The sequence below is a fragment of the Rhodamnia argentea genome, chromosome 5 (assembly GCF_020921035.1).
Source record: "Rhodamnia argentea isolate NSW1041297 chromosome 5, ASM2092103v1, whole genome shotgun sequence".
NCBI lineage: Eukaryota > Viridiplantae > Streptophyta > Magnoliopsida > Myrtales > Myrtaceae > Rhodamnia > Rhodamnia argentea.
In genome coordinates this window covers 10668183-10737954 of record NC_063154.1, presented here as the reverse complement: position 1 = coordinate 10737954, position 69772 = coordinate 10668183, and the positions used below count along the sequence as shown (strand labels likewise).

The 69772-nt window shown below is 39.4% G+C and overlaps 9 protein-coding genes and 1 pseudogene across 11 annotated transcripts in view; 6 read left to right on the top strand and 4 right to left on the bottom strand.

Moving 5' to 3' along the window:
• LOC115747440 overlaps positions 1 to 4332 on the bottom strand; it is a 5314-nt gene extending 982 nt beyond the window's left edge. The window contains exons 1-3 of the mRNA XM_030683613.2: positions 3970 to 4332; positions 2957 to 3597; positions 367 to 564 (exon numbers count right to left, since the gene is read on the bottom strand). Coding sequence (XP_030539473.2) covers positions 367 to 564; positions 2957 to 3597; positions 3970 to 4231 — 1101 coding nt within the window. The 5' untranslated portion in view covers positions 4232 to 4332. The remainder of the gene's footprint in view (positions 1 to 366; positions 565 to 2956; positions 3598 to 3969) is intronic.
• A 7625-nt stretch (positions 4333 to 11957) lies between these two features.
• Positions 11958 to 13572, top strand: LOC115747479 (annotated as a pseudogene).
• Positions 13573 to 19057: 5485 nt separating this feature from the next.
• Positions 19058 to 20547, bottom strand: LOC115747442. Its single transcript, XM_030683618.2, has 2 exons — positions 20097 to 20547; positions 19058 to 19567 (listed from the first exon to the last, which is right to left on the bottom strand). Exons 1-2 carry the CDS (start codon positions 20356 to 20358, stop codon positions 19350 to 19352), a joined length of 480 nt encoding a protein of 159 aa, XP_030539478.1. The 5' UTR covers positions 20359 to 20547; the 3' UTR covers positions 19058 to 19349.
• An 11873-nt stretch (positions 20548 to 32420) lies between these two features.
• On the top strand, positions 32421 to 32976 carry LOC125315342. The gene is made up of 2 exons (XM_048279820.1): positions 32421 to 32566; positions 32640 to 32976. The coding sequence occupies exons 1-2, from the start codon at positions 32460 to 32462 to the stop codon at positions 32935 to 32937; spliced, it is 405 nt and encodes a 134-aa protein (XP_048135777.1). The 5' UTR covers positions 32421 to 32459; the 3' UTR covers positions 32938 to 32976.
• A 9576-nt stretch (positions 32977 to 42552) lies between these two features.
• LOC125315088 lies at positions 42553 to 43226 on the top strand. The gene is made up of 3 exons (XM_048279078.1): positions 42553 to 42689; positions 42766 to 43059; positions 43145 to 43226. The coding sequence occupies exons 1-3, from the start codon at positions 42583 to 42585 to the stop codon at positions 43224 to 43226; spliced, it is 483 nt and encodes a 160-aa protein (XP_048135035.1). The 5' UTR covers positions 42553 to 42582.
• A 3879-nt stretch (positions 43227 to 47105) lies between these two features.
• Positions 47106 to 47666, top strand: LOC125315087. Its single transcript, XM_048279077.1, has 3 exons — positions 47106 to 47135; positions 47215 to 47508; positions 47594 to 47666. The coding sequence occupies exons 2-3, from the start codon at positions 47228 to 47230 to the stop codon at positions 47664 to 47666; spliced, it is 354 nt and encodes a 117-aa protein (XP_048135034.1). The 5' UTR covers positions 47106 to 47135; positions 47215 to 47227.
• A 4001-nt stretch (positions 47667 to 51667) lies between these two features.
• LOC115747441 (damage-control phosphatase At2g17340-like) lies at positions 51668 to 58333 on the bottom strand. Of its 3 annotated transcripts, XM_048279814.1 has the most exons (13): positions 58266 to 58311; positions 58020 to 58230; positions 57602 to 57667; positions 56391 to 56457; positions 56208 to 56276; positions 55769 to 55909; positions 54590 to 54727; positions 54391 to 54477; positions 53449 to 53523; positions 53297 to 53374; positions 53102 to 53179; positions 52125 to 52187; positions 51668 to 52004 (listed from the first exon to the last, which is right to left on the bottom strand). In XM_048279814.1, exons 2-13 carry the CDS (start codon positions 58187 to 58189, stop codon positions 51924 to 51926), a joined length of 1113 nt encoding a protein of 370 aa, XP_048135771.1. In that variant the 5' UTR covers positions 58190 to 58230; positions 58266 to 58311; the 3' UTR covers positions 51668 to 51923. The 3 variants fall into 3 exon arrangements, with proteins under 3 accessions (XP_048135771.1, XP_048135770.1, XP_030539474.1); XM_048279813.1 differs by having other exon boundaries at positions 58020 to 58333; XM_030683614.2 differs by having other exon boundaries at positions 54590 to 54718; positions 58020 to 58331.
• A 1681-nt stretch (positions 58334 to 60014) lies between these two features.
• Positions 60015 to 62210, bottom strand: LOC115747476 (exopolygalacturonase-like). The gene is made up of 6 exons (XM_048279076.1): positions 61965 to 62210; positions 61429 to 61569; positions 61138 to 61314; positions 60720 to 61009; positions 60371 to 60599; positions 60015 to 60248 (listed from the first exon to the last, which is right to left on the bottom strand). The coding sequence occupies exons 1-6, from the start codon at positions 62208 to 62210 to the stop codon at positions 60015 to 60017; spliced, it is 1317 nt and encodes a 438-aa protein (XP_048135033.1).
• Positions 62211 to 63872: 1662 nt separating this feature from the next.
• LOC115747475 lies at positions 63873 to 66040 on the top strand. The gene is made up of 2 exons (XM_030683658.2): positions 63873 to 64204; positions 65650 to 66040. Exons 1-2 carry the CDS (start codon positions 63873 to 63875, stop codon positions 65918 to 65920), a joined length of 603 nt encoding a protein of 200 aa, XP_030539518.1. The 3' UTR covers positions 65921 to 66040.
• Positions 66041 to 69680: 3640 nt separating this feature from the next.
• Positions 69681 to 69772, top strand: part of LOC115729873 (expansin-A20) — a 1664-nt gene continuing 1572 nt past the window's right edge. Inside the window, exon 1 of the mRNA XM_030660498.2 lies at positions 69681 to 69772. This exon is cut by the window's right edge and continues 564 nt beyond it. The gene's annotated coding sequence lies outside the window, so the exon portion shown is untranslated.

Sequence of the window (69772 nt, the reverse complement as noted above, 5' to 3'; positions counted from 1 at the left end):
AATAGCCATGATTTGAAGGTACAAATCCAATAACTCAAAAATAATAATGGTATACCTACCTGTAGAAACGTGAACAGCAGGATTTCTTTTTCTATTCATAATTTCAGAGCTAATCTCCTCATAATATAGGATGAGAGAAAAAGAAAACATGTGACATTATCTAAATCTTTGCTTCCTCCAGAGAGCAAAAGACATATCTATGCTTACCCTAAACTGGATTGGTGAAGTACTTTTTTGGATGAACAACTTCAATGAGAATCTTATAGGGAGAAGATATTCCAGCAGTTTATAAAACTGGGCCATACACATAAAAACAATCTCTGCATCCATAAGATGTACACATGCATGCACACTGAATGCACTTACCTTTGCTTCTGCTTCACTTGATAATATGCATCTTGATGTGATAGCACGCCCATTATCAAACAGCCATCCAGCCTCACTACACGTTTCACCATTTTCTCTTTCTCTAAGTGAACACCACAATTGTTTTGGAAGCAACACCAGCTTGCTATCGTCTCTCACCAATCTTTGTACACCAACTTCCATAAGTTCCATGAGTTTCTGACATTATTTGATAGATTCCGAACATATTGATCAGCTGATTCAAGACATTGGGATATACAATAAAATTTTGACTACTAAAAGCTGCAAAGTTATTTGAACAAAGAATACAGCCATATCTCCAAACAAAAACTATATTTGACCAGCTTCTTAGCCTATTTTCCAAGACAAAAGGAAAACAAAATTGATATCCCATCCACATCCTATGTATCTTCAACAAAGCCTTATCAGCTTATAAGTCATATTTACACAATTTTCAAGTTGATGGAAACATCGCCAAGCAGTTCCAAAAAGTACATTGCTGATTAACCCCCATGGCAAACCCTCAGACGACCTATCCAAGAGTAGGGGGTAGATCCTCAGTTTGGAATGAAATTCCTTTCTTAGCTACTATGCTTCTTTTGGGCTGGTCCGATGCTCTCTGTCATCTTCTCATGAACCAATTTTTGCCCTTTTCTACTATCTACATACACTTTATTCCTCCATATGTAGCCAGTGTATACTCGGAGCGAGTAAGCGTGCAAAGGGATATTGCTCTTACGATAACATGTAATGATGTTTTTTAAAGGAAAAGAAATGATTCCCTCTTTTTTTGGTTACTGTACATACAAAAAAAAAGCTTAAAGCATGAACCTTGAAGATAATTGACTTTTGGACCCTATCCAGGTTGTAGAACAATTAGAAGTGTTTGAAAGATCTTTGAGTAATGATTTTCGGATTAATTGAAGTCCTTACTGGCAGTTCTCAAAGCAAAATCTGAATGAACAGACAAATGAGTCAATTGTAAAACCAATATGAGGTGCAAACCACTATACGCCGTAAAAAATGCAAGAGATGATATAAAAGGTACCAATGATAGTCAACCAAAATGTATTGATTATGAGCCATGGCTCTCCTTCTGATTGAATTTGAAGATAATAATAATAATAGGAAAAAAAAAACCAATTTCATCCTCACTTTTACTCAATTACCACTTTTTCTCCTTTACTCCTCCAAATACCAATTTGCATCCTTAGATAAAACCTTATGGGCAAAAGGACTTAATTGCCCTCTGTCTAGAAAACAAGCATAACTCTCAACTCACCAACCACAAAACTCCAAACTCTAATTCTTAAGCCCGAACAGTAAAACCCATGAAGCCTCACTTCATCAACCCACCACTGCCTCTGTCGTAGTATGCTGTCCTGCCACCCTCCAGCCATGTCTCCCACTGTCCATCTCCACCGCCACCCTCGACTCCAAAGCCCCATTTGATTCTCTAGTTCTTTTTTCTTTTTTTTTTGGGGGGGGGGGGGAAGGTTTGTGTGGTTGGTTTTGTGTTTGTGCTTTCTTCTCCGGTTTGTGGTCTCTCTAGCATCGAGCTTGGGCTTGATGGTGGATCCATGGTCTCCGGGCACTGACCTCCGAGCATGGCGGTTAGCTGGTGGCACAAATAATAGAGAGAGAGAGAGAGAGAGAGAGAGAGAGAGAGACGAAGGGAGTGCTTGGGGTCGACACAGGTGAGGAGACCAAGACAGTGGCAGTGTGGCAGTGGCTATGGACATAGCGACCGAAACGGGGTAAGGGTGGCTTGTGCTCCAAGTTGGGAAATTTAGAACTGAGATGGGGACAATTAAGAAAGAAAGTGTCATTTTGTGGCTAATTATAGAATGGTAACCCATCTAAGCTGCAAATTGGCATCTAAGATGCCCAGGGTTGAACGTGTTAATTGTAAAATTAAAAAAGTGAAACTGGTAATGGAGTAAAATATGAGGATGGTATTCGGTAACTTCCCACAATAAAAATTTGTTCCATCAACTAAAATCTTTTTCCAATATGAATCTAAGAAGATTGTTGGTTCCATAACCTTGAATTTTGTGTGACTTTATTGCCATAATCATGTTGATGAAACATCAACACCAACAGTTATGCCTCAAGTTTGTGACATCGTACTTGATTTGGTGTAAAAAATTTACCAAACAAGTCTAGATCATCAGAAGATAACTACAGCACTTTCAAAAGAACAGATTTTCTCGTCTCCTTAGCCTCGTCTATCTACATGGCATTGTTCCTGAAGACCCTACTCAACTTGGGTTTTTTATCGCACAAAAGTTGAACTCAAAATCAATGGGAATGCCCTGCCCAATAAGACTACTAAACTATGTCTCATCTATGTATCACGCAAGACAGCGCACCACTAAAGCACATCACAGATTAACTTCGTTCATTGCAACATCATCACAGAGCATCAACAAAAGAAGAAGCAGCAACCGTGTGTAAACAGAAATAAGCCCAGACCACTTTAGCGCAGAAGAAAGGCAAAAGGGTCATCAGCAACTAAGGATCCATGTAAGAAACACCATACATTGAGACTTCAGTGAACAAAAAAGTGAATGAGAGGAAGGAGACTCACATCTTGAGAACTGTGGAAATTTGCCGTAGAAGTGGGGCCCTGCCAAACACCGACAACATTAGAAGCCGGCATGGCAGGAGTAGATGCAAAAGCAGAATCGCGGATAGAACATCCCCCCAGTTGGTCACCGTTTTTAAATGGCCCATACCATTGCTCGCAAAAAACCCTAACACCTTTAAGCAGAACCTTGTTGTTGGACACATGTATGACCTGAGTTATCCTCACACGGGACTCCCGGTCTTGGGGATTAATCAAACAAAACTCCACCTCCAACATCTTATCCGTGACCTTGTCTTCCATTGGCCAAACAGAAACATAACAGCCGCTAGATTGATAGGCAAATGCAGAAGCTATGCCTTCTGCTTCTCCAACACATCTCTCATCGATGCTATAGCGTGTGGCTGCATCGGCTTCACATCCCACGGTGGGAAGCAACTTAATCACCTTGTAATTAAGAACACGTTCTTCAGCATTTGCAAGAGTAGGGCACTGAGTCTGCCAATCAAACACTTTCACCTCCCACTCCCTGTAAGCTTCGGGCACAACCGACTCAGGAAGCTCAATTGGCTTCCCTTCGCTGGAGAAGTCCGCCCCGAACCCATCCCACTCACCAGATATGTTTCTGGCGAATTCTACCCAGGCTTTTCACATACGCAATATCGAACGGAATAGAATTTCAGGCAATCGAATAAAGCTCTCAATTTTAACATTACAGTAACATCATCGCATTTTTCGCTAAAGGAATCTAACCAGAACAACGACAAATGAAATCGCTCCTCACAGTATCTTGACCAAATTAAACTGAGTAAAGGTTTCAGTTCTAAGATATATGGGTTCAGAACAATGAACATTCACTTCAATTATGCGATTGTTTCCTTTGAAATCACGCCACAGTAGAACACCGCTTCCAATCTTCTACAGGAATAAACTCAGTGAAAGATGAAATTTTTCCCACATACCCACTTCGCAGACTGAAAAATCATCAAAATAGAATAAAAGAATTTGTCACTTACTATCAGCGGTACTCTCAGGAACTTTGACACCTGGGATTGGAGAGTTGGCTATGGACGGTGAAGCACAAGGGCTCGAAGAAAGCCGAGCTTGCTGTGACAGAGAGAAGGAATTGCAGTGAAGGCCAGAAGTGGGGAAAGGGTGAAAAGCCCGAAGCTTTTGAAGCTTCGGCGATGGCGGAGGAGCAACAATATTGAGGGGCGTCCTCGCGTGGGAAGATAGTATGGAAGTCCTGCTCGTTGCAGAGGCTGATGCCAATGCCATTATTCAGACGATCTTCGCTCTTCTTCTTCTTCTTCTTCAAGACGACGAAGGTGGTGGGAAGTAAGAGCGAGAATGGTCGATTGATTCCAGTTTGGACTGAGAGACACATGGACCAGAGAAAAACACCGGTCAAATTTAGTAAAGGTAAGTACGGACTTCAATAAAAATTGAATGTTCCCGAGGGGCAGAGCATATTCTCGTTTGAGTGACTCACAAAGCATTTGCTTAAAACTAAAGAATCCTAAGACATGTAATAGAAGGGACGAAGATAAAAACAGACACATACATGTAGGCATGATCACAGGCCGTAAACTGCCGGTTCCAGTTCATGAATCGGTGGTTCCGGTTCGTGACCACCATGAAATCGAAACCGGCCTATGAAGGGGGGATTCGGATTCCGATTTGGAACCGTCGGTTACGGGGTGGGACCTGGGGGGAGGGAAAGGCTCTTTCCCTATTTTTTTTTGGCCGATTTGGAACCGGCCCGGGACCGGCCGGTTCGGGGCCGGCTCCTAATTTTTTAAAATCGGAACCGACCCGAGGGGCCCGGCTAGTTCCGGTTCGAAACCGTCGATCTTGGTCAACGAGCCGATTCCGGGCCTAAATCGGCTCGTGGTCATTTCTACATATATGCCGTCATTTTTCTCTGGAGTACGTGATAAAACGATCTTGACCTTCCTATGATAAAAGTTATCGTTTCTTCTAACGATACATGAAAAATTATTCATAACGTATCACGAGGGTGCCGCATTGGGGGTGGCCGACGAGCCATGATTGCCCTGTTCAAACAGGGCCATGCTTGAAAAAGGATCGGCGACCCATTCCCAAAAGCTGAAAAGAATCAGTGACTGTTGGGTATATTAAGAATTTAAGAGTGCGTATGATAAGGAATTGGATTTCTTCTCCGGAAGTGCTTCTGGAGTAGAAATTTATTTGGTAATTTAACTTCTGAAGTAGAAATTCGTTTGGTAAAAAAATTTACTCCTAAAAGAAATTTTCACTTTTAAAGTTGTTTTTTTCTCCAATTTGAGAAGTTAAAAAAAGTGGCTTCTCCAACTCAAGAAGTACTTCTCGCCTTACCCTTTTTTTTTATTTATCCCCTCACCCTCTTTTCGATCATACCCACATTCGCGAACCTCCGCCGCCGTAGACTATTGCCCATCGCCGATCTCCACCGGCCGCCGCCTATGACCACCGCTCACCATCGCTTGCCCTTGCCCACTGCAGACCTCTACCGGCCACCACACGTCGACCGTCCTCGGTAGCTAACCACCGCCGTCCTCCAACAACTGTCACTTATCGCCACCTGCGACCGCCGCCACCACCAACCGCCAACAACCGACCACCACGCACCGCCAACCTTCATCGCCCACGACCGCCGCTAACCATCGACCACCGCTCACGTTGCCATTGCCCAATCGCCGTCTCGGCCACTTGAAATAAAAATTAAATAATATTTTAATAATAAAAGTTAATTTTAAAGAAATTTAAAAAGTTCGAAAATGAAACAGAAATTTTTCGGCCGCCTATAATAATTTTTCATAGAATATTTTGTGTTAATGATGTTTTAGAAGTAGAAATTTTAAATCATTACCAAACGAATTTCTTTGATCATGAATAATTTACGGAGTAGAAGTAGAAAAATCAACTTCTGATCGGTAGTTGATTTTTGAAACATAAGTGTTACTATGCGAGCCCTAAACGTCCGATGCTCAATCATCACCATCTCCTTTATAAATTGACTCCCCCTTCTTTCTCATTTTTTGTCAATGTTCAATTCTATTTTTATATAGGGTTAATACCATGAAAAACCCTAAACCGGTACACCCGTGACAAATTTACCCTAAATTATTTTTTTGACCACGAAAAACCCTAAACCGGTACACCCGTGACAAATTTACCCCAAACTATTTTTTTGACCACCAAAAATCCTAAACCGGTATATCTGTGACAAATTTACCATAAACTAATTCTTTTGACCACGAAATACCCCAAACTGGTACACCCGTGACAAATTTACCCCGATTAAATTGATTTAATATCACGAAAAATCTCAAATTGATAAATGCGTGACAAGCGGATGGTCAAAACTCCATCTTGGTATACTGTCAACCGTCACGTGTCACCAAATCAACAGTTTGACGATTAAATTTAACGAAAATTAACGAAGGGTAAATTTGTCACATGTGTACTAGTTTAGGGTAAATTTGTCACAGGTATACCAGTTTGGAGTTTTATGTGGTCAAAAAAATAATTTGGGGTAAATTTGTCACAAGTGTACCAGTTTGGGATTTTCCGTGGTATTAACCCTTTTATATATTACTCCCTAATGCTCTTGCTATAGTTAATATAGCACGAGCCGTCCCGGGCAACATGTGAAAAAGAAAGAAATCGTCCAGAGCCATCTAGAGAAATATGACCTCGTAATTGCGCTTCCGAACAAGGCACATGAGCGGCAAATTGAAAGCCTAAAAAAATGTTACACAACAGAAATGAAATTTATCACAGGGTTCTATAAATAAGCAATCTGACAAAATATTCTAGATGCGCGCAAAAGCACTAAACATCTTAATCTTACGAGGAAAAATTATAATAAAAAAATTGTAAATAAAGATACTAATTCAATCTTAAACTTCTTCATTCGATCAATTTAATTGTAAATCTATTAAAGAATTGCCAATGTAATCTTTCTGATTAATTTTGGCCGGAAAGCGCCGATATGGACCCCAACTATTCTATGTGGTACGATCGACGCCGATGTGGATACTCTTTTTTATTTTGTTTTTGTTTTCTTCTAGGACCAGCAAGGGTCGCCGGCTAGTCCTTGTTGAATTAGTAGAGAGAGAGAGAGACACAAAAAAAGAAGAAGCAAAAACTCATTAAAATTTTAAAAATTGTTAGTATTTATCAACGTTAGTGTTGGTCGGGTCACGTAGGACAACGAGCAATCTACATTAGCAATTTTGGGTTAAAATTGACTTGAAGGATTTTATTGGCAAATCATCAAAAATCTAATTATAAAGTGGCAAAATTGAAAAATGTATAACTAAATTAGCATTCATATAAGGAAGCTTTTATTCTGCTGTTATGTGACACCTATAGCGTTAAAATATTACCCACCGCATTTGTATGAGCAAAATCAATCTACGTGCATGCAACATGAAAATGCATTGACTATGAAATAGTGTATACAATGTGTTAAAGAACATTTATCATGTCAAAGACAAGGAAAAAAAAACGCACTTGACCAATCCGAGTGTCACGAAAATAAGCACCACATCAATTACAACTCTATTAGCGATCAATGCAAATGCGCACACGCACATTCAGCACTTCTTATGGTGGCTAAGCCTCGAGGGCAAAAGAATATTTCTGAGAATCAGATCGCTAGTTAAATTAAACAATAAAGAAATATATTTTATATGGACAAAACCTGCACAACCGACGTCGTTTGATGGCCGCTCTAGGTTAGCTTTGTTCGCTTGTTTGTCCGCATGCACCGCCACGTAATTTTTTTGGCGGATGTCTTAGATAGGACCATGGTCGCAGTATATATTTATTACATCATTGTAAGTTCAGAGTTTTTGGCGATAAAAAATTTTTTTGGAGCCATGGCAGACGTGCAAAATCTCCTCCACGAATTGCGATATACTACTTGTGCTGGACCGACCATTTTGACCCAATTACTAACTGAGTGGAAATAATTGTTGCCTCTATATCATGGGTTTGAGCCACAATGATCATCATCTCTTGATCCAATCTTTGCTGCTAAATTTTCCAAGCCCTTACTTAGTCGGCGGTTCATTACAAAACGAGTGTTGGCCATAAGATGTACTGTAAAGAATATAAGGTTAAAAAAAAAAAGAACTATGACGAGCATATTTTGAATTAATTTAACGAGAAAAGTTTTAAAAATTTAAAGTGTCAATGACATACATTATACTTTATGAGAAAACGATATGTCACAATTACCTTGAAGACCTTGACATTTTGACATTCGACTACTTAACAAATGCCTTAAATACATCGGATAGCATTGTTATTAATATTGCAACCCGAAATTATGACTCGATTCAAAGTACATGATGACGAGTTGGTCAAATAATTTGAAAGCTTGATGAGAAATTGAAAGCTGGAAATATCAAACGTCAATTGAGATGTGCCCTCTATCTTCTCTAGCTAAACTCAAGTTTTTAGCCCACTGGATGTGAGATGCTATGTTTACTGCAAGATAAAGGGATGATATATATATAAAAATTAGCCCCGGCGGGCTTCTTATTTCTTAGCCCCATTTGAGATCAATGGTTGAAATTTTACTCTGTCAGAGTATATAAAACCGTTAGAAAAGTGAACGATTAGCAGTTTTGTATAGTTCATCTAGATAACGCCAAGTGATCAAATTTGTGGAGGTCACATCCTCTCAAGGGATCTAGGCAAAAGCGAGTGTCTTTTTGAGGCCAGAGGCTACCATAGTATTTTGTAACGACCCACCTTGCTTTACTTAAATTTATTGTAATTGTGCCAATTCAATTCATTGGGTCAATTTTGGCTGCAAACCACCGACATGAACATCGGTCATCCTACGTGGCACGAATGGCGCTAACATGAATAATTTTTTAAATATTTTTCAAACTTTTTATTAATTTTTTTAATCTTTCTTTGGTTTTCCTCTTCCTTTTCTTTTTCCCTTTTTTTCTTTTCCTTCCTTCACCCACTATGGTTGGCAAGGGTCGCCAGAGGTTGCCTTCCATCGGGTGAGGGTTGTGCATCCCTCGTCGACAGCTGGCAAGGGTCACGGTCCTCGCTTGGCATTGCCGTGGCCTCATCGGCTTCGGGCGAAGGAGGTCTCGCCAGCCTTGCCGACCGCGGGGGAAAGGTAGCCATGGCCTCACCGGTCGTGGGCAAGGCAAGGTGAGGCTAGGCGAGGCTGTCGCCCAATGGCCAGCTTGCTTCGGCAAACCTCGTCGACCATAATGGTGGAAGGAAGGAAAATAAAAATAAAAATAAAATAAAAATAAAAATAAGAAATTAGCTGGCCATGTCATATGGACACTCGGTGTCTATATCAGCAATTTTTGGCCAAAATCGATAGGATGGATTGAATTAGCTAAAATATAAAAGATTTAGGACTTAATTAGCAAAAAGAAAAGCTTATGATTGAATTGGTATAATTGCAATGGGTTTAAGATTTTTTCGGTAATTTTTCCGTAATTTGCCGAGTGACCATGAGATCGTGACTAATAAAGGACAAATGTTAGTTATCAATGGGGTCTTTTCCGTAATTAAGGACAAATTTTTCCGCAATAGGTTTATGAAGCACTTAATGGGGTCTTTTCCATCTAATGTGAGACTTTGGGATATCATGACTTTTGCTATTACCTAATTGAGCAAACAAATATTATGAAGGAAAAATCATTGCTTATGGGCATCAGTGAATTCTTTTTACAATCGTCGATGTCTATATTATGTATTTGTCGATGACCATTTCATATAAGCCTATCAATAACCATACCGGTTTCATCACCAAACTTTAGTTGACTAAATCGACTTTGTGTCGTGTTGATTATGAATACTCCTCCAAATAGTGAAGGGGGAAAATGGGGTAGCAAAAGAGAGGTTTCTATGTAAATGACCTGTACCCTTACATATCAATCATCATGTTTAAAGACAAGAATTTTGTCAAATTAAGTACGTACCAAAAAGCGCGATAGGTCAAATGAATCTTCACACGTGAAATGGATACGTGATTATTTCTCGCAATCGATAGATATGAACTCAGTACATTTTAAGAATTAGTTTATAAAGAGAGTGATCACTATAAATGCATATTTCAAATGGTTAGAAAAAAAAATTCAAACACCAACCATGGTTCTAATTATAGGCATCGATATGGGTCTTCGGCTCACTCTTTAACCTAGTTTTATTCATTTGGTGGATCTTGTCCATGGCGTCTCTCCATGGGTAGGGTAATACACAGCTTCGTGGATTTATTAATGATGCCATAAATTATGCGGGGAAAATCCCCACATTCAGTCCGCTTATAAGTAACGGTGAACTTAGCCGGCCTAAGTGCGTATATTGTTCTTCAGAGTGAGGTAAAATGGCTTCTTCTCCGTGGTTCCTGTGCCTCGGCTTCTCGCCTCGGGAGCGACTTGGGCGTTCGACCATATCAAGTACTTCAATGGCGATTCCGAGATTCAACTCTCTTGACAAATACACTGGTAAGGGACATTGTGACACTTTTAAGTACCGGTGCAAGATCTCCTCGGACTCAATTTCGTCTCGCGAATGTAGCTACTTTCGTTAGCACTCCGATAATATTGAAGTACGGATCCGAAACCATATAAAAAGAGAATCGAATAGACGAGATCTCTCGGCTTGTGGATTTATTAATGATGTAGAATGATAACTAATGGTTCCAAATTAACGCGGGTCAAATTTGGGATTTGAGTTAAAGATAGTGATTTTTTATAAGATTAAAAAAAAAATATTCGGGTTAAATTTGGCACTCGAGTTAAAAATGGATGATTTTTTATGAAACAAAAATAAAATAAAATAAAAGGTTTGTTTCGTGAAAAAAAAGTCTCCAACAGACTATGGAGGGGCGGTTTTATAAAGCTGCGCGTCTCAAGCGGGAGGGTTTGAAGTTTGAACCGTCCGATACCATTAAGGTCGTCTTCTTCAATGCGTTAGGGTTTTGGCTCATCGTATATATACGCTCAATCACCCAAAAATCACACGGCAGTTTTCTTCTCGTCTTCAAAACAAGAAGCCATGGCCAATGTGCCCTCTCCTCTCGCTCTGCTTTTACAAGCCTCCGAATTGGTGCGCCAACGCTATAAAGATTACAGTATGGCGCATCTCGTAGCGACTGCGAACAGGTAGCAATTCCAGTTGACATTGCGATTTTTATTTATATTCTAACTTCCGAATTTTTTTTTTTTTTTTTTTTTATGTTTCGTTTGCGTTGGTGGTAGTAATATTCTTGAAGCGCGAAGATGCCCGAAGGTTTATGATGCCCAAAGAGCCATGGATGATGCCAACGATGCTTATGTAAGACAAGCTTGTAGAGTCCTCGGAGAGGGCACATTAGTCGCAAGTAGCATGGAGGAGATTGAAGCTCTGTTGGTGGTACTCAGACGTGTGCCGCCTCATCGGTTTCTAAGCGTGGTGATTCAGGGCCCCGCATCGCCGGGAAATTTGGTAGATCCCCTCGTAGCACAAATGAGGGTCACTTTGGAGGACGAAGGCTTCGTGTTGCGGCATGGGTAGGAGTGTTTCTCTACCGCTCTTTTTCCCTTTTTTGGCTATTTTTTTTCTTCTCTCTTCAACTTTTTTTAGTCTAATCTATTTGCAGGAATGTCTACGATTTCCTAAAGCCTTTAGTGCAGGCTGCGCAGCAGCCGGCCCCGGCGGAGCAGCAGGCTCCGGTTCAGCAGCCGGCTGGGGGGCAAACTTCGTGGCGGTAGACTAAGCGGCGTCGGCTTTAGGAGGCAAGAGAGAAGCAGTTGCTTTTGGTCTTTAGTAGGTGGGAGGGAATTAAGTGGGGGGGCTGTGGTTAATCTGTCTGTAAATAGCTAAAGATTGTTCTTTCAAATGAAAAGCTTTTGGATTGGATTTGGTTTCCTGACTTTCCAGATATTTGTCATTTTGTGTGCGAAAATGTTTAAAATAGAGCAACTTTGGTGGTCGGCACGATTCTATCTGTTTTGGGTGAGCCGCTAGCATGGAGGATGAGAGCATGAATGAAGATTTTGCATCCCGGAGCTGTCCTTTTAGATTTTGATGGCACCAAATGATATGGAAAAGCTTACCGGGATGAAAATCAATATATCCCTACTGATCGCTCACTGATTTGCGAGCTGTGTTTCTCCTGCTTTCTGGTTGTTAGTTTTATATGCTTCTCATTCTAGATATGATGGCGTCAAATATAAGCAGGCTCTCTTTCTCGTGCGCGCGCCAATGTTTCCTATGTCATATGACACAAACTGGATATGTAACTTGTTTTCTCATCCCGTGCCCACGTTTTAAGTTCACTTTGTTCTTCTAATCAGTCGTCAAGGGAGGGTCAGGTTGACAAAATGGTATTCTCCATACACGCAGAAGGAAAGGAGTACGGTATTGTCCTTATTCCGACGTACTGTTTCTTTAAACCTCACCGATGATTCTTGATAAACTGGTAAGATTTGAGCACCTGAGATTAGTGGCTGCCTGCTGTAGTTCTTGTCACCTACCTTTGTGTATTGTTTCTTCATGCCCTGTTTTACTGATATGCTCGTATGGTAACACTGTCATCTGAGAAAGTTGAACAAGAACTCAGTGGATTAGTTCTTAGTAGAAGACCTAAACCCTGCAATTTTGTGGAGTAGAGAGGACATAAGGTTGTTTACAAAAGGTTATTTTATGAAGATCATTTAGATTTTCATCCACAGGAGACTACATCGGTTCAGCTTGTAGCAGGTTGCGCTATTTTTTTTGTTTTGCTTTTTTTGTTTTTTTGGGTCCAAGTTGGATTCAATGATGTTGTGCTGTTATGCCAGTCTCTATTTTTGTATTTGCGCTGATCAGGATGACAACGAATTGGAGGTACTGGAGATAATTCATCATTTTGTAGAGATTTTGGACCTGTACTTTTTCAGTGTGTGTATGAACTTTTCTATTCATGAAAAACTAAGATGTTTCTGTTGAGTTCCTGATCTCACCACAATTTCTTTAACTCTTCGCAGGTATGTGGGTTGGACTCTGATATTTAACTTCCATAAGGTCGGTTATGCTCATTCTGTTAAAGAGTAGAAGTATTTATCTTCTCTTCGTATTGCTTCATTCATGATAATTAATGATTTTGCGAAATGTTTGTTGCTGTCAACATGTAAAGCTTACTATATTTTTGGATGAGCTCTTGAATGTTGATTGCTGGTGAACTTAGAGTCAAGCAAGAAAATAGTTGCACGATTGATAGCAGCTCAGGTTTCTCTCTCTCACCCTCCCTCTTTACTATATTTTGGATGAGCTCTTGAATCTTGATTGCTGGTGAACTTAGAGTCGAGCAAGAAAACAGTTGCACGATTGATAGCAGCTCAGGTCTCTCTCTCTTTCCCTCCCTCCCTCCCCTGCTGGTTTGCCCACTTGTTTTTATTTAATATGTGCTTTCTTATGAACTTTTATTTCAGTTTCTCTAATCTAAAGACCACTTTGCCATCTTGTGATAGGATTCACTTGTGGGAGCTGCAAAGGTACAACAGAGTTAAATAGGTACCGTTATTGCCCAAGCAGCCAATTGGGATATACAATTGGCTCTCGATTCCCCGCTGCACCCGCTGTGCTTGAAGCATGCTTTCTAACTCTATGCTTTCCTTGTGACGGTTGAGTTGTCGGTTTTGGTCGTTGATGGACCTACTATGATGGTTAACGCAACATATAATGTGTGATACACTTCCTATAATATGCTAGTTTGGAGTGTTTGTGTTCGATTGAATATAGATATACACAAGATCCTCGGTGAAACAACTATGAGTTCTGATCACCCGAAAAGGTCATTTGTCACCCGAAAATTTTCTGCACTAGATTCTCCTATTTAAGATATTATGTCCTTGGAATCTTCTAAACCATTGCTTGTAACTTTGGCGGGAGCACTGACATACTCCATCCTGAAAATATTCTTCTGAAGTCATAATTCCGCAGTGTAAGCAGTTGCTGCAGAGGAACATGACCCACCTAAGTTTTTAGTCCTTTGGCTCATCGTCTTCATGGATGGCCCTAGAGAGAAGCAGTTATGTTTGGTGTTTCTTTTTTCTAGTGATTGAAGAAGATGATGATAGCTCTTTTCGATTTAAGGAGGGGATTAAGTGGGGAGCTGTGGTTTATATTGATCAAATCTGTCTTTTAAATCTAAAGGTTCTTTCAAATGAAAAGCTTTTGGATTTGGTTTCCTGACTTTCCTGAAATTTGTTGTGTAAGTAGCTTTGGTGGTCGGCATGATCCTTCTTTCTTTGGGTGAGGACTCGCATGGAGGATGAGAGCATGGATGAACATTTTGCCTCCCAGAGCTGTGCTTTTAGATTTTGATGGCACCAAATGTTATAGAAAAGGTTACGGGGATGAAAATAGATATATCCCTACTGTCCACACACTGATTTGGGAGCTGGGTTTCTCCTACTTTCCGGTTGTTAATTTTGTATGCTTCTCATTCTAGATATGATCGTCAAATATAAGCTGTCTCTCTCTCTATCTCTCTCGCCAAAATTTACCATATTGGCCTTCATAAGACTCAAGCTGGATATTTAACTTATTTTCTGATCTGTGCCGTATTTCAGATTCACTTTGTACTTCTAATCAGTTGTCGAGGGAACGTTAGGTTGACAAAATGGTATTCTCCATACACACAGAAGGAAAGAAGTAAGGTATTGTCCTTATTCCGAGATACTGTTTCTTTAAACCTCATCAATGATTCTTGATAAACTGATAAGATTTGGGCAGCTGAGTTTAGTGGCTGCTTGATAAACTGATCGATGGTTGAAATTTTACTGTTAGAGTATATAAAACCGTTAGGAAAGTGAATGATTAGCAGTTTTGTATAGTTCATCTAGATAACGGCAAGTGATCAAATTTGTGGAGGTGACATCCCCTAAAGGGAGCTAAGCAAAAGTGAGTGTCTTCTGGAGGCCCGAGGGTACCATAACATTTTGTAACAACCCACTTCGTTTCACCTAAATTTATTATAATTATGCCAATTCAACTCATTAGGTCAATTTTAGCTGCAAGCCGCAGACATGAATATTGGATGTCTTACATGGCACAATCGGCGCTAACATGAACAAATTTTTAAATATTTTTTTCTAATTTTTCTAATTTTTAATTTTTATTTGAGGTTGCCAACCATTGGGTGTGGGCCGCGACAACTTCGTCGATCGTTGGCAAGGATCATGGCCCTCCCTTGGCCTTGCCATGGCCTCCTTAGTTGCTGGCAAAGGAGGTCTTGCCAGCCTTGCCGATTGTAGGGGAAGGCAACCATGGCCTCACCAGTTGTGGGTGAGGCAGGGCGTAGGTAGCCTAGGCGGCTAACAGGGCCTTCGAGGCCCTCACCCAATGGCCGTCCAACTTCGGCAACCTTTGTTGGCCACAATGGATGAAGGTAAGAAAAAGAAAAAAAGAAAAGGAAAAGGTGCCGTGTAGAAAGTTGGTGTATATATCAGCGATTTTTGGCCAAAATTGACTGGATGGGCTGAATTGGTTAAAATGCAAACTTAATAAGCAAAAACAAAGGCTTATGAATGAATTAGCATCATTGCAACAGATCTTAGATTTTTTTGGTAATTTTTCCGTAATTTTCTGAGTGACCATAAGATGGTGACTAATTAAGGACAAATCTTACTTATGAAGCACTTAATGGGGTCTTTTCCATCTAATGTGAGACTTTGAGATATTATCGCTCATAGGCATCAGCGAGTTCATTTTACAATCGTCTATATATATATATATATCATGGAGTTGTCGTTGACCATTTCATATAGCTTGTCCATAACCATACAGGTTTCATCACAAAACTTCAGCTGACTAAATCGACTTTGTGTCTGGTTGATTATGAATAGTCGTCTAAACACTGAAGGGGGAAAATGGGGCAGCAAAAGAGAGGTTTCCTATGTAAATGACATGTACCCTTACATATCAATCATTATGTTTAAAGACAATAATTTTGTCAAATTAAGTACATACCAAAAAGCATGATAGGTCAAATGAATCTTCACATGTGAAATGGATTCACGATTATTTCTTGCAATCCCTAGATATGAACTCAGTACATTTTAACCACCCACACGGGTGGCGCCGCTGGTTCGCGTACTCTTCCTCTCGCAAAAGATCGAGTGTTCGAATCCCGGGGGCGTTGCAGGGTGACTTAACCGGTGGCACGTGTGTGGTGGCTAGCACGTGTTGCTCCCAGGATTTACCCCTAGCTGTCGGCTGTGCGGGGGTTCCTTGGGTAAAAAAAAAAAAAAACTCAATACATTTTAAGAATTAGTTTATAAAGAGAGTCATCACTATAAATGCACATTTCAAGTAGCTAGAAAAAAGTCAAACACCAACCATAGTTTCTATTAGAAGTGTCAATATGGGTTTTTGACCCACTTTTATTTATTTGGGTCAAATATGAATTCAACAAATTTAAATAAAAAATGGATCAAATACGGGTTTTGGCCTATAAAGCCTATTTAAATATGGATTTTAATCCAATTTATTTTTGATTTGTGACTTATAACTTCGCAAGATCACTTTTATTCACTTGTAACCCGCTGCTCACCGCCCGCGTGCCATTGTCGCCCGTTGCCGCCGCCCTCCACCTCCCGCCACCGCCCGCCCCCTGATTGTACGCATGGATTCAAGTGCCACCGCGTCTTCATTCTCTCTGTTTTTTCTCTTTTTCCAAAGGATGCAAGACAACAAAGAAGTTCATCTGGTCAATCATGACAATGCAGAGGAAGCTAGTGGTTGTCGATGGTTCGAAAAGTAAGAGCCATGAACGTCCTCTTGCCGCTTCCCCTGTTGCTACATTTGATGGAATCTGGGTTGCTGGGCTGAACTTGACAGGCAAATCTACTCTTTCGAGAGGACTTTTGCTGGACAGAGTCCAGGAACCTCAACATGAGCATGAAGATCTCAACTTGTAGGGCCATGGCCGCGAGTAACGAATCTCAGTTAATCCATTCGACGAGAGGAATCTTTTTCTCAATTGTTCTGCAGCACAAACTACCTTCCTGGATCAACAATATCAGAGGACAGTAGAAACAGGATCGCTTCGTACATGATGTTGCGGGTCTTCGGTGTGTGCAATCGCTCTCCTGCCTCTTACCTCCAAGTCGTCAAGCCAATTCAAGATCCTCCGTTGCTCGGTGTGCTTGAATCAGTCATACTTGATGCTTCGCCGGTGGTGACCGACTGATTGTGCTTCTCGGTAGGATTCTCATTAAGGACGAAGATGATGCAACCGAGACAATTGTCCTGAGACATGAAAGGAAAATGTCTCAGCACTTCCCGCACGTTGTTACAAAATGTAATCTAGGCACAGATGGAAAGTGGCTATGCACGATCAGATTGTCCAGGATAACACAATTCTCTCTCCTGCGGTGGCAGGCGGGTGAGCGGCGGCGGTAGGCGAGCCACAGTGGCGGCGGCGGGTGAAATAGTTTTTACATTTTTTAATTTAATGAAGTAAATATTTCATGATTTGGTTAAATATACAAGTATTTAAATAATATGGGTCGGGTATAAGTCATGAAATTTGCACAGCATAAAAATAGGTGAAAACGGACTAAATGGGTCAATATGGATCGGACTATATTTGACCCGATCCAAACCCGACCCAACCCGACCCAACCACCGTTTGACACCTCTAGTTTTTACCTCTAGTCGCACTTATTCCTTCCAGAAGTGGTCCTCTTTTACGTGATCAAGCAAGTGACAGTATCCCAAAAGAACAAGAGAAGAGACAAAGAAGCCACCAACCAACCACGAGATTGTCATCGTGAGCTGGCAAATGATTGGCGTCTCTTTCGATTGTTGCGCGCCTCTCTGTCGCCACCGACGGATGAGCTGAGTGGCAATTCATTACAGAGCCAGAAGCAGCATTGGTTGTTGGAAAATCACAGCATCCATTGGCAAGTATGCAGTCCAAATCAAAACAGTGACCATACATCTTTGGCGACTCTCTCCTTTACTCTGAAAGAACAAAGAAGCATCTATCTCCTTTTTTTTTTTTTCAAACCAGAGCTCGAGTCTAGAGACTCGATCACGTGGATGCCCATAGAACACTCCATAAATGTTATGGACATGTTAAGTTGAGGTTTTTATCACGTGATTGAGGCCCCAACTCAGAGCAGTTTGCACGTAATTAGTAGAACCTTCAGTTCGAAATCACTATTTGACACATGCTTCTCTAGGTTTATTTTATTGAAGAAGTGATGAATTGCCAATTTGCCAAAGGAAATACGAAATCCAGGAATACCGTACTGATTGTATCACACAATATCTAACTCAAAATTAAAGTTGATGGGTTCGTTGTGCTTTCTATCACTGTCCCGAATTATGTTACAAAATTGTGATCGATGCGCATTGTCAATTCGTGTCACGAGAGTATATAGTAGGTTTATGCTCTACTATCACGTTATAGGGGTGACGACACTAAGATATCTGTTAAAATCGCAGACAAAAAATGCTAACGTAGACAAGAATGTCATGAAATAGCCCTTGATTGTCCATGTTAGTGTTAAATGGGGGCATTTTAGATGATGCCACATCAATAGAGATACATTGGACGATGAAATTATCTAAGTTAGCACTCTCTTTCCTCGTCACCCATCATCTAAACGGAGGTGGGCTTTTTAAGTAATCAAGTCATCTCACCAATTGCGCTTGAATCTTACCGAGTAAGAGAGTCACATCAGTGAAATCATATGACATGACAATTTATATAGCAGAGGCCTCACTATTAAACGAAATTTGAAAAGTTGAAATACTTGATCAAATAAAAAAAATTCAAATGCTCAATTGTGAAACATGAAAAATTCATGTAATTGTGTTGTTAGTGCCCCTACATTTATTTAAATTCATGAAAAATTCATGTACACAATTTTTCAATAGTCCTAAAATTATGTGAGCTTAAAGCTCTAGATTGCATAAACGGATGGACAAAAAAAATACTTTTACCTTTCACGAAAATGTTCAGAGATAAATTGTTGTGACAATTGAAACATTTTTCATCGGCTAATTATTCTAAAAGATTATTTCAGGAAAATATTGTCCAAATCACTCATTTTCCACGAAACAAACGAAGCATTGGAAAACCCGGCTCTCGAACAACTATTTTTGACATTGTTACTTGATTACATGTATCTAATCATAAACTATATAATCACATAATAGTAAAGAAACCAACTTGGATACATTGCAATTTGCAACTATGTCCAAAGTCACTCAACTAACCAAAAAATAGTGGTAAGACACATTGGCCAGTCCAACAAACGCAGTGCAAATCTCTGAATCTTTTCACTTTCTCCTGGCGCTTGCATGACTGCGTCGTCGTCGGGAGTTCATGGATAATTTATATATACGTACGAGCCTTGAGCAATCACTGGACAGTTTGGGGGAGACCGACGTTGTCGGATCGAATAATTCTTCGGATCTCGGACCTAACCTTGTAGAGAACATGTCTCCAGCTTCCTCTGTTCTGGAGGCCACCAAGGACCCTGATTTCTTCCTCGTTCATCTCCAGATCTCGGGCGAAGACTGGCTTTCTCAAAGTGATCCAAGACCAACCTCGCTCCCACCATTTCCAGAGCGAATTGCCTGCGCCGTGTTCAAGTCCCGATTGAGACGTGTCAGTGCACTGCATCGACGCCATTGATAGTTATTTCTATGGAAGAAAAATATTCAGTTCGCCATGTTTTCATAGTTAATACAACATGGAAGTTACGGTCATCTCGGTACTGATGGATCACATCATTGGCTTCGCAACTTTGCTCGTATTCTCTATGACAGCGTGATGAGTTCTAACACACGACTGGCTAATTTCGCACAGGCTAACATGTGATAACCAGTCCAATCGAATCCTTCCTGTCTTTTCTTCAATCATATAAACATGTGAGCATTCCTACCATTCAATTCAACCGACGAATACTATACACGTGACCTGAAAATCTAGATCTCAGCTAACAGTTTCGTGATTGAGCAAAAATTGCTTGTGTTGTGTCGTTACCAGAGTCTCTGTATGTCTTTTGTGTCCAACTGGTGTCGTGGTTACAGTCCTCTGCTGAGCTACAACCCGAGAAAAGTTCGTTGTAATTGACAATGCTAAGAGGACTTAGTGGGACTTAACCTGCTTTGTCTCCAATGGAGGACATGGACTTGGATCTGCGGAATGGCCAGGAAGGAGTTGAAGGATAAGAAATGGGCTGAATCCTGAGAGAAAGGGAAGACATTATCCTCCTCCTTAAGCCACCACCGCTGCCGCCGCCAGCTTGCTCCTTTTGAGTGGTGGAGTGTGGCTGTGAGAGCGGAAGGTCATGATTGGTCTGGTTTGGGAGGATCCAAGGAATCATGGAGGTGCTCTTTCGGATGCTCTCGACTATGGAGCTCATTGTTGTGCCCCTACAAGAATGACAGAAAGTGACGAAAATGCAGAGAGAGAGAGAGGGAGAGAGTGGTGAAATGTAGTGTTCACAGCTTCAACCATCACAAGGCTGTTTTTAATGGTATGTGTGGGAGGTGGATGACCGGTGGGTGTGGGGTCAATGCAAGAATTCTTATTTTCATATGAAGGGCAGGAGGGCAAAATCTAAAAGTTCATCACATTATTTAATTTTGGACATTTTTTAAATCAAGGACTTTGCTTTATCAGATATCCAGTCTCTGTAATCTCTCATTTATACAGTAAGCAGGTTTGATAAAGTATACGAGCTCATTTTATAAGTTTTGCCAGCAAAGATCTCCTTCTAACGACGCAGACCAATTCGGCCAAACTAATTCATGTAAATAGAACTTGTGTTATCATTGTAATGTTGGATGCATGAAAGATCTACCTACAAAGATCATAGAATGAGCATTTATTTTGGACTATGCCTTTGCCATTGCTGTGTTTGGACACCATAGCCAACCTCATTATTTTCTTTTTGGAACATGTGAAGAACGTGGGCATATAATGAGAAGAGAGGTCCCATTCCTAGTCGGTTGTCAAGTGAGGATCACTCATGCTCACGTCCCTCTTGCATTCTAATTCCATGACTTGATGGAATCCGAATATTATGATCAGGGATATTCCGAGTTGTTAGGTAGCAAAGAGCTGGAGATGGTTTGTCAAAGAGCAGGAATCGGTGACAAGTTGATCGATTAATTTCCGAGTCCTTCAGTCAGTTAAAGAATCCCAAAGGTACAATCAACAATAGAAATGCACCGGAAATTGTTGTGAGACTATCAAAGGCGTCCGAGCTCCTTAGTGCTCTCGAGCCACCGAACATCAAGCTTGGTCAAGCTTGAATTGGGTATTGGATCTTGTTTATCTAGCAAAGTCGAGCTTGTAATGGTATAATGAATCCATCTCCGTCACATTACCACCCTATGAAAAATACGTGAGAAAGGTGCTAGTAGCCCTTTGATGTAATGTCCCCTTGTGGTTCTCTCTAATACCTTTTCTAATGGCATTTGCCAATGTTAATCTACCATAATCGGCTAAGATTGTTAAAGACTAAATGTGTCAAATGGGTGGGTCTAATTGAGTCCGGTTTAGGTATGATCGAATATGGTCTGACCCATATTACTCGTCTAACCCGTTTTGACCCATATTATCAAAACATACTAATATTCTAGGAAAACTTATACATCTCATTTGATCTATTTTAAGCTCTTGACATGTATATATTACATAGATAAAAACTACAAATCAAATTAAAAAAAAAAAAACAAGTTATACAATTAAAAAAATTAATAAAATAAATAAATAAAATGATATTACTTGAAGACATAATTGCTATCAATCACTTCAAGTTCCCCGAGTCCTCCATCTTCGTGCTCATTGACGCGTTGACCTTTTTGGCTTCCATCTCTCCTCCTATGAGAATTTGTTCATCTCCGTGTTCAATCGCTCCGCTCTGTCGGTGATGCTTCTTATAAATTGCTAATCACGCATTGACCGTCTACTTTCCAATGATTTCTTCTCTCTCTTCAACAATTTCTCATTGAGTTTGACATGGTATAGCACTCAATGTCGATCGATAGAATGCTTGTTGTAAGAAGATATGTGATAACCACTTCTAGTACGTGTCCAAATAAATGGCTCCTTACTGTTCTTCATCCCCGGGAATTCTTGAATACGAAGGTATGAAGTAGTTTGTCCGATTTTTTCGGCGCAAGGGACAGGTCGCTCAATGGCACTCGTTCATATGGGATTGTCATCTTGCTCCGTAGTATTCCTTCATTCTATGGCTTATTACCCTTAACGGACTACCCACCCAGGTCATCCTCCTTGCCTATCATCATATTGCGGAAGGTCTATGTGGTTTTTGTAATTATCACCCCGACTCTATTGACCATTTATTTTTTGGTTGTCGTATTACAAATGCCCTTGCTCTGTTTTGGTCGGCTAAGTGCAACTTTGCTTGGCATAATGCTTCTTGGCAAGACAACCTTAGGTGGGTGATGAAGCACTTTCGGGGCCACCTTTTTTTATCAATGCATTGTAAGATTCTCATTTGGCGCTCTTTGCCACGTGATTTGGACGGAACGGAATCACATCCTATTCCGTAACAAGCAACTTAATTTGACTGCCATCAAGGAACGTCTTCGGAAGGTGGTCAAGGATAAGGCTACCACCTACGGGCGTGTTGACGACATCCCTAGAAATCGAAGAATGTAGATTTCTTGGGGCATCTCCTCCGTGATTTTTGATTGATTTTTGGGAAGTTTTGTCCTTCCTGTTATCATTTTGGACCACTGTGCTTGGTATGCTTTATCTTGTACAGCTCCTTGCGTCACTCTTGTACAGGTTCTTGTATAGTCCCCACAGTTTGGTCTCGGTTGCTGGCCTCTCTGTGGCTCTTGTCTAGTTAGACATTTTCTATCCAAGCTGCCCTTACGCTTTTAGCGACACTCCGGTGGTGTGCGGCGGAGGTTTGTTTTGTAATTTGCGCTTTACTCAATATATATCTTACCTTTACAAAAAAAAAAAAAAAAGTAGTTTGTCCGACGATTAATCATGTCTTGTCTTAGTCCTGTGGCATAAGGATCGGAAAAGATTTGCAATTAGTCGAAATTACAAAAATAAATTCCTAAAAGATAATCAGTATCTGTTTTGACCAAGCAGAACATGAGAATGGCGTTCCATTGGTCGGTGGGCGGTGGTTGGGCGGTGGGGGTGGTCGGCGGTGGTGCAAGGGCGGTGGTAGCGATGGGCGGTGGTTGGCGGGTGGCGATTGGCGAGCAATGGACGAGGGCGCAGCTTAGAAGTGGTGGTGGTGGTTGGCGGCCCATGACCCAACCAAAGTACAATGTTGACTTAACTTTTTGATGGGTCGAAAATGTGGGAATGAGCTGTAAAATACGTGTATAAGTTATAATTGGCTAAATTAGAGGTTATGTCTTTTTAGGAGTCTTTCATTCCTCTTATATATATATATATGCTAAGTCTTCAACATCTTCTTCCTCTTCGTCCGTAATGTTTGCCCAATGGATACCAGGAAGGATACCATAGCAATCGTCCTCATTAGTGTTTCCACTATGCTGTGAAGTTGTTTGGCAATTTCTGGTGCCTTCTTAACCTTGAACAGCCTGTTTCATCATTTTCCAGAAGTCGTCTTCTGAAGATGCTCCTGCCAACTTTGAAACGGCTATTGATCAATCATGCAAAAATGAAGTGTTTGAAATATTTGTCGGTGTAGCCTTGGGTTTGGCCTGTCTTGACTGGATCTAGGCTTGAATAGCTTCAAATGAGCATTTGTCCCAGAAATTGAAACCATCCCACCATTTAGTCTGGAAACGTCTGGATAAAATCACAACTGTGGAGCCTAGGGCTCCAACTTGGTATTCAAAATCCCAGGCCATGACCCAGGAAATACGAAAAGTGGCTGAAAATAATAGAAAAGCTGGATACACTCTTTCAATAATCGTAGGTGTATAAGATGTCTTAAAAATTCGATAGGATTCAGAAACAGAAGGGGGAAGTATATCGGTAAGAGGGCCGAAATGGTCCCACCACCGTATGAACCAAGAGGGCAAGGTGGAGATGTCAAAATTTTCTTCAAAATAGAACAACCATGTATGTGTTCTATTAGGATTTTGTCTGAAGAAAGAGTTCCACCAGGTCCGTTGATAGTCAAAATAGGAAAAGGTTGGTCGGAAAGAAATGATTTCAATCAATTTTGTGTTGAACTTGACTGGCGTTTGAGGAGCAAAATCCCACTCAGAAGGGTGAATGACCCATGTTATTTTTGCAGTGGAATAGTTGATAATATTTGGATTTCGATTGTCGGCAAAATGTCTAAATTTTACGGACTCGGTTTGTGTCAAAATCCTTTCAAAATATTCAACTATTTTTAAATTGTCATGTGGAGTTAAAAATTGATTTTCTCCAAACATGTTTTTAGCAAAAATATATGGGTCACTGTGATAAAATCCTTTTTCAACTGTAAAAACTTTTTCCAAGTGTTTTGGGAAAAACTTGGATTTGTTCTTAACAGTTTTTTGAGGGGCTGGTGATGCCGGAAGAACCACCTCGCTCAAAAGATTTTTTGGTTTTAAAGGAGAGGGAGATTTTACCTCTTCCGGGATTACTACTTCGTATCCCAGTTGCTTAAAAAATTCTGGGGGGATCATAGCAAGTTTCTCAAAAGGTATAAGGGCTAAAGGTGAATCTCCCGAGCCTGTTGGTTTTAGAAATTTAGTCGTAGATGATTGTCCTGGACCAGAGGGTATTTTTGGCTGTGCCTGGGTCAAAAGTTTCTCTGAAGATTGGGTGGCTTCGAGCCAGCTTTGGATGGGGGTCATTTTTGCTGATATCATTTGGGTTTCCGGTGGGGGCGAGGCTTTGCCCTTGCTTTTGTCTTTTCGAGGGGGCATGGTGAAGGATTTTTTCCCTGTAAAAATTCTCGTGTGAGAAAGTCCGGTAGAGAGTTTGAATCACCATGTATAAATTCAATATCAAAATCAAAAACAGAAAGGATGGCTTGCCATCGTGCAAAAATCTGTTTTGAAGCAATGTTCAAAATGTCTTTCCGCAAGATGTCTTTTGCAGATTTACAATCAATCGTTAATAGAAATTTTTGGTTCAAAAGGTCACGTTGAAATTTACAAATGGAAAGAACGATTGCAAGAATTTCTTTTCCGACAGTGGAATAATTCTTCTGCGTATCATTGCAATGTTTAGAAATAAATTGCACAATTTGTTCTTTTCCAGGGTCATTCTTTTGTTTCAAAATACCTCCATATCCAATATTAGAGGTGTTTATTTCCACGATTTTAAAAGCAGAAGGGTCCGCAAGATGTAAACAAGGAATTTCTTTGACAAGTGTTTTAATCTTGCGAACCGTGTCAAAATGCAAATCAGTCCAAGGGGCTAGATTTTTCTTTAACCTTTGATGTAAAGGTTTGCAGATAATATTAATATTTGGGATAAAGTCAATAACATAATTTAAAGATCCAAGAAATCTTTGCAACCGAGTCTTGTCTCTAATTTCGCCTGGGAATTTATCAGCAAACCGAATAGACCGTTCAATTGGTACGATGGTGCCATGTTGAATGTAATGACCAAGAAAATGAATTCTGGTTTGAAAAATCAAAATCTTTGTCGGTGATAGAGCTAATCCATTTTGTTTAGCAATTTTCAAAAATTGATTGACATGTTTAAAATAGGAATCAATGTCAGAGGAGAATATTAAAACATCATCGATGTAAACAATGATGCAATTGGAGTATGGATTAAAAATGTCATTCATAATTCTCTGGAATTCAGAAGGTGCATTCTTTAAACCGAAAGGCATAACATTCCATTCAAATTGGTCAAAAGGTACAGTGAATGCCATTTTGTAATGGTCATTTTCAGAAATTTGAATTTGCCAAAATCCAGATTTCATGTCAAACTTAGAAAAAATTTTAGAATAGTATAATCTATTCAAAAGATCCTTTTTGTTCGGGATCGGATAACGAATCCATTTTAAAGCGGAATTCAAAGGTTTGTAGTTCACAACAAGTCTAGGTACTCCACGTTCTAATTCTGCATTTTTATTGACATAAAAAGCAGAACAACTCCATGGAGATTTGCTCTTTCGGATCAATCCTTTTTGTAAAAGATCTTAAATTTCCTTTTTACATAAAGTCAAAAGTTCAGAATTCATTTGCGAAGGTCTTGCCTTTGGGATATCTTTTTCAAAAAAATCAGGTTCATAAGGTAAATCAACAATATGTCGCTTCCTTTTCCAGAAAGCATTTGGAAGAGTTGAACAGACTTCCCTTTTCAATTTATTTTCTAAAAGAAGAATTTTCTGTTTTATATCGGGATGAACTATCCTTTGTTCAATCCTTTTATAATCCAGTTCTTCTTTTAAAAATAAAAGGTGAGATTCCTTATCTCAAATGAGACAATTAATCTCCTTGATAGACTGTTCCTGCAAAATATTTAAATTCCTTGTCTAAGGTTTAGAAATAAAATGAAAAGTAATTTTATTTCCCAAAATGTTTGTCTCAATTCCTTCCCGAGTCACCATGAAAGGTTGAATTAATGTTATGAAAGGCATACCTAGAATAACATTTTGTTTTAAGTCTTTTGCAAGTAAAAAGGAAGTGTTTAAAGAAATATTGTCTTTGATTATAAAAACTTCCGGAAGTTTGTATTTAATCTTTAAACGACCACCTGAAGCGATTTTCAAGGTTTCGGTGGTTTTGTCAAAATATTTGGTTGGGATTAATCCTTCACGAATGCGGTTTAAATCTGCACCAATGTCAAAAAGAGCTGTAGTGTTTAAAACAAAGTCATGGATTTTAATAGAAATATTAATTATCCATTTTTTTAAAGTTACTTCGGAGAGTAAGAGAAGAAAAGATGAAGGATCTGGTTCCTCGGGGCTTTCGGTTTCATTTTCTTTTCTTTTCAAAATTTATCTTCTGAATTTTAAAAATTCCCGATGTTGCTCAATTTGGTTGATTTTGAGAAAACGAATTTCCTTTTTTAATTCATTTATCTCAAATTGCAGATCATTGGAATTTGTTGGTCTTGAAAATTGTTTTTTACCTCTATTTAAAATGTCGATCGGATTATAAGGGTTATCAAAAGGTCTGGATGTAGAAACTTTGGTATTTTGAAAACGGTTCATGGCAATCTTGGAATCAGAAAGGTTTTCAATTTTATCCAAAATTTCTTCTTCATCCTTAGTCAAAACACAAATATCCTTTGAATCCTTTTCGGGGTTCTCGGATTCATCAATCTCCGAATCCAAAAAATTTGCAATTTCATCTATTTGGAGACCGTCGTCATTATCCTCCTGGTTCGAGAAATCGGAGGTCTCACTTTCGGAATCAATCATGGGTTGATTAACCGATTGAGGGTTTCCTCATCCAATTCCAACTCATTAATCTTCTTAAAAACTTTGCAAAACTTGTGGGTATGTCCCTTTTTACCGCAATTGAAACAAGTGAAATTGGAGAAATCCTTTTTCACAACTTGTTTTTTGGAATCAAAATTTTTCTTTTTAGAAAATGTTTTGGTTCTTTTGGTAAAGTTTTTCTTTTTCTTTTGTTTGATTTTCTCGGGTGGGCAATTTCCTTTGCACTTCGAGTTTCTTTTGGAAGAAAAGTCATAAGAAGGGTCATACTGTCTGCAAAAATCTCCTAGTCCTTTGTTACCAAGAGATTTTTCTTTTTTAAGTTGTTTACGCAACTTAATATTGTTACACATCTCATAACCAGTCTTAAAAACATAAGAAACAAGTTCGCCATAAGAAAGGATGTTAAAAGGTATTTCTTCGCCGAACTGCTCATGTATACGTTTTCGGACTTGGTTTTCGATAAGGATAGGAAGACCGGCAAGGAATTTCTCTTTCCGGAATGGTTGATTGCAATCTGGTCGGAGCAAAACACGTTGAAAGAATTCGTCTTTGTATTGTCGGAATTCACCTAAGGATCTACATTTTAAATTTGAAAGAAGATCATGGTTGTGATCACGAACAACAAAAGGGTCACCTATAAAATGCTGAGAAATTGAATAAATTAAAGTTGAAACAGCATCTTGGACCGCATGTCCTTCATTATCAAAAACAGTTTGACCGTCTTCTTCAGTCTTTACTGCATTTAAAATTTGATTTCTTTGGTTCTCGGTGAGATAATTATCCCACCATCCTTTTAAAGTTCTTGAAAATCCTGCTATAATCATAAAAGGAATTTGTTGATCCGTTGTGTCGGGAATGGTCTTGTAAGTTGTTGCAAGCATAACCATTTGGTTCAAAACTTGAATTAAATTTGCTTCAAAAACACTGTCAATATTCCATTCATAAATCGCGTCGATAGAATACTTATTCTGGAATCTAGTCGAAGATTCTTCCTTGACGAGATCCGGAGGAGTAGCGCGAGAATAGTAAAGTTTACGGGGCTCTTTCCAAGATATCCTGTTGATCCGAGGAGTATCTTCAGAATCCAGAGTAGAAATCTTTGGAGTATTAGAAATTTCAGAAATTTGATCACAGTCTAGAACGGCAACTTCTTTGGGACTAGAAATTGTTAAAGGTTTTTCAACCTTTGGTGTGCTCAAAACTGGTTGGAGAACAGGGAAGTCCACAGCCTTTTGCTTTCTTTCCTTTTCCCTTAAAAAGAAATTTTTTTTTCTTGGAGGGCTTCATAAAATTCTTTACTGAATTTTTTCGGCATTTCAAAATTCTTAAAAAGAGGTTGTTTTAAATTAAAAGAAGAAGAAGGGGTAGAAACAGGCTGGATAGGATTGGAAAATGAACGAGAAGAGATTGTTGAATCGAGAGTCGTTTCAATCCTATTCAATTGTTCTCCTATCGTGTGGATATGTTGATTTGCAAAATTATTTTGTTCAATAATTTTTTTGAATTCTTTTTCTGGTTTGAAATCCTTGTCATCGTCACAAGGTTTTTTGAAAGGTGCAAAGGGAATGGTCTGAGTTCTATAATCAATATTAATTTTTCTCAACGGGGGGTGATTTGATTCAATCTTGTGACCATCCTCTAATCTCCATTTAAAAATTTTATTGATGTTGAAAACTTCTCTTTGTTCAAGAAAATGGTTTTCAAACCAATCAAAGAAAAACATATGTTCTCCCAGTTGTCCTAGGAATTCATAATATTGGTCTTTGATTTGTTTGGCTTGTTTCTTAAACTTATCTAAAAACCATTTTCTAATTTCAGTATTATAATCAGAATTAAACTCTTTGTTTAAAAGAATTCGGTCTGGTTCAAAATCTCTAAAACGTGAAGATTGGGGTCTTCGTCTTGTTCCATCTGTGAAGGTGTGGGTTCGGGAGATCCCGGATCCCTTTGTTGGTAAACAGGTCTTGCAATTCCTGAACTTGTGTCGAGACCACTAATGTTTAAATCAGAATTTAAAGGAGGAGCACTTGGAGTTGAATGTCTTCGTGCTTGAGAAATGGAATCACCCTGGCTGCTTGTCGGAATAGTAATGACGGGAGGTAGATTTGGTCTCAAATCAACAGATCTTCGAGAAGAAGAACTAGAAAAAGAAGGTCTTGAAGAAATATGAGATGAGAAATCAAAAGATTGTCGTGGGAATTGGATGGTCACTCTTCCTTCAGGATGTTGGATAATATTTGTCAGATTTTCGTTTTGAATAATGGGACGCGGTATCGGGTTTTCGATTTCCCATTGTTACGGCAAAACAACGTCATTCCAAGAAATGGATTTCGGAATTATACAATTTGATTTTTTAATGTCGGTTGTCAAAAGAAGGGTTTCACCCTTAGGGGCTGAGTTTAAAGAGTGAATGTCAAAAGCAGAACTCATCGCTTTGTAGTGGACTTTGTAGATGAGGGAAAGTGGAATTGAACCACCATCTATCGCATAATTATGAGTTTTAATTTGCAAAACAAGTGACTTCAAAATGTTCTTATCATGTAAAGAAACAGAAAAATTAGGAAAACAATCAAAATGTATAGGTCCATTACACAAAGAAGTCTCAATTGTTGCCAAAATTGAATCTTCATAACGTAAGAGTCTGGAATCTCGCAAAACTAGTAAAATCGAGGTGTTCAATCCTTCTTTCAAAAGTGGCTTAATGCCAACCTGAACCATTCCAAAATGAAGGTAATTGTATTTTTGGGTATGTTTTTTAACAATCTTTATTCAAAAGGGGAATCAAAGAATAAGCAGAATTAAGAGGAATGTCGCGTTCCTCGGTTGTAATCACATAGTCGGAAGATTTAAAGATCTTTCGGAATGAGGATTGAGATTTAAAGATCTTTCGGAATGAGGATTGTTCATAAATCTGGTCATAACGGACTTTAGGTATTTTCCAGTTTTTAATTGATTTATTAAAGTCTTCAATAGTAATTTGTTCTCTATGCAAAGGTCCTTGAGTCTAAGAAACTTCAGATACTGAACTTGAAGAAGAAGAATTAGTACGTCTTAAGAGATTCATCTTATATAAACAATGTTTCCCAATCACTTGATCGGTTCCTCAAAATGCTGCTGACCAACGGTCTTACGCACCTCTGCTGGGACCACAGACATAGACATAAACCAGAGGTATCCCCTTTCAAGTGATCTTTCCAAAAAAACTTATATAAAACTTCACTCAAAAGCCACACTAATTATCCCTCTCACCTGGCTCTAATACCATAGGGGACTAAGATCGATAGACCGATCCACGGAACCCAAAGAACTCCTTCTCTGCTCTTCCTTTCCTTTCCTAACTTTTTGATATCTTCTCCTCCAACCACAGAGAAGAACTAACATCTTTTGCCTTCTAGAAACCCATTCTGAAGACATCATTGTGAGCTTCCCGGACGTTTTCCAGTAAGTAAACCCGGATCCTCCCCGATCTATTTGATTTTTCTACTTTCTACTCGGATCTACTCCAGATCTTTCTATTTTTGGAGTTTTTATGCAAAGATCTACGGATCTTTTCTTGTAATCTTTCAATTTTATGAAATACATTGTGAAGATTTCTCATTTCTAGCTTCATACCTGCAAACCGCAATAGGCTTTGCCTCCTACTTGTGGCGTTCCAAGCTGTGCCTTTTATATTCTGCAGTTTACTTTCTGCATTTTAATTATGTACTTAAATTTCTGAAAGAAACCCCAGAATCGGAAGGCCGTGCCTCCTCCTGGTGGTCCGCATTGCATACTCCTTTTGCATATTTCTGATCTAAACTGATTTAGATATTAAGTGAACAAAGTGTGGAGTTCGTTGGGAGGCCTCCCCTCGTCTTGATTAACTTCGGCGAGATTTGTTCTTAATATCTTGACCAGCGAGAAAGTCAGATCCCCTGACTCCCTTGCATATGTATGACCTTTTAATTTTGTTCATTTTTAATATCTGTATGCATGTTGCTATCATTTTGACTTGTATAAAATTAATTTGGGACCTTGTAACTTTTATTTATGGATTTAATGAATTTTTCCCTGTAGACCTTCCAATTGACATAACTCATTCTATCCATTTCCGACGTTATTAAGTAATCCTTTTATCTTGTTTTCTTCTACATACTTTCCGCATTCTCCTTTTCAATCTTAATTTGTATTCTATGCATCGGTCTATCGATCTTAGTCCCCTATGGATATATATATATATATATATATATATCGGTCATTATAACAGATATAGAGGAAAATATACATAATATTGAGGAATAGCCTTTTTTCTCTAAAATTCTCTGTGTTATCTAAAAATCGGTTGAAAAAGGGTTCATGTGGGTTCTATGTGTAACCCATTTTTGATCCATCAAATTTAACTTCAATTTTTTAGACCCGTTTTTACTGGATCCTCTAAAAGCTAACAACACATATAAAACAAATTTATACAAAATATGAGTAAAAAATGGGTCATGGATCCATATTGACACCTCTACGAAAGATCGAAAAAATGCAACACAAATGACAATCACAACCCAAATGAACGAACTAAAAAGCAAACGAATTGTTAACAACCATCACAATATGGATGTCACTATATTTATCAATCACCAAGAAAGCAAAATATGAGGGTAGGTAAAACAACAGCAAGTACTCGAGTTTCTTACGGGTAAATCATTCCATGGCGTTAGGAGGAAAAAAAAAAAAAACTCTAGTCATGAGGTTGGTGGATCTTGTCCATGGCGCCTCTCCATGGGTAGGGTAATATACCGCTTTATATTCCAGTGAGACAGTGGAGGTTTATAGGTGAAACAGAGAAGACGATGAATAGCTTCGTCGTCGTCCATCCAGCTATGGATTTATTGATGACGTGGAATGATAACTAATAGTTCCAAATTAACAGGGGCCAATTTGATACTTGAGTTAAAGCTGATGGTTTTTTAAAATTGATGATTTTTTACCAGACAAAAAAAGTTTGGGCCAGAATCGTATTAGACCTAAAGTGTGGTACTTTTTTTAAAAAAATTAGCCCTAATGTATATACCATGGTTCATCATATAAAAAGCTTTTTTTAGAGTTTTGGCTTATCATATAAAAAGCTCGATCACTGAAAATCACACGGCAGTTTTCTTCTCATCTTCAAAACAATAGCCATGGCCAATCTGCCCTCTCCTCCCGCTCTGCTTTTACAAGCCTCCGAATTGAGGAGCCAATGTCTTAAAGATTACAATAACCCGCGTCTCATAGCGACTGTTAACAGGTAGCAATTTCAATTGGCATTGCTATTTTTATTTATTCCAATTTCCCTTTTCTTTTTTTTTTTGCTTTCGTAGTGATATTTTTGAAGCGCGAAGATCCCCAGAGGTTTATAATGCCCGAAGAGCCATGGAGGATGCCATAGTTGCTTATACAAGACAAGCTTGTAGAGTCCTTGCAGAGGGCGCATTAGTCGTAAGTAGCATGGAGGAGATTGAAGCTCTGTTGGTGCTACTCATACGTGCTACACCACATGATCCGCTTCTAAGCGTGGTGATTAAGGGCCCCGTACCGCAGGGGAATGTGGTAGATCTCCTCGTAGCGCAAATGAGGGCCACTTTGGAGGGTGAAGGCATTGTGTTGCGGCATGGGTAAGATTGTTTCTCCACTGCTCTTTTTCGTTTTATTGCAACTTCTTTTTCTTCTCTCTTGACATTTTAATCTAATCTACTTGCAAGAACATCAACGATTTCCTAAAGCCTTTGGTGCAGGATGTGCAGCAGCGGGCCCCGGCGGAGCAGCAGGCTCCGGCTCAGCAGCCGGCCTCGACGGAGCAGCAGGCTCCGGCTCAGCAGCCGGCCTCGACGGAGCAGCAGGCTCCGGCTCAGCAGCCAGCTAGGGGGCAGACTTCACGGCGGCGGACCAAGCAGCGGCGTCTTTAGGAGACGAAAGAGAAGCAGTTGTGTTTGGTGTTTAGTAGGTGGGTGGGAATTAAGCGGAGGAGCTGTGGTTAATCTGTCTTGTTCTTTCAAATGAAAGGCTTGTGGATTGGACTAGGTTTCCTGACTATCCAGAAAATTTGTTATTTTGCGTGCGAAAATGTTTAACATGGAGCTTATGTTTTTTTTTTTTTTTGGGTCCAATCATGGAGCTTATGTTAAAATAGAGGAAGTTTGGTGATTGGCACTCATGAATGAACATTCTGCATCACAGGGCTATGATTTCAGATTTTGATGGCACCAAATGATATAGAAAAGCTTATACGGATAAAAAAGAGACATATCCCCTGTGTTGCACCGACACGACATGGGACACGACACACCAACACGCGATTTCTAAAAAAATAAAAAATTTCAACGTGCTAGGACACATTATATATTAAATATATATATTTTTATATATACATGTTAAATTATCATTTTTATAATTACACAAATAAATAAATAATAAAAAGATTCCTAAAATAAATTTACATAATAATTGATCCCAATCATTATTTAATCTATCCATTGGAAACTTCATTTTACACCTTTTATGCAAGTAGTATCCTATCCATGCCACAACAATCTCGTATTCAATGCACCGACTTTACTCCAACAACGCCAGGGTATCCACGCACCATCCATGTCCCACATCGGTGAACAAATAGAAAAAGAGAGAGGTTTATCCACGTGTCCGTGCAGCGCAGCATATCTCCCTATTGATCGTGCACTGATTTGCAAGTGCACTGATTTGCGCGCTGGCTTTATCCTACTTTCTTGTTAATTTTACATGCTTCTTATTCTCGATCATCATTCTCGATATGATCGTGTCAAATATGAGTTTTGCTCTCTATGGACATTTAACCTGTTTTCTCATCTGGTGCCGTATTTTAGATTCACTTTTGTACGTGTAATCAGTCTTCAAGGGAAGGTCAGATTGACAAAATAGTATTTTCCATACACACGGAAGGAAAGAAGTAAGATATCATCCATGATTCTTGATAAACTGATAAAATTTGTGCACTTGAGTTTAGTGCCACTTGTTTGTTGTTTCTCCGCACCCCATTTTACTGATATGCTCGTGTGGTTACGCTCTCATCGGAGAAGCTCATACGAGAGCCTGGTGGATTTGTTCATAGTAGAGGGCTTAAGGTTGTTCACATAAGGTAATTTATGAAGATTATTTAGATTTTCATCCTTTTTTTTAGTTGGATTCAATGAGGTTGTGCGGATATGCCAGTCTCTATTTTTACATGGGTCTTGATCAAGATGACGATGAACTGGAGGTACTAGAGATAATTTATCATTTTTGTCGGACCTGTACATTGGCTAGTGTGAGTACGAACTTCTCTATTCATGAAATAATAAGATGCTTGTGTTGAGTTCTTGATCTCACCACGATTTCTTTAACTCTTCACTGGTATGTGAGTTGGACTCGATGTTTATGGACTTCCATAAAGTCGGTTATGCTCGTTCAGTACAAGAGTTCGCATATTTATCTTTTCTTCGTATTGCTCTATTCGTGATAACTTATGATTTTGTAAAATATAGTTTGTCCCGTGTAGTTATCGGAGTCTCTCTATGTCTTTCGTGTCCAACCGTTTCGCGGTTGCGGTCCTGTGCCTAGCTATAACCCTGGAAAAGTTTGTTATAATTGAAAATGCTAAGAGGACTTAGTTGGACTTAACGTGCATGGACTTTGATCGGCGAAATGGCCAGGACGGAGCTGAAGAATAAGAAATGGGTTGAATCCTGAGAGAGAGAAGACATTATCCTCCTCCTTAAGCTGTCAATGCCCCCGCCGCTAGCTTCCTCCTCTTGAGTGGTGGAGTGTGGTTGTAAGAGCGGAAGGTCATGATTGGTTTGGTTCGGAGGATCCTAAGAATCATGTATTAGCATGTAATTATATGAATACTGGGGTATTTCTATAATTGTGTTTATTTATACCTTTATTGTAATTAGTCACTCATATAAATACACATTATACAACCCTAGTTTGGGTTGAGTCACTATAAACACTCTGTCGTTATTTCCCTCTAACTCTAAACATCAACATGGTATCAAAGCGGGAAAATGCATCGGGTTCTTCAACATCTTTGTCCCAAATCAACACTTCTTTTGCTCCAATCTCTGCCTCAACAATGTTAAATACGTTTGCAAATTTTTCTTCTTCTCTACCATCTTTTTGGCCATCATCTTCTCTTTCAGTTAATCCCAATTTCCCGTCATCTCTCAATAATGTGCCGTCCACCTTCACCTCTTCTTCTCCTTTCTCTCTTGCTCCGATCTTCGCTCTTGCTCAAATTATCGTCGTGCAATCAGCCTCGCTATCTTTTGTTCTTCCCAACATCACTAATCTTGTCTCCATCAAACTTTACGCAGACAATTATCTTTTGTGAAAATCTCGGTTTGAACCGATTTTGATTTGCAATGATCTGTTGGGATATGTGAATGGATCTTTTCCGTGTCCGTAGAGGTTTATCAATGATCGAATGGTACTTGTGGTATCCAATCCCTCTTATTCTATTTGGATCAAGACGGATCAATGCGTTCGCGAGTTGATTAACTCAACTCTCACAATTGAGATTTTTCGTGAAGTTCATGATCTTCGGACATCTCGGGAGATTTGGCTCGCTCTAGGGCGACGCTTTCCTGATCGATGGACGGCCAAGGAAATTGAATTAAAGCTTGATTTTCAGAATGCCGTTAAGAAAAACCAATCGGTCAATATCCGATTATCTTCAACATCTGAAGTTAATTGTAGATTCTCTCACCCCAATCAATTGCTCCGTCTCTAATGAGGACTTGGTGATTCAAGCCCTCAATGGGCTTTCCATCAGAGTGTGATCCATTTGTCACAATGATCATCAATGCCGTGCTATTCTTTCATTTAGCAATTTGCGGTCATGCCTCCTCATACGGGAAGAACGATTTCTTCGGAAATCAAATGCCTCATCTTCATTTGATATTCATCATGCTTTAATCGGTCATGCCTCTTCATCAAATCCATCATTTTGAGGGAATCGTGGTGGACGTAATTTTAGGGGTCGAAGATCCGGTCAAGGACAAGGTGGACGGTTCTCGCCTGATCAATTGGTTTGCAAAGCCTCCAATGATCGATTTGATTTACTGTCATTCTCTGTCCCTTATGCTAATCGGTCATCCTCTTCCTCTAGTCGGCCTCGTGGCGGTTCGAAGCTCTATGTTCCCCCATTTACCTAGGGAGGTATTCTTGGATCTAGGCCTAATCTTTCTTATCAAATCAGTAATGGAGTCGGGCACACTGTGCTACAATGTCGATAAAGATTTAACCATGCATTCATTGCAACCGATCCATCGGACTCTTTCTCAGCTCTCTTGGTTGGTGAGACTTTTGATCCAATGTGGTGTCTTGACAATGGAGAGTCGGCACACATGACTAGTGACATCGGTAAAATTCTAAATCCTAGACCCTTTTATGATTTGATAAAAGGTTTCAGTTGGTGATGGTCATTTATTGCCTATTACGCAAGTCCATAAAGCCTTTTTACATATTGATTCTCGATCTTTGCTGTTATCGTCTGTCTATCATGTCCCTAATCTTGCTCGTGATCTTATCTCGGTCACTCAACTTTACCGTAAAAATTCATGTACTATTGATTTTAATGGTTCATCATTTTCTTTGAAAGACCAACGAACCGGGAAAGTTCTCCTTCAAGCTGATTCTTCTCATGGTCTTTATCCGATTTCCAATTCATTGGTGTCATCATACTTGCATCCTATAGTGGCTTCTTCTACTTCACTCACTCTACGGCATGCTCATCTTGGTTATTCAAATAAACAAGTTTTGAGTCGTATTTGCAATTCTAGTTCTAGGTCAGTATCATGTGAGTCCTGTCTTATGGTCAAATCTCATCGATTACCTTTTGAGTCCGTTAGTCATCATGATTCTTTTCCTTTAGTTGTAATTTATTCTGATGTACGGACGAGTCCCATTTTATCCAATTCTGGTTTTAAATAATTTGTATTATTCGTTGATGATTACTCTCGGTTCACTTGGATTTTTCCGATGAAAAATAAATCTGAAGTGCCTACTCACTTTCATCGCTTCCGTTGTTTTATCGAAAATCAGTGCAATGGCAAGATTAAATTCCTACAAACTGATGGGGGAGATGAATATACCAATAATTCATTCCAAACATATTTACGTGAAAATGGTATTATTCAACGCTTTTCTTGTCCGGACACCCCATCTCAAAATGATTTGTCGGAACGCAAAATCAGGTTTTTATTTGAAATGTCTCGAACCTTATTAATCCATGCTCATATGCCTCCTTCATATTGGGTCGATGCTCTTCTCATTGCAGTTTACACTATTAATCGGCTTCTCACTCCTATCTTATCTGATATTTTCCCTTTTCATTGTTTATTTGGGTTCCAGTTTGATTATTCATTCTTTCGAATTTTTGGTTATGCTTGTTATCCTTTTCTTCCGTCCCGTGTCTCCCATAAACTTGCACCTCATTCTATGTCATGTCTATTTCTTGGATATGCGTCGAATCACAAAGGCTATCGCTGCCTTGATCAATTAAGTGGTCGAGTTTTTTTCAGTCGTCATGTTCGGTTTGATGAGGAGAATTTTCCATTTTCACAAAGTTCTTCAACTCTTAGTTCCATAAAAAATTCTTCCAATTCAATTCCTTCACTTATTTTTTCCTCCAATCAATCTATTCTTCCTTCTACCTCCTTTGAGCATCAAGCTCCTCCTCCGACACTCTCAACTTCTCTAGCCCAACCTCATAATATACCTCTATCTTCCTCTCGACCTATCCAATCTAGTTCCAATTGTTTTTCACCTCCACTGACCCTCCTTCCTAACCCGCTCACTGTGTCCTAACCTAACTCTGCTTTTAACTAGATTCCTCTTACACCAGATTTACAAATCCTCTCTACATCTTTATCTAGCTCCTCCACTTTTGTATCTTCTCTTCCCTCTCATCCTATGCAAACTTATGCTAAATCTAGAATATCTAAACCTAGAAATTTTTTTAATCTCTCTAATTCTTTACATCAGATTCACAAATCCTCTCTATATCTCTATCTAGCTCCTCCACTTCTGTATCTTCTCTTCCCACTCATCCTATGCAAACTAGTGCTAAATCTGGAATATCTAAACCCATAAAAAATTTTAATCTCTCTAATTCTTTTCATGAAGAGACACCGACTTGCTATTCTAAGGCCATTCTTGACTCATGTTGGAAAGCGGCCATGGCAGATGAATTTAGTGCCTTGGTCCCTAATCACACGTGGGATCTTGTACCATCGGACCCTTTTAAGAACGTAATCGGTTGTAAATGGGTTTTTAAGATTAAGGAAAAACCCGATGAAACTATCGAACGCTTCAAAGCTCATGTAGTTGCACAAAGATTTAAGCAACAGCCAGGATTGGATTATGAGGAGACTTTTAGTCATGTCATTAAACCAGCTACAATTCGAGTTGTTCTCTCTATTGCTATTGCATCGGGATGGGCCGTATGTCAACTTGATGTCAAGAATGCCTTCTTGCACGGCATTCTTTGCGAGGAAGTTTACATGCGCCAACCTCCGGGTTTCTCTAATATTGAATATCCGAATCATGTGTGCCGTCTTGGAAAAGCTATTTATGATTTAAAGCAAGCTCCACGTGCATGGTTTATTCACTTCAACAATTTTTTATTATAATTGGGTTTCATGGTGAGTAAGGTCGATCCCTCGTCATTTGTCTATATTTCTTCTCGGGGTCGTCTATATCTTTTGCTGTATGTTGACGATATCCTTGTTACTAGTGATACTCATCATTTATTACAGTCTTTGATTACTCGATTCTCACAAGAATTTGTTATGAAGGATCTTCGACCATTTCACTATTTTCTTAGCATTGAGGCTCATCAACGATCTAATGGTACGCTTCTATTTCAAGCTAAGTATGTTGATAGCCTTTTGTGCAAGTTTGACCTTGTTAAGGTAAAGCTTGTATCTACTCCCTTGGCATCGAAGACTCTATTGTCTATTGATAATGGTAACCTTATTGCCTCTCCAACGCTATATTGACGGATAGTTGGTGCTTTACAGTATGTGTCCATGGCTAGACTCGATATTAGTTTTGCTGTGAACTTGTTAGCCAATTCATGCATCAACCTAGATTGCCTCATCTGTAAGCCGTCAAGCGTATATACCGGTATTTAGCTGGTACATCCACCCATGGATTACTCATTGAGCGGTGTTCTCCCACTTCATTAACAGCTTATGCGGATGCAAACCGGGCTAGGTGTTACGATACTCGACGTTCCACATCAGGTTTTTGTGTATTTCTAGGCACTAATCTTGTTTCATGGAGTGCCAAGAAGCAACCCAATGTGGCTCGTTCTAGCATATAGGCTGAATATCGTGCTGTCGCTCATTGTGTTGCGAAGACCATTTGGATTCGGCATTTACTTCGTGAGCTTGAAGTACCACTTTCTACTCCTCTCACTGTCTATTGTGACAACATCTCTGCCACATATCTTGCACTCAATCCTGTATTTCACGTTCGCACCAAACACATTGAGTTGGATTTTCACTTTGTTCGAGAACGGGTTGCTTTCGGTGATCTACGTGTTTGCTACGTGCCTATTGTAGATCAACTGGCAAACATATTTACAAAGGGGTTACCTAGTCCGTGTTACGCGCTATTGAGATCCAATCTCTCGGTTGTTACACCTACTTCGGATTGAAGGGGAATATTAGCGTGTAATTATATGTATATTGGAGTATTTCTGTAATTGTGTTTATTTATACCCTCATTGTAATTAGTCACTCATATAAATACACATTATACAGCCCTAGTTTGGGTTGAGTCACCATAAACACCATGTCATTATTTCTCTCTGACTCTAAACATCAACATCATGGAGGTGCTCTTTCGGATGCTCTCGACTATGGAACTCATTGTTGTGCCCCTACAAGAGAGAGAGAATGGTGAAATGTAGTGTTCGCAGCTTTACCCATCACAAGGCTGTTTTTATTGGCATATGTGGGAGGTGGATGACCGATTGGTATGGAGTCAATATAAGAATCCTTATTTACTTGGAGGCTAAAAGTTCATCACATTGTTTTATTTTAGACATCTTTTTCATTAAGGACTTTATTTTATCGGATATCCAGTATATGTGATTTATCATTTATACAGAAAGCAGGTCTTGATGAGATATACAAGCTCATTTTATTGGTTTTGCCTATAAAAATCTCTTTCTAACCATGTACACCCATTAGGCCAAACCGATTCGTGTAAATAGAACTCGTGTTAGTACTCAGTGTAATGTTGGATGCATGAAAGATCTACCTACAAAGGTCATGGATGAAGCATCTCTTTTGGACATTGCCTTTGCCATTGCCATGTGTTTGCTCTTTGGACACCACGGCCAACCTCATTATTTGTCTTTTCGGAACATGTGAAGAAGATAATGAGAAAAGAGGTCCCATTCCTAGTCGGTTGTGGAGTGTGGATCACCCATGCTCACCTCCCTCGCGTTCTCTAATTCAATGACTTGGTGGAATCCCAATACTACAACGATGAGGGATATTCCAAGTTGTTAGGTAACGAAGAGCCAAAGGTGGTTTGTCCGAGAGCAAGAGTCGGCGATGAGTTGATAGATCAATTTTTGAGTCCTTCGATCAATAGAAATGCGTCGTAAATTGCTCTGAGATAGTGATGGCACCCGAGTGATGTAGTGCTCTTGAGCCACAAAAGATCAAGCTCGGTCAAGCTTGAATTGGGTACTGGATCTTGTTTATCGAGCAAAGTTGAGCTTGTAATGGTACCAAATCCATCTCCATACATTACCACCCTATGAAAAACACGTGAGAAAGGTGCTAGTAGCCCTTAGATCTAGTGTCCCATCGTGGTCTCTCTAATACCCTTTTTAATGGCATTTGTCAATGTTAATCTACCATAATCGGCTAAGATTGCTAAAGGCCCTAGAAATGCGATATAGATGACAATCATAAAACAAATGAACGAACTAAAAAGCAAACAAATTGTTAACAGCCATCACATATGTGTCACGGGCCGATCAATTCAAGACTCGATCCTCGATCAACTCGTGCGGCCTTAGGAAGTCTCTTCCCAAGTCAATCTTCATCGATCACTCACAAGACTCTTTTAGAGAGAAACTCTAGAGAGAAGCTCTACTTATCTATATCTCGTTAGATGATTCTTGTTACAAATGAGGGGGAGGAGATCCTCTTATATACAAATACTCATAAGATATCGGCTGTAGATCCCTCCTTGATCTAACGGTGGAGATCTCATCTCCTTAAATCCTATCTACCCACATTAATTACAGAGACAAGAAATTCCCATATTGCCCACTCATGGATCATTCTAGATTCCTCAAGAGTTTGCTAGAGTATTCATCTTCGAAAGACCATGGTTCGTCATGCCAAAAAACCTCAAGGATGATCCAATTCGTCCGGATCGTGTCATATGGATGTCACTATATTTATCAATCACTAGGAAAAAGCTCTAGTCGTGAGCTTGGTCGATCTTGTCCATGGCGCTTATCCATGGGTAGAGTAATACACGGTTTCATATTTCAATGAGACAACGGAGACTTGCTGGTGAAATGAAGGAGACGATGAAATGCTTATTCATCGTCCATCAAGCTATGACCAAGGTGAAGCAAATGAACAACCTCGGATTCCGTGCTAATAAGACTGCCTTAAATCCACGACAATAAGCCATATGGATTTATTGATGATGTGAAATGACAACTAATGGTTTCAAATTAACATGGGCGAATTTGAGACTTGAGTTAAAGCTGGTGGTTTTTTTATTAGGTAAAAGAAAATTCGATCCAAATTTGGAACATGAGTTAAGGGTGCGTTTGTTTCAGGGAAAATCAAAGGTTTGGAAAATATTTTTCAAAAAATAAACAACTGTATCACTCATAAAAATGAATGAATGTAAATTATTTTCATTACCACAAAAATAGTTAGGCATAATTTGTTAGTGATAATGAAAATATTTTCCGTTGATAATTTTTCTAGATGATATAAGCATTTATTTTTTGGAAAATATTTTTCAAATCTTTGATTTTTCGTGAAGCAAACACAAAAGTTGATGATTTTTTACGAGATAAAAATAGTTTGGGCCAGAATCGTATTGGGCTTAAAGTTGATCCTTTTTTTAGGGAATTAGCCCAAATGTATATACAATGGCTCATCACATAAAAAGCTTTTTTAGGGTTTTGGCTCATCATATAAAAAGCTCAATCACTGAAAATCACACGGCCATTTTCTTCTCCTCTTCGAAACAAAAGCCATGGCCAGTGAGCCCTCTCCTCTCGCTCTGCTTTTACAAGCCTCCGAATTGAGGAGGCAACGTTTGCAAGATTACAATAGAACGCATCTCATAGAGAGTGCTAAGAGGTAGCAATTCCAATTGACACTGCTTTTTTTTTTTTTTAATTCTAATTTCCGATTGGTTTTTCTTTTGCGTTCGAAGTAATAGTTTTGAAGCGGAAAGATCCACAAAGGTTTATAATGCGCAAAAGGCCTGGGAGCGTGCCGAACGTGCATACGTAACAGAAGCTTGCACGGTCCTCGAAGAGGGCACATTACTCGTAAGTAGCATGGAGGAGATGGAAGCTCTGTTGGAGCTACTCAGACTTGGTGTAACGCTTCATCGACCTCTAAGCGTGGTGATTAAGGGCCCCTTACCGCAGGGAAATGTGGTAGATCCCCTCGTAGCACAAATGAGGGCCACTTTGGAGCGCGAAGGCTTCGAGTCGTGGCATGGGTAAGAGTGTTTCTCTAGTGCTCTTTTTCGTTTTCCTGCAACTTCTTTTCTTTTCTCTTAACCTTTTGATCTAATCTATTTGCAGGAACACCTACAATTTCCTGCAGTCTTTTCTGCCATTCCTCTACCCTGCCCCGGCGGAGCAGCCCGCCCCGGCGGCGGACTAAGCGGCGGCAGCTTTAGGAGCGGAGACGAGAGAGTGGCAGTTGTGTTTGGTGTTTCCTTGTTTATTGTGATTGAAGAAAGATAGTAGGCGGGAGGGAATTACATGGGGATCTGTGGTTAAACTGTCTTTAAATATCTAAAGATTGTTCATTTGAAAGCTTGTGGATTGGATTTGGTTTCCTGACCTTCCAGTGGTTTGTTATTTTGTGTGCGAAGATGTTTCACATGGAGCTTATGACAAGATCTAGCAACTTTTGGTGATCGACTCTACCTGCTTTCGGTCATGAGAGCATGAATGAACATTTTTGCATCCCAGAGCTGTGCTTTTAGATTTTGATGGCACCAAATGGTAATAGAAAAGCTTGCCGGGATGAAAATAGATATATCCCTACTGATCGCTCACTGATTTGCGAGCTGGGTTTCTCCTCCTTTCTAGTTGTTGATTTTATATGTTTCTCGTTCTATATATGATCTCTCTCTTGCCAATTTCCTACACTGGCCTGCATATGACTCTCGCTGGATGTTTAGTTCCTTCTCTCATCTGTGCCCGTGTTTTAGATTCACTTTGTACTTGTAATCAGTCGTCAAGGGAAGGTCAGGTTGACAAAATGGTATTCTCCATACACACAGAAGCAAAGAAGTAAGGCATTGTCCTTATTCCGTGATATTGTCTCTCTCTCTCTTTTTAACCAAGTTGGATTCAATGATGTTGTGCAGATATGCCAGTCTCTATTTTTGTTTGTGCACTGATCGGGATGACAGTGTATTGGAGAGAAGAGTAGGAGGTTTTAGCTGGATATTCGTCGAGGCTGGTAGATAGAATCAGTTTGGCAGTGATCCTTTTATGATGATTATCTTTTGGCGTTGCTTTCGTTGTTGGCTGTGCCTAGTTGGGTTGCGCCATGAGGATGATGCTTACATTGAAAACGTCCACTCAACTGTTTGACTAACATGTTTTGGTTGGATTGTTCATGGAGTCCTATTTGATCTCAAGATGATCCGCCTAACTAGAATAGGAGGAAGAAAATTGATGGAAAAGCCCCTTATGACAGCCGTTTCCTTTTCTTTTCCTTGAAAAGTGATGGGGTTTGAACTCAAATTATTTGGAGCCTGAAGAACCTTCGAAGAGATAATTATTTAGCGGACTATTTATAGTCCTCTTACTATGTGCAAAGGCTAAAGGTAAATTTTAAAAAAAAAAAAATGGTGAGAACAGTGAAATAAAATCATCTTGGAACGCTTGGTGTAATAGCCTGCTATTGCAGTTTTTTTCTAGTTGGAATAGTTAGAACTCGCTGGTTGGTTAGAGGTTTCGCAAGGTAGGTAGCCTATAAAAATTGATTAAACCATGGACATGGGGCAAATTCTAGTCTAGTAAAGCGATCCGTTTGCTCTCTCAAATGTTTGAGGCTCTGCTTCAAGACTCTTCAGCACAGACCAGCAGTTATATGCCCACTCTCATAATTGAAATTACATGTTACTGCGAAACTAAAGAGTTCCTCGTTATGACTGTTAAATCGTTCCCAGAGGGTAGGAGGTTGAATCCTTTCCCCAAACCGTTGTTCTTTAGATATCTGGTCAAACTGCATTGGCCGCCTTGTTAGTTTGACTGGTTGAGCCCGGTTAGAAGAAGACCAAACAAGACCAGGTTCTGTAGACTGTATCTAGTGCAACCGGTTGAACACAAGGTTATTAAAGTCTGATTCTACTTAGGATCGATGGGGATGTTTGATGGATTGAAAATCATAAGATCCTAAAAGTTTCACAAACAAAATAAACTAGAATTCTCATGTATGAGATCAAAACTCCGAAAAGCCAAATTGGAAGAACATGCAATATTCCACAACCGAAAATATCAAATTTAAAGAGGCTTGTTTGAGTTGCTGACTGAAGTAACTGATGTCTTGTGTTGACTGTTTGCTGTTTCCGAGGTCGCGACAAATTGTTGCCCTCGGGCTGTAATGTAGGTTTTAAAGCGATTAGGAATGGTTGTTTTAAGTTTGTCCAACTGTTTGATTTCTGGATTTGAGTCTGATCGGCGATGAAATTGCGGAAGTGGGGATGACTACTTGAATTGGGGAGAGATGTAAATGGTGAAATTGAGTGCAACTCATGCGGCCGCACATAGTCAATTCGCAATGTGCATGCTTGTTTTGTTCGGTTAAACTAGCTCTTGGGTGCAATTCCTACAGCTATACATGGTGCATAACCACCTCGTCTTCGATCGGCATGTTGCTGCTGGCATTACGGTATGATAGAGCCAGCAAAAACCACTGACCAGCGGTCATATTCTTTTTGTAGGCACACGTCTTTGCAGATAATTCATATATTGGGCAACTTTTTGAGAATATGGTCCGTCCACTCAATGCACCGTTACTTGACTCGGATGGGAGCATCAGTTGTGCTCTTTATCTTCTGTTGTCTGGTCCCTGCAACAATCTTCTTTTTACTCCTGCAGAAGCCTTGGAAGGGTAGACCACTCTCTAATACTCGGGTAAAACAATGAGGCTTTCCTCCTCGTCCAATCTTGCCAAAAGAAAATGTGATTTGTTTTTTCGTTTGGTTCCTTTGACATGTTTATCTAATCTCTGGCCTTCAGGTTGTTCCTTCTGTGATAAATGGTGCCATGACAATTTTCTACTTTGTTTTGTGGGGGAAAGGGCTTGAAATTACGTGAATCTAGCATCCCAACATGCCATCACGTACGGGGTCAATTTTAAGTGTTTTCAATAAATTAGGGTTCAAAATGTACATTTATAAAAAAAAAATATGTATGCTCGGTTATATACCCAACCATCCCAAAATTGATATACCTAGTCGGTGCTAAAAAAATCTAGAAGAAGAGTAAGAAACTCGCCGTTGATATTTTTATTATACATAGATGATTTATCATATACATATTAAAATATACGTTTACTATACGTGTCTCAATGTGTCGAAATTCTCTATTTTTTTTTTTTTTTTGGAAGTCACTCTAGAAATCACTTGTGGACATAGTGTGACTTCATGGGTGGGGTAATACACAGCTTCATATTCCAATGAGATAGCGGAGGCTTGCGGGTTAAATGAATAAGATGATGAACTGCTTAATTGTTGTTCATCAAGTTGTGACCGAGGTAAAGCGGATGAACAAATTCGGACTTCGTGCTAAGAAGACGGTGAAAAATATCTTAAATCCACGTCGGCAAGCCACGTGGATTTATTGATGAAGGAGAATTGCTTTGTTAAACGACTAATGGTTTGAAATTAAAAGGATCAGATTTCGGATTCGAGTTTAAATTGATGATTTTTTTTGAGAAAAAAGAAAAGTTCAGGTCAAATTTGGGACTTGAGATAAAGTTCGTAACTTTTTATGGGACAAAAAAAAAAATTGGGGCCAAAATTGACATTGGAGCCAGATTCTCCCCCAGATCAAGCCAAGGCCACCGCCACCGCCACCGCCACCGCCACCGCCATCGCCATCGCCATCGCCATCGACGAACCCACCCTCCTTAAGCTCTTCAAATCCCAGCAGAGCCACCTCAACTTCTTCTTCCAGCACCTCGACCTCCCTCAGAGCCTCCGCTTCACCCAGACCCTCCTCCTCAAATCCTCCTCCCCCGCCGGCGGCACCATCTTCTTCACCGGCGTCGGCAAAGTCCGGCTTCGTCGCCCACAAGATCTCCCAGACCCTCGTCTCCCTCGGCATCCGGTCCGGGTTCCTCTCCCCCGTCGACGCCCTCCACGGCGACATCGGCATTCTCGCCGACTGCGACGTCCTCACACGGCCATTTTCTTCTCCTCTTTGAAACAAAAGCCATGGCCAGTGAGCCCTCTCCTCTCGCTCTGCTTTTACAAGCCCCCGAATTGATGCGCCAACGTTGTGAAGATTACCGTCGTACGATTGTGGACGTTACATGGGCCGCTAAGAGGTAGCAATTTCAATTGGTATTGCTATTTTTTTGTTTATTCTAATATCCGATTTTGTTTACTTTTTGTTTGCGTTCGTAGCAAGAATTTAGAAATGGAAAGAGACCCAAAGCTTTCTAATGCGCAAAGATCTGTGGACGATGCCGTTAAAGCTTATGCATTACAAGCTTGTGGAGTCCTCGACGAATTCGCATTAGTCGTCAGTAGCATGGACGAGATTGAAGCTCTGTTGGAGCTACTCAGAGGTGCCGAGCCACCTTATCGGCTTCTTAGCGTGGTGATTAAGGGCCCCGTTCCGCAGGAAAATGTGGTTGACCCCCTCGTAGCACAAATGAGGGCCGCTTTGGAGGGCGAAGGCTTCACGTTGCAGCGTGGGTAAGAGTGTTCTCTGCTGCTCTTTTTCGTTTTATGGCAACTTCTGTTCTTCTCTCTTAACCTTTTTAGTCTAATCTCTTTGCAGGAACTTATACAACCTTCCTTACTACGACCTTCCCCAGGATTTCCTGCAGGCTGCGGAGCAGCCGGCGGACTAAGCGGCGGCGGCTTTTAGGAGACGAGAGAGAAGCCGTTGTGTTTGGTGTTTGCTTGTTTATTGTGATTGAAGAAGATACTAGGTGGGAGGGAATTAAGTGGGTGAGCTGTGGTTAATCTGTCTCTAAATATCTAACGATTGTTGTTCAAATGAAAAGCTTGTGGATTGGATTTGGTCTCCTGACTTTCAAGAAGTTCGTTTTTTTGTGTGCGAAGATGTTTAACATGGAGCTTATGATAAAATCGAGCAACTTTGGTGGTCGGTACGAGGATTCGCATGGAGGATGAGAGCATGAATGAACGTTTTGCATCCCAGAGCTGTGCTTTTAGATTTTGATGGCACCAAAAGTTATAGAGAAGCTGGGTTTCTCCTTCTTTATGTGCTTCTCATTGTAGATAAGATCGCGTCAAATTATTAGCTGGCTCTCTCTCTCTCTCGCCAATTTCCTATATTGGCCTGCATACGACTCAAGCTGAATATTTGACTTCTTTTCTCATCTGTGTCGTGTTCTAGATTCACTTTGTGTTGAATAAGGATTTGATTTGATTTGATATTGATTGTGATTCTAATTGATGCAGCGGGAGATTATCGGAATATTCAAGGGATAAACTAGGAAGACAATATCGTGTATATCTTTTCTGATCTCTAGTTTTGTACTATAAATACTCGCTTGCAGATGTACAATTTTTATTCAGAGAAATATGACTTGCAATTCTCTCATATTTTTTTAATTTTTTATCACTTTGTACTTCTAATCAGTCGGCAAGGGAACTATCTCTATCCCTACTACATTGTAGATTTGGTTAAGCATTATTATAACCAAGTCTCTTTGCCAGCCCAATTGGTAGGGCGAGCTTAGGTAGTCTGTTGTCTGCCTGACCATGATAAGATACAATCTAGGAAGCATGGACACTCTTTGGAGACCTTTGTGTCGGTGTCCGACACCCTTCGACACGTGGTCAACTCTTCCAACACGTCGGCGACACGAGTGTCAAAACCCCGACACGTAAAATCCAACAAGCATGTCAATTTTGAAATTTTGAAATTTTTTAGAGGTAAAAATATAAATTTATAAAAATATAATATGATAAGAAAAAGCTCCACCAACATGTAAAAATGTAAATTTCTCCAAACTTTGTGAATTATTAAAATGGATTGTATTGAATTTGTCAATTCAAAACAATGAATGATACTAACAAATAATATATTAATATGCTTAGTGTAAATTCATTCTAGACTTTTTTTTTATTATTTATTTTGTTTGTAGATTTGAATGAAATTAACTTCATTGACATAATCATAAAACTGATTATTTATCATGTATATCTAAACATATATATTTAATATACAAGATGTCTCAACGTATCGGAATTCTTTAATTTTGAGAAATGACTTGTGGGTGTGTCGTGTCGCGTCGCGTGTCGGCATCATCGGCTGAGGGTAAAAAAGCCTTTAGATCGATCAAACTAGGATATCTACTTTCAATTGGATATTGCGTAAGGAAAACCATAAACTGCAAGAAACAATACGCATCGCATTAATATGTTGGTAAATCAACCTACGAAGCTTCTTCATAGACTTTGCTAATTCATTAGCAAGTACATTGAAGAGCAATTGGAAAAAAAAAAAGCCAAATGGAGGCTTAAATGATCCTAATAATTTGCTTTTAAGACAAGAAAGGTTTGGAGAAATTAAGGGATGTGTATGAGCCTTATATTGCCGGACTTCCGCAACTCATTTGTACGAGTCATAACTACAAATAGCTTAAGACGAATAGACTGACTTTTCATTAGATGGAGACATGCTAGCCAAGAGTAATTTGTTCTTTGATCTATTGACATGCGTCTCCAACCAATCCGGCGGACTAAGCGGCGGGGGCTTTTAGGAGACGAGAGAGAAGCAGTTGTGTTTGGTGTTTCCTTGTTTATTGTGATTGAAGAAGATACTAAGTGGGAGGGTATTAAGTGGGTAAGCTGTGGTTAATCTGTCTCTAAATATCTAACGATTGTTGTTTCAAATGAAAAGCTTGTGGATTGGATTTGGTTTCCTGACTTTCCAGAAGTTCGTTATTTTGTGTGCGAAGATGTTTAACATGGAGCTTATGATAAAATCGAGCAACTTTGGTGGTCGGTACGAGGATTCGCATGGAAGATGAGAGCATGAACGAACGTTTTGCATCCCAGAGCTGTGCTCTTACATTTTGATGGCACCAAATGATTATAGAAAAGCTTACCGGGATGAAAATAGATATATCCCTACTGATCGCTCACTGATTTGCGCTCTGGGTTTCTCCTACTTTCTAGTTGTTAATTTTAACCAAGTTGGACTCGGTGATGTTGTGCAGATATGCCAGTCTTTATTTTTATAAGTGCATTGATCAGAATGACAATGAATTGGAGGTTCTGGAGATAATTCTTCATTTTGTCAATACTTTGGACCTGTAATTTGGCGGTGTGAGTACGAACTTTTCTATTCATGAAATACTAAGGTGTTTGCATTGAGTCCCTGATCTCACCACAATTTCTTTAACTCTTCACAGGTATGCGAGTTGGACTCGATATTTAACTCCCTTAACGTCGGTTATGCTCATTCAGTACAAGAGTTTGCATACTTATCTTCTCTTTGTATTGCTTATATTGACGATTTTGCGAAATATAGTTCGTGCCGTGTCGTTATCGGAGTCTCTCTGTCTTTCAAGTCCAACCATGTCGCGTTTGCAGTCCTGTGCCGAGCTATAAGCAGGGACAAGTTCATTATAATTGACAATGCTAAGAGGACTTAGTTGGACTAAACCTGCTTGGTCTCCAATGGAGGACATGGACTTGGATCTGCGGAATGGCCAGGAAGAAGCTGAAGGCTAAGGAATGGGCTGAATCCTGAGAGAGGGAAGACATTATCCTCCTCCTTAAGCCGCCGCCACCAACTCGCTCCTCTTGAGTGGTGAAGTGTGGTTGTGAGAGCGGAAGGTCTTGATGGGTTGGGTTTGGAAGGATCCTAGGAATCATGGAGGTGCTCTGTCGGATGCTCTCGACGATGGAGCTCATTGTTGTGCCCCCACAAGAATGACAGTAAATGAAGAAAACGAGAGAGAGAGTAGTGAAATCTAGTGTTCGCTGCTTCATCCATCACAATGCTGTTTTTAATGACGTGTGGGCAGGCGGATGACCGGTTGGTGTGGGGTCAAGTCGCAGCTTCATCACATTGTATAATTTGAGACAACCCCTTTTTTTTTTTTTTGTATTAGGGACTTCGTTTTATCAAATACCCAGTATCTCCTCCTAACCATGTATGTCCGTTCGGCCAAATTAATTCGTGTAAATAGAACTTGTATTCGAGTTTTATACGAAAATAGAAAACACTCAGGAAGGAATGTCGTATACATACAGATCTAGCTGCAAAGGTCATGGAATGAGCATTTCTTTTGGACTTCGTGTTTCCCACTCCTAGCTGCAAAGGTCATGGAATGAGCATTTCTTTTGGACTTCACGTTTTCCACTCCTAGTCGATTGTCATCACGCATGCTCACATCCTCTCACGTTTCAATGACTTGGTGGAATCCAAATACTACGATCAGGGATATTCCAAGTTGTTAGGTAACGAAGAGCTAGAGATGGTTTGTCCAAGGACCCAAGGAGTCGGTGACAAATTGACCAATCAATTTTCGAGTCCTTCGATCAGTAAGAGAATCCCATAAGTACGGTCATCAATAGAAATGCACCATAAATTGCTCCGATACTATCGATAGCATCCGGGTGCCTTAGTGCTCTCGATGCACAGAACATCAAGCTCGAACGAGCATGAATTGGACACCAGATCTTGTTTATCGAGTATAGTCAAGCTTGTAATCGTACCGAATCTATCTCCATCACATTACCACCCTATGAAAAGCACGTGAAAGGTGCCACTAGCCCTTAGATCTAGTGTCCCCTCGGATTCTCTCTAATACCTTTTCTAATGGCTTTTGTCAATGTAAATCAACCATAATCGTTCCCAAAGACTTGAATCGTGTGCAAAATATTTCCTTTTGTAGCGTACATAATGCATGCATGCGCATGTGCTAGAACATCCATGACTTTGAATAAGGATTCTGTGGAATTCAGAAGATGGCCGTCCATACACAGTACATGATGGTTTCATGCCTCTGCAATTTTGCAGTCAGAATCCTCCTCAAGGAAGAATATTCTTCAGGCAAGAGCTCGGATCAAATAATTCATAGATATAATGCGATTTGGTGAATGGTGCAGAAAGAAATCTCCCATCAACCCGATACGTCGCTGTACTTGAAGACGCAATCATAAAGCCGTCCTCCAAGAAACTGAGCAACCTCCAGATGTTTCACCTGTTGAATAACGGGCAAAGCCACACAGATGAAAAATCAGCTATTTGGCAGTTATTACACCAGACAACAATCTTCCAAACAGAAGTTATGAACCCAAATGAGAAGGATTGACTCAAGTACCATTGCAATTTTGAGAGAATCACATTTAAACTGTGCATATAGGTTAGTCTCTATCCCACGGCCCTGCATAAAGGAACGCCAGTCATAAGTGAGCAAATATCATATAATTTGACATTTCAAGCATTCATTTGGGCATGTCTTCGTAAATCTCTATACCGATACCTCTTCTTTTGCCTCTAATAGTTGATTTAGTTTTTTGGAGGACGTACTTTGGAGATCAGTAAAGCAGCATATCATGCATGATGAGCAGGTAAAACCAGAAAAATGAATTTATACCTTGAATATGAGGCAAGATATGACCAAAAAAATGTCTATTCTATTGTAAGGGAAGTAGGAAGTCCAAGAATCAGAACAAAATAGACATACATTGAAGAGATGGTTGTGGCTCTCCAGATGTCTATTCCAGCTCATGAATATCAACAATCAGAACAAAAAAAACTTATCCATCATTAAGGTGGTTGTGGCTCTCAATATACACATAAATTACCCAGGGCAGAAAGTCCACAAATGAGAGGCGAAAAGGACATGCAGCTAATGTCGTGCACACACAGCATATGAGCTTGTGAGCATGAAAAAGAATGGCACGGGTACTGTTAAGAACAGCCACAAAACTCCATGTTGTACTTGTAACTACAGATTATTTTATTAAGGTTCCCTTGAAACTGTCTAAACATGTCTGTCTCTTTCAACTTTTTTTTTGGTCAAATGTCTCTTTTAACATTCAACAGTGGGATTATACTCCCAAATGTAAGCTCTACCTAGAAATGTGTGGGCGCATGTGTGAATCAGGTTTCATGCATCTCAATTATACATTAATTTACCTCATAGAGAAAAAAAAAATTTGTTAACAACCATCACAAAATTTCCATGATAGACAGCAATTAAACAATAACGTGTTCTCATCTGCCTCGCAATCTCAAAGGCAAAAAGAAATTAAACGTGCCACAAGTCTGCTCGCATTACCAGTGCAAACTTACCATTCCTTCCATAATAACTAGATCTGCATCCGCTGCCAGAAAAGCTAGCTCTTGTGATACTCGTGTAAGATCAATAACCTGCAAAAAATTGAAGAGAAAGACTGTTCATGATATGGATGTCACTGTATTTATCAGACACCAGGAAAGCAAAAAATGAGAGTAGGTAAAACAACAACAAGGACTCGAATTTCTTACAGGCAAATCATTCCCAGAGTTAGCAATCAAGAGGTTTGAAGCATCAACACCCATTAACTTCCCATTCTCATCCTTCAGCTGGTCATTGGTACAATGTCAGGACCAAATATGGGAAAAATTCACATCACGATAAAAAATCAATCTTCTCATACCTTGGATATAATCTCAATTAGTTCAGGGTAGGTGACATCATTAATAGATGGCAAGTCATTAGCAGCAAGCACAACCTGGACAGCACGAGAGAAGGTAACAGGACCGCAAGGAAAGAATAGACAGAAGTATATTCGAATCTACCATCCAAAAGTCAAGTAAACTGAAAAATACGCCTACTTAAACTCTTTTCATTTTTCCCGGCTAGGACTCTTTCCTTTCCCCTTTTATCAACCATATATCTAATTGACTGGCATTGGGATAACAAAGTCAATTTAAAGGTAGCTCTACCCAAAGTTAAAATCAATATCCTTCAATTGCTCAACTCTGGCAATCGGGACCATGATTATTGAAATAGCTGGAACAGAGACCCCAAAAATTGCCAAGTCGCAAGTACCCCCCGAAACTTACATGACAAATTACAGTTGCATCAAACCCAGAAATGCATGATTATCATATAGGAGTGAGATCTGATGACAAACTTGTGATCTTTGGCAATCAGCATCCAGCAATTCGAGAGCAGTATGACAACATCACACCAACGAAGTAATCTCATTAGCAGTACTAGTAATATCATATACATCTGTTTTGTAGGTCCCTAGGAAACACAGATCAGATGAGAACATAACACACAAAACGTCTTTACCAATATTTATGTTGAAAATGCAAATAACTTCTCCCATGAACAACAAGATTTATCTGTCTCATTCGTGATGCTTATTTTCTATTAATTTCTAGTGAAAAAGACTTCGACAGCAAATAATGAAAGATATCTCTTCAATGAATGGATTACTTTGCCACAATAAACATAAAAGACAAGCCAACATCTTGCGCCAGGAAATTTAGCATAAAAGACATACTATACAGAAATCTAATACTGCATATTGTGGATTGAGTAATCTCTATGACCACTTTCTAGTTAAAGAATTAATATGAAAGTAAACCTGAGTCCCACGACGAAGTAATTCTCTGACAAACGGCAAAATACCCAAAATGATATCTGCACCAGAGTTATCAACAAATATGATAGCCTGTCATAAAGGATCTGGTCAGAAAAGTTAAGTACAAAATCTGCTCTGAACAGAAAAAATGCATAGTCAGGAACAAAGAACAAAAAATGTTGAAAATGTTTGACTAGCTTGCCTTCTTCCAGGATTTTTTGCTCCACTTCAATTTAAAAATGTCTAAATCATCAATAACCCAAGGTCGCGGGAGAAGATTCTGGCAACTAGCCAAAAAGGACATCCCATCCTTGGAGAAAACCTCTGCGAGCTTCAAAAATTACCAATGAAAAGAGAGGTTAAGTATCACAATTCGAACTTTGATATTAGATATATCCCCGTAATATGTTTGACAGACAAAATGTTCCTAATTATACAGTGTCACTAGACTTATGGCCTGTGCTATGAGCAGGAGAAAAACAAACTTTTGGACATATTTATGAAATCAATTGGAGATAAATTAATAAAGAAAGTAAATTGAATTTAGTATCACATGATGCAAAGCAAATTTAATACGACCCAACTTGAAGGAAGTAAAAGAAATTATATAGGAGTTAGGAAGGGGAGTTTTGCAGAATATGCAGTCCATCCTATTATTTCATGAAGCTGTAGTTGGACTGACTTGAAGTATGTTTTATGTTTTTTATGTATATATTATCTTATAATTTCACATCTTATCTTATAAATTCTATTCATATAAGTTCACGTACATGCAAAAAATATCTTCATATTACGTTAATATTGTATACATATAACAAGTAATTTTTTAATAAAGTTTCTTTATTACTGTTTTTAACCAATATTTCACGATAAGATTATAAAAGGAGAATAGATAATATATTCGCGTGTTGTTTTGAAAATTTTCGTGAACGGTGATCATTTTGGTGATATTTGGATACTGCCATATATTATTTTATTGAGAATAAATAACTTTTCATAAATTTAAAGAAGAAAAAAGAAATTAAAAAAATTCCAAATAATGTGAGGTGGAGAGATATCCAAATAATATATAATTATTATTTACTATAACATGTAATTTCTTGGAAATGAAAAGGGTGAAACAAACAACCAAACAAATAAATAAATAAAAGCAAAGGGAAGCAAGATGGCAACCATCAAATGGGGCCCATATCAACTCCCCCATAAGGACCTCCATAGAGCACCAATATATACTATAATAGCCTCAGATCTATGGCACACAGAAAATTGTAAAACTCCCAAAAAAATATTATTTGCAGCAGTTTTCATAATGGTGTTCCACAAAAGCCAAATGGTAATTGCAGTATGATTGCAAAAGTAGAAGACGACCAAATTTACGAACCTGTGCAGATCCAAGATCAAAGATGTTTCCTGCAAACATTCCTCTAATCAGATTTTCCAAACGCTGGCCTTCGTCTTCAATTGCATCATTAAGATTAACTACATCACTGAAAAGGGATATGGCCTTTGCATTCTCTTCATCCTGTCATGCTCAATGACAGATTCACAAAAAGAGGAAGAGATCAGTAAGAAATGTAAGCGATGAAACAAGTAGTACCCACAATGGCCAAGTACCCAAATAGCCCACATCACCAATCTCAATCATGAATTTTTTACTTTAAGCTATTTTATCTTCTTTTCCCTTTCATCAACAAGGTCTCCTAACTGAAAATGCCAAAACTTTGCTAGCCTTTCACCACAAGACAATGGTGTAATCTTTCCACGCTGAATACTGTCCATGGAGTTTGTACAGAATACAGAAAAATGCATGCAATAATTACCTTAACTTTTTTGAATATGTCTCGGAAGCCCAACTCTCGGAGAACCTGCTCTCTTAGTCTGCACAGAAGCTGTAGTAACCCATATACAGCAAATCACAATGTCACCAATAGCTAATAGAGCGTCAATGTAGCCTTGGGATTCTTTAGCTTATCTTTAAGGTGTAGACGTGGTATTTAACTTACAATGCAATCAGGAGGCCCGCCATGACTTTCTGGATCTTTCTTAAGGTCCTCTAATATTGCACCGTACCTTCCATGGAGACACTTTAATCAGAGGAGATGAAATAAAACCGGCCATCTTCTTATTGATTAAAAAGAATTGATGGTATTCATTGTTCATCAATTTTGCCAATGGAATTTCTTCTCCTACCCCTAATGCAATACTTGACCAAGAGGTAGTTTTAGGTCATTAGCATGATCAGCTATAATTTCAACTTCCCATGCTCTCCAATTCTCTCTATCGACAAACCTTTCACTTTTTCCACCTTCTTTGCAACTTCCCTTCTCCCTCATCCAACCATCCAACCAGGTTCTCCCTTCTATATGGCACACACACAAGCACATGCTCTTACTCCTGTGTGCGCGCGCGCACGCGCGGCGCAACTGTGCCCAAAGGCATGTGTGGGAAGAGAAGACGGTCGTCAAAACTTGAACTTCTGGAGTCTCATAATTTACCACTAAAGGACAATATACACTACAACATGTAATAGTTTGACAGATCCAGCATAGTTAAGCAACACTTGAATAAGAGAAGCACTTCACAAAGACCATAAACTGAGAAAACAATGCTGATGGATGAGACAATAAATCTTTTGATTCTGGTGATATAGCATGTAACGATGCTATCTGCATCAACAATAGAGTTTTGAGTCTTCAAAAAGGTAATGCTACAGTATCTTCTGGAAATTGTGCGAGCCTGCAACTATCCCAAAACTATATAGACATCTACCGTATCATTTTTATTTAATACCTCTGACAGGTATGACAGAAAATAAGGCATAAAAGAGAGGACCCAGAACTACCAAGAAACAGGACATGCAAATGTCTCCAGGGATGCCTAAGTTCGACATATACACAATTCATGTTTGCTATATTTAACTACGTAATATCCATACATGGAACATGATTACGAAGAAGATAATACATCAAGACCAAGTTGGTCAGTCCTGACTATGTAAGGCAGGAGCAACAGCAATGAGGAGGTGCAGGAGAGAAGTAATATTACAGTCCACTCCTTCATGAGTAGTGATTACTAGCTTTGGTCAAGACCTTATTTTGAAATCTCAGTCCATGTGAACCATACTGTGAAGCTGAATCAATTCTACTACAAGCAGATTAACCATTGGCTGCACTTTTCTAATGAGTGGAGCAGGGCAAAAACCAAAGAAATGTACCTTTCAGCGAATTTTTGGGCTCTAACAGGGGCATCAGGGATGGTAGGATCGCTCTCCGCTCGTTTTCTGCAAACGCATAACAAGCTCAATAGCACATACTCCTCCGGATTATTCCACAACTCCTATTCAACTTTAGGTTTGATAATCCGATATCCTCATCTCCGCAGAACGGGATATCCGCAGATCTATCTAAGTGGCAACTTCCCAAAATCCGCAACCAAGTCCACAAAATTTACACTTGTCACCACGAAAACTAATCTCAACCACAAAGCAAACCTCATCAAACGATTTACGTGCAAGTAAAGGCCCAAAATTTTAGCTCCTAGGAAGTCATCCACGCAAATGTAGCGACATCAATTCGAAGCCGACGAATCGGACAACGGCCGAGGCCACCGAGTTTAAGCGCCGCCTTTCTTACTTGAAGGAGGGAATGGAGTTGTAGAAGAGATCGATCCAGGTGAGCTCGGTCGGGGTGGGCCTCTTCGGGTTGTCGGAGGGGAACCGGTACGGGATCGTGCAGGCCCTGTAGTTCGATTCGATCGGCGTCTGCAGCAACGGGAAGGGCACCATCTCCGACGCGCTCTCCATCGTCTCTCGCTCTCTTCGCCGATCCGATTCGCTCCGACGGTCGGTTCGGGGCGTTCGCGGCGATGGATTCGACGGAGTGAGAAATGTTCGGACCTTGAAGATTTTGCTTGTCGTGCTGGATTCTTCGTCATGCGGTTTAGTTTACTATAGAAACTCGTAATTTTATTTCTCAAAGCGGGGTAATCCGAAATTTAATACATCCTAAAAAAAAGTAATCTTTGTTTCACAATCTTCGTGCTAATCTGAACTAAAGTAAGGGTCCGTTTATTTCTCGATAAATATGACATTTTTAAAAAATATTTTTTAATAAGTCATTTTTAAAGAAAATAATAATTTTCGGTGTGTGACTAAAATGTTAAAATAAATTGAAAAGTATTTTCAATCGTTTGGTAAGGAAAATATTTTCCTTCATTTGTTTTCTATTACGTCGTTTGGTCGGAAATTACCGATATAGACCCGAACGGCTAATGTGACACGATTGATGCTAATGTAAATTTTTTTTGAAATTTTTAAAAAGAAAATTTCGATTGTTTTAGTAATTCTTAATTTTTCTAATTTCTTAATTTTCTCTCTTCTTTTTTTTTCCCTGCCCACCAAGAAAAATGAGAGAGAAAAAAGTCAAAACTAAAAAGAAAAGAAAAATGAAAAATAACTTAAAGAAAATGAATGTGAAATTGTGTTGGGAGGAAGGAGAAAGGAAAATGATTTTCTCTTCTCAAAAAAAGAAAATTATTTCCCCACTTTTAAAGCTGTTCTTTTCTTTGATGGAAAATATTTTCCTTAATTAGTTTATTTTCGTTGAATCGAGCGCTAAATAATCCAAAAATGATTTTCCTAACTTATTTCTTGCAAAACGAATGAAACCCGAACTCTTGAGTTTCAAAGATGTCGTCCAACCACCACAGCTTTGTCATTAAACTTAAACTTTGAAATTAAGATAATTCAGTTTTATGATAATTACCCAAACAACAAAACCCTTGGTTCAACCTCCAATTACCAGATAATAATCATCTAAACCTAAGTCTAAATCGAGAGAAAAGACCAAGCCTATCTCGAAAAGTTTTAGATTTGAGGTTTTACTCTCCCGAATTAGATTTAGATATAGATCCGGGAGTTCATTACAAGTATTTGATCTGTGCTTTTTCAATATATTAATAATGATTATGGGAACATCGTACATAGACGTGTAACCCAAGCCGTTACAAAAATCGTGAGAGATCTCGGCGTGTGCTCATCACTAAATTTGGTGATTAGTCGCCGAATATTTACGGTGACGGATTTGCTCCTAAGAGATGATAGTCCGCTTTTAAGGGATGATAGTGTATTTTTAACTGCAGTTGTTTTGTTGTATGCTTTCTGGTATTTGTTTTGTTCTATATTTATCTAGAATTTGCTAGGTTTGAAATTCTTCAATGTACCCCTCGTGTGTCTCAAGTATTATTCTGCCTAATGAATGGAATTGTTCTTTCGACCTAAAAAAAAAATTCATCTGACTTGCTTTTTCAAAAAAGGTTTTCAATTGACGAGGCTTGCCTACTCTAGGTTAGATTTTTCTTTCAAAAGGATGTAAAAACTTATTTAGAATCTATATGGTAGTTAAAATCGACTGAAATAGAGCAAACATCCACATACTACGGAGACCAATTAGACTAAACAGAATGGAAATCGAAAGGAATGTGGACTGATGAAAGCGAAATTCTTGTTCGGGCTCGGGTTCACACGATCCGATTCAGCGAAACCATCGATTTTATGGAGATTTATACGTGAGCGGCCGCTTGGATCCCTCATGATCTAACGGTTCTATTCGACTCGGATAAGTGGACCGCTAAGCACATGGCGGCGGCATTTGAGTGCCGATGTACTTGGCTTTCACGTTCTTGCACGAGGAAGTCACGTTCCTCTCTCTCTTCCCATCTAGGAGATCCAAGTGCACATCTTGGAGGTAAATGTCCCGGCATGGAAACCCTCTGCTGCATTCCAGCGCCACCGCCACAGGCGACGACGAAGTCCCCCGTATGTTCTTGAAGTAGATGTCGCTCAGCTTGACCCGCGACGGTTCCTGCAAGAAACCGCCAACAAAGTTGAAAGACGAGATCAAATATTTGATTTGGTATTGATTTGAGTTGATTCGGTTTTCTCAGTTTATGGTTTTTTTTCCAGTTCCGAGTACTTAGTACTTACCTTGAACGAGCAAGAGGCGAACGGACAGTAGGTCTGGTCGATGATAATCGGGTTCGTCACGTTGGTCATCCTTATGTTCTCGAAGGTCATGTTAGTCGCAATGCTGCTGTCAGGGGAGTCGGGCCACGTCTTGATCCGAATCCCGTTGGCAGTCCCGGTCATGTTGCAGTCTTGCACCACGACTCCGCTCACGTTGCCTTCGTGCCGATACCTTCCCAGACTTCCCACACTACAACCGTGGGAAAATGGGGAAAAGAAAGGTTAGTTAGCCAATATCTACGATCCACCGAAACGGAAGTTCGACCACCTGAAAAGGCGCCGACACCACAAGACTCGAAATGATTGTTACCTGATTCCATGACCCGGTCCGCAGTTGATATTTGTTATCCTGACCAGAGAATTGCCTTGTCCAATAGAGATGCAGTCGTCGCCGGTTCTGATATGAGACTCGGAGATGTAGACCCTCGAGCTCCGCTCGATATGGATGCCATCTGTGTTCAGGCTATCTGCCGGTGCGGAAATCCTGATCTTGCTGCCTCTGAAACCCTCGCACTCCACCAGAGCAATGTGAAAGGACTTGCTGTTTAGGGACGTTACACCGCGCGCTCTGGTCTTGTTCATGGAGATAAATTTTATGTTCTAGGAACAAGAAAGTGCAACCTGTTAGGACATTCCTGAAATCTTTGTTTCTACATATGTTTCTTTTGCCAGTAAACACACCATTCAGCCAAAAGAAGGGACTTCAGATGCAATTGCATGAAGCTTACAGTTGGAAGGAGCTTGCAATCAAAATCGACAAGGCAGTCGTTGTACAGCCACGCCTTTGCACCTTGACCGTCGAACACTCCTCCTCCAGTTAAGATTAGCCCTTCGACCCATCCGAACTCAACCCAGCCAGCATCTGATCGATACTGCGACAAGTTTGTCGAAGCCTTCAAATGGCCCTGCAGGTTGATCTCTATTAACACTGCCACTGAAGTCGAGCAGCAAAAATAACAGGTTATCCTAGGAAGCATGTGCGATTTAGCACAGTACGACTCAAGAAATTGAACTCTTGCCTTCACGGTGACAGTTAGTGAGGACACATTGGGACAAGGACCGGCAAACCTCAGGGGGCCAAGTAAGTACGTGCCTTTAGGTATCAAAAGATTTACCCTGCCGGTTGATCCGCACGCCTCGTTCCATGCTGCCTCGAATGCCTGCAATAAGAAAACACGAGTTCCTGAGCAGAGCTGGAGTATTGTGTATGTGTCCTTGCCAGGGGCTAACCTGTGTTGTACATCAAGATATCCTCTTCATATTTTCGTTTCCCTGATTTATCGGGTCAAGCAAATCAAATCGTCATTTAGGCGAGAGCATAATCAAAGTAGAAACAACTCCTGTCGGAAACAGCCCAGCGAGAAAACTTTACGCAATCGAAGTCGAACATTCATGTGCTTTTGCATATCTCTCGTCTCTCAAACATTCTTTTTCCGGATCCTGAAACCCCTCAGGATATGCAAAAGCACATGAATGTTCTTTCCTAAGGCAAAAGAAAATCAGCTTCTCTATTCAACTTTCACACAGAAAGAGGGTGGGAGAGGAGAGGAAAAACCTTGCGGTTGTCAGTTCGGCCATCGGCAAGAGCGCCAAATCTCTTGACATCGTAAACAGCCGAAGAGACCTGTCTCTTCCGATCCAAAGGACTCGCCCTATCTCCTCTCATGTCTCCAACACTTGAAGCTGAAACTGAACCACCACCTGCCACCAAACCTCCTCCCCTCCCTTCAACGACACCGCTCAAGAACAGCATCGCAGCGAACAGCGAAAGCCGCGACCTCACGCCATTCACAAGCCTCATTGCTCATTACGAATCCACTAACTAGGGCTGCAACTGCTCCTCTTTCTCGCCCCCCTCTTGTGGTGGTGTGTGATTTGATCAGCAGAACTGTGAGAAACTTTCTGCTGAAAGTGAAAAGGTGACAGTTCCCGAAGAGAACTTGTTTCCTTGGATTTGCGAAGCAGTGAGAAGTAACTGCCGCTAACTGCCGCCCCCACTACAATCTACAGTTGCTGGCTCATTGTCGCGTGACATTAAACAGGCTTGACCGTCTTTTGCACATTTCACAAACCAAAACAAAGGGAAAAAAAAACAACTTCGCAATCTGCATTAACAAGCTTGGCCGGTGCTGATATATTTTGTGAATACCTATTATTTCAAGTGTAAACAATGAAAAGGCAAAAAACATGTACATGAACGAACTTGCCCTTTGCTTCTGGGTCTATTGCTGTTAAGTAGTCAAAATACGCGTCGATCCGTTGCGCTGCACCGCCGCTCTTCTAATAATTCCATTAATAAGTGGTCGATCAAAGGAAAGATTCAAATCGATAAGAGAATTTGTTCCCTTTCTTTAAGGAAGAAAACAAGGCATTTTCTCAAGTACCGTAAAAAAAAACATGTATATGGGACAAAGACGGAAAATGAGGAAAATTACCAAAAAATTATAAATCTATTGCAATTGTATCAATTCAATTTTAATTTTTTTTTCAATTCAGTCCTAAACATTTTGCATTTGTGCGAGATCAATCCGTTCGGTGAATTTTGGCCAAAAGTTGGATTAGTGTGGCCGACATTGACATGGTAATTTTTAATAATAGCTTAATATTTCTTTAAAAAAATTTATAACTTTTTCTTTTTGCCTCCTAGGGAGGGTCGACCAACGACCCTTGCTAGCCCTAAGTCCAATCCAAAGAACAAAAGAAAAGAAAAAGAAAAAATATAAGAAAATGACAGAAATATTAAAATATTATTAAAAACCGTCACGCTAGCGCCGACTGCTCCACGTAAGCGATTTCCGGCCAAAATTGGACGGAGGACTAAATTGGCACAAAATGCAAACGGTTTAAGGCTGATTGAAAAAAAAAATTATGATTAAATTGGCACAATAGGACTTTTTCTTCTTCTTTTTTGTGTTGTTGTTGTCGTTGGAAGTTCTCCTTCCTTAGACTGTCCGATGTTTTTTCTTCTAGATTCACGAGAAGATCTTGGCCAGACTTCTGCTAGAAAAGGAAGGGAAGTCAAATGCGGAATTCCATGTAACTAGATACGGAAAAGAAAATATGTCCGTAAGGATTTCTTTTTAAAAAAAAAAAACCGAAAATAAAAATAGGAAAAAATTTTATGACATACGGATTAGGCCGAGAGGGCTTCAAGCGAAAGTGCATTGAAGAAATAAATCACTGATTTAAAGACAGAAGCCAGTTAAGGAAATAAATCTCCCAAACCGACAAGTCCTTATCGGAGCATCAACAAGCCAAAACTCTTATTCAGATATAGCTTCAAACCAATCTCTCCTTCTCGAATTTTAGCTATCGGCACTAAATTCTCGTTCACTTGGCCCTTTTATTTGAATTCTCGTTCTTTGGCCAAACCTCCATAATTCGTGGCGTAAGCACACTCAACGTAAAGACATAAGATCCTCTGTTCGAGCAAGATCGAGATCAGCTCGAGGAGTCAGCTGCCATGGAGGAGAAGCGGACCGCAATGTCCCTGAGCATGAGGAAGCTGGCCCTGTGGCACTCGAGGAACTTCAGGCCCCTTTTCACCCACAAGCACCTCGATCCCATCATGTCCACCCTCGGCTTCACCTTCCTCCCGCCCGCCCCGCCGAGCATCAGCGGGGGCACCACTTGGAAGGAGTATGTGTTCGCCGCAGGCGGGGCGCAGGGCCGCCCCCGGCCAAGGTTGCCCTACCCGAGGATCGACGGCCTACACAACCACACCTACCAGGCTTTTCTAGAGGCCGTCAACTTCCACCTCCGGATGCACGACATCTCGACTATCTTTCATGTCAGGTACGTACAGCTACGATCTCTCTCTCTCTCTCTCTCTCTCTCTCTCATTCTCTCTCTCTCTCTCTCTCTCTCTCTCTCTCTCTCTCTCTCTCTCTCTGTGGACGCGCGATTTGAAATAATATATCCGCGCCAATGTATGCGCCGCTTAGGCGATTCGGTCCTCTACACGTTATATGTGGGCGCGCGATTTGAAGTAATATATCCGCGCCAATGCGCGCGCTATTTAGACGATTCGGATATGCGCGTTACATCAAGATATTAGGTAATTACATCATTCCTAATGCGACCCGCATTGTTAATGCAAAAATCAGTTTAGGCAGATGATCTTTACCAAAACCGAAAATTGTCTTTTCAATTTCACAATTTTCGGTCTAGTTCGTGAGGAGGAGTTCTTCAAGTCAGTTTAGGCAGATGATATTGCTTACCGGAATTGCAAATTCAATCTCACTTTTGAAATATTCAATTTTCAGCTATATTCCATACACATTGATATGTAGCTTGGGTTGTGTTTACGTACTTGCTGGTGGAAAAAATATGAGATTTCTTCAATGCGGATCCCGTAATTATTAGGGTTGCGGATACGGGCCAAGTCTTTGCAATTAATGCACATCTAGTTTGAGTATGACTATAGAGTTAATAGAATCTGAATTAATGTAGAGGTGCTTACTAACAAGGAGTCCTTTGTTGTTATCTTAAATTGCTTGGTAAAAAGCCACAGGAAATTCCGAACTAAGCTCATTGTGACACATTATTTTGAACTTTTTTTGTGACATAAAAAAATCCAAAACTAAGTCCAGCGTGAGACGCTTACTCTAATTTTTCTCTTGTGATATAAAAAAAAAAAAAACCAAACTTTTACGTATGTGACAAATTTACCATTCGTCAATGTTCTATCACATGATTTTTTTTAGACAAAATAATGTCTTTTTTATTTCAGCTTGGGCGCCATGTCGACACGGTAAGCCTTCCGGTGTTTGATACATGCAGACTTTAACGGTGCTCATTGATGGAAAGTTGATAGATAGTAAATGTGTCACATCGATACAAGTTTAGGTTATTGACAAAAAAAAAATATATACATGTTTAGGTTATTTGGTGTCATTGAAAAAAGTTTAGTGTAAATGTGTCACAAAGGACATTATGTAAGGTTTTTGGTGGCTTTTTCTCAAATTATTGTCATCTTAATGAAACAAGAAATTATTTCAAGTTAAACTATTGACAATTATTTGCTGATCATCAAACACGAAAGCCGATTATCCAAGACGATTCACTAGTTAATCATCGATCATGAAATGCTTATTACAGAGTCGACTCTGAATCTCGGGCTCTTATTTGAAATTTTTGTCAATAAGTATTCATTGGCAATCGAATTGGGAGGACCAGCAACAGGTTGCACAATTGATTTTTGTTTTATTTTATCTCTATTTCATGATATGTATGTTTAGGGGCATGCCTATGAACCGAGGTGACCTCCATGGCAAGTGGCATGCCCTGGAGGAGGACGAGCTCGTTTATGTATATAGAGAAGGGACACTGGATCAAGCAACGCACAAGCGCTACTCCGATTCCGAGAGCAAAAGTAGCACAGGCGGTGTCTACGACTTCGACTCTCTCGCCATTCGCGACAAGGGCGGCAAGTCTCAGGTTGGCCAGGTCGTGCCCTTGGCAGACATCATAGTTTCGCCTCGAGGAGACGAAGAGTTTAACCCCTTCTAAACCATCTCATCCGTGTTCTTGTACTTCGTTCATGTACAATAAAACCTTTGTTGTGTAATAAAATTATTGATAAGAACTTCCTTTTCGAAGCCCGGCAATAAGTTGGCGCGAACTCGTGGTAGATGGGTCTGAAATCTTATTGTGCGTGTTTGTTACATACATATATTGTTAGTTCAGGGATGGAGATATTATGGGCAATCCACACCCTTAAAAGGCCTACTTTCCATCTCATTTTTTAGGCGAGAAAGATACCTCAAGTGTTAATATTTATGTACAGCGCTCACTTGGTGCAAATATATATATATTGGATCACTTAGGTCTCTTTGGCATTGATTCCGATCCCAAAAGGTAATTATGATTCTATTTTATGATTTTGTTCCCTAGATGATTTTTTTAAAATCAGAACGCGTTTGATAATTGCACAAAATTTCTATTCTTGGAGACAATTAGATGGTGAGAATCCTTTTTTTGTATTTTATGAATTTTTTTTAACTTTTTTATTTTTTAAATTTTCCAAGTTTTTTATTTTTTAATTTCTCCCCATTTTTATTTTTTAAAAATTTAACTAGTTTTTGTATTTTTATTTTTTGAAATTTTAAATTTCCCCCCCTTTTTAAAAATTTTTAACTATTTTTTTGCCAAATTTTAAAGCTTATATTTAAATGTAATTTAAAAATGTATTTAAAAAACTTAGTTGCTAGTAAATTTTTAAATCTAATTTTAATTTTTTTTAAAGTTCATAAGTCCATGTGGAAGCCTACGTGGACTCAATCTTGTTAAAAGAGTTGAGACTTTGTTCTTTTTTGTGATGCTCAAAAGTGAATTTTTTATAGAATCAATTTTTTATTTTTATTTTTGCTCTAAAACTATTTCCGAGAACATAATCAGAATCAGAATCATTTACGCTACTCAATATGTTTCATCTTTTTTTGTTCTGAGAAACAGAATTAGAAAATCAAAATCATTATCGAACAGGCTTTTAAGTGCCAATTTTTTTTAAAAAAATGAGTATTTAAGTGCCAACTTTAGTGAGTTTCACCAAAAATCTTACGTGGTATCTATGAGGCTCACCAAAAGATCCTACTCAGTAATAAAAAAAAGTTAAAAATTAATAAAAATCCACATGATATTAGCTGCCAGCTACTTCTTTATTTCATTTTACTTTTTTTAACTAATTTTTAAGTTGAAGTCTGATTTTTTCAATAAAAATTGCCATGTTGAATTTTTTTTTTCTTAAATAAATTTCCAACTGGACTATTCCTTAAAAAAAAATTGTCATGTGGAGTCCACATCAATTTATAAATAACGCGGAACTAACACAATGTGAATGTAAATGGTGCATATATTTTTTTGTTAGAATCTCTCGCCGTTGGCACCGAAGTGATCTTTTTTTTTTTTTTTTTTTTTCTGATTTGACACTTAAGTGAGCCGTACACAAATATTAGCACTTTGTCGTGTAATAAAATTGCTGATGAGAACTTCCTTTCCGAAGCTCGGCATAAGTTGGTGCGAATTTGTGGCACGCGGGTATGAAATCGACTTGTGCGTGTTTGTTACGGACATATACATCATCGGCTCGGGGATGGAGATACTACGGGCAATCCACACCCTTAAGGCTACGTTTGGTCATCGGGATTTCTGGTCATGATAGGATTGGATATGATAGGATAAGAAATCTAGGGATTTGGCCATATCTTATCCATTGTTTGGTGAATCATGGATTTAAAGTCGAATATTCTCATATCATATATTATCCTACATTTGGTAGAAACCGTATATCAATATAAAGGATATATATGCCCCTACGTGATGCTCATGAAATATTCCGATCTTATTACTATAAAAATAACGTTCTCCTACACAAAAAAATTCAAAATATACACATTTTATTAGATTTTCAAACCTCTTTGCAAAACAAAAAAAGATGAAAATATAAACAAATGAGACAAGAAAGTTGTCATCATTTTAAAAGTTAGCTTTTATACGACGAATAAGAGAAATCATATCCGACTTTATCCTACCCTCTCCCCTCGGATTTTTTTATCCGGGTTATATTCCATTTATATCCAATATTATACTATCCGAGACACCTACCAAATACGGGATATGATAAAGCATATCATATCCCAAATTTTATACGGACGACCAAACGCCGCCTAAAAGGCTCGCCCTTTTTCCATCCTATTTTTATGTAGAAAGCCCACAACCACATGTGGGTCCCACTTAGCATAATGTTAAATCTCTAAAGAAATTCCAATTACAATTTTACCCATTATTTATCGATTTTTGGTTAATGTTTGTCTTCCTCTGAACTTATTCTCTATTGTCCACTCGCAAGAGAATTTAACCAATTGATGTAATCCGTGCAAGCATTAATCATATAGGGAAGTAAAGACAATATAAATTTTGTTTCAATTTATTTTTTTATACTTTTCCTATTAGGATGCACGTGTGAGTTGTATTAGAGAAGTCTCATATCGAAAAATTCATGTGGTGTTGAGCAGTTAATAAATTTTAGTTTGTTCATAACTCGGTGGCTTAAGCTTTTGAGTGAAAATGAATCCAATTGAATATGTTGACTAGCTCGGACCTGGGCTCTCTCTTGGTGATCTTTCCAGGTGAAGGTATCGGGTTTTTCTTGCGTGCTCTCAATATTTTCAATAAAAATTTATGAGAATTTGCTCAAAAATTGAATATTCTAACCGATTCATATTCCTTTGTTTTTCAATATAACCAAGGGAAATATAATATTCTGTGTCATAACATTTTAGGGAGCTTTTCCTTTAGAATTTACACGATAATATTGGATGCTTAGGGTTTTTTAATATACTTAATTTTTTTCATATTGGTAATTCCTTTTTAAAATATCTTTAAAAAAATCGTGTAGTGATGCAATGAAAACAGATAAAAATTGCACTATTCACCGGATAAAAATGGAAGTTAAGCATTTAAATATATGGACTATCACCTAATGACATATATTGGACTCATAATTAAACCAAATGCATTCATTAAAATTTGTAGATAATTCTTTTCACTCTTGCTCGTGCTTAGGTTGTTTTCCGAATAATAGTCTTGCTAGTACCCAAAAAAAAAAAAAAAACAACTCATTGACACCATAACTAGTTGTCATTTGCCAAATAAAATATTTTTTTTTTTTTTGCGGAAAAAGAGGCACACCGATTTCTTTTGACACGTAAAAAACAAGGAGGAAGAAACCAAAAGGAACAAGGAAAAAAAAAGTCATAAACAAGCTTAAATCAAGAAAGGGCCACATCTGACCTTAGTCTTCATTGAGTGGGTAGTTTTATAATGAAATAATCTTAAGTTTCAACAACACTAATAATTGGGACCTGCAAGAAATAATGTGATCAATTAAAAACACCGGGGATGTCCAAAGTATAAAAACAGGATAGAAAAAGCGCGAGCCCCATACAAAGGTAAAGCTAAATTAAATGGGACAATGAAGAAACGTACGAATTATTCAACTCGACGGCTTTAACTGTGGCTAATCAGGATAGAGATCGCTAGGCTCGTGGCTCGGCCGGCGAGACTCGACGAGGATAATGACTAAGTCACGGGTTCGAAACCCCTTCACCACCTAATAAGCAGCAAAAAAAAAGTTAGGGTCGCCTAGATTAACTTGCCCTAGCCTACTCTCAACTCAACGGATTGTGATATTTTTCACACGACAAAGTGAAAGAACATACGGCATTTCCATTTTCCACTCTTTTCGCCTCGCATAATTGCAAAGTCCAGAGCCCATCTTTTCCCGCCGAATCGTTGATTAGCGTTTCTTCCTCAATCAGTCAACTTTATTGACAATGGAGTCTCTCCCTCTTCCTCCCTCTC

Coding starts and splice junctions, on each gene's coding strand:
- LOC125315342 (XM_048279820.1), top strand. CDS start 32,460: ATGGCCAATCTGCCCTCTCCTCCCGCTCTGCTTTTACAAGCCTCCGAA. Junction 32,567..32,639: donor CTCATAGCGACTGTTAACAG/GTAGCAATTTCA, acceptor TTGCTTTCGTAG/TGATATTTTTGAAGCGCGAA.
- LOC115747441 (XM_048279813.1), bottom strand. CDS start 58,189: ATGGAGAGCGCGTCGGAGATGGTGCCCTTCCCGTTGCTGCAGACGCCG. Junction 56,458..57,601: donor GCCCAAAAATTCGCTGAAAG/GTACATTTCTTT, acceptor TCTCCATGGAAG/GTACGGTGCAATATTAGAGG. Junction 53,524..54,390: donor TACTTCGTCGTGGGACTCAG/GTTTACTTTCAT, acceptor CGTGCTGTCCAG/GTTGTGCTTGCTGCTAATGA.
- LOC125315088 (XM_048279078.1), top strand. CDS start 42,583: ATGGCCAGTGAGCCCTCTCCTCTCGCTCTGCTTTTACAAGCCTCCGAA. Junction 42,690..42,765: donor CTCATAGAGAGTGCTAAGAG/GTAGCAATTCCA, acceptor TTGCGTTCGAAG/TAATAGTTTTGAAGCGGAAA. Junction 43,060..43,144: donor GGCTTCGAGTCGTGGCATGG/GTAAGAGTGTTT, acceptor ATCTATTTGCAG/GAACACCTACAATTTCCTGC.
- LOC115747475 (XM_030683658.2), top strand. CDS start 63,873: ATGGAGGAGAAGCGGACCGCAATGTCCCTGAGCATGAGGAAGCTGGCC. Junction 64,205..65,649: donor TCGACTATCTTTCATGTCAG/GTACGTACAGCT, acceptor ATGTATGTTTAG/GGGCATGCCTATGAACCGAG.
- LOC125315087 (XM_048279077.1), top strand. CDS start 47,228: ATGGAAAGAGACCCAAAGCTTTCTAATGCGCAAAGATCTGTGGACGAT. Junction 47,509..47,593: donor GGCTTCACGTTGCAGCGTGG/GTAAGAGTGTTC, acceptor ATCTCTTTGCAG/GAACTTATACAACCTTCCTT.
- LOC115747442 (XM_030683618.2), bottom strand. CDS start 20,358: ATGAGCTCCATAGTCGAGAGCATCCGAAAGAGCACCTCCATGATTCCT. Junction 19,568..20,096: donor CTCCATTGGAGACAAAGCAG/GTTAAGTCCCAC, acceptor AACACGGCGCAG/GCAATTCGCTCTGGAAATGG.
- LOC115747476 (XM_048279076.1), bottom strand. CDS start 62,210: ATGAGGCTTGTGAATGGCGTGAGGTCGCGGCTTTCGCTGTTCGCTGCG. Junction 61,315..61,428: donor CACTAACTGTCACCGTGAAG/GCAAGAGTTCAA, acceptor ATCAACCTGCAG/GGCCATTTGAAGGCTTCGAC. Junction 61,010..61,137: donor ATTGCAAGCTCCTTCCAACT/GTAAGCTTCATG, acceptor TCTTGTTCCTAG/AACATAAAATTTATCTCCAT.